The following is a 66,570-nucleotide window of genomic DNA, read 5'->3' as shown; positions in this document are numbered from 1 at the left end:
GGATTATTTATTGCTCTGAAACTGTCGTATGTTAAATGTTCTAAGTTATATATGTATGATTTAACAGCTTTTATTAAAGAAACATAACTAATAAAATTTGTGTTTATATGGTACGTTTTTTATATTTGTTCATATGATAAAATACCAAAATGGACATCAAATAGGTCATTTACAAAAACAATACCTTTGCTAACATAATGTCTGTATATAAATTGTTTTTTATCAACACGTGTTGTGCCAGATGTTGATTCGTAAAATATCATCTACAGTTTGCGGGTTATGTTTTTTTCTTTTGCATTAACCAAATAAGTAGTGGGTCTCTCCAAAACCTATTCGACATTTTCTTGATTTTCATCATTATAAAATAGTCTCCATACATTGTAAGCTCATGTATTGATATACTTGTAGCAGATTTAAAAAGGTTTACCCAATTTGAATTATATATGTACCCATGAACATTTTAAAGCAGTCGTAAAATGTTTAAGGCCTCCTACCATATAATCTTGAATTATTAAATCGCGCTTTACTTTTTTGGGCTTGTTCTGTCAAATATATTTAATGAATAGTATATTGATTTTTTAAAAACAACTTCTCTCCTGGATTGGGTAAGGAAATTAAAAGATGCGTTATTTTGGGTATTATGAGCGTTTTAAGTACCGTTATTCTTCCTAAGGCTGTTAATTTTCTAACAGACCACAATTTTAAGGAATTTTGTATTTCTGTTAGCTTAGAGGCATAATTAAGTTCAATAATATTTTCTAAATTAACTAGGTATTTTATACCAAGTAAACTGAATTGTATTGTGCTCCAATCTAATATCCATCTAATATGGTGGTAAAAGTCTTTAGAAAACGTTTTGATTCCTATCCAAATGGCTTTTGATTTGGAATAGTTTATTTTTAGACCTGAGATTTGTTCATAATAATCTAAATCCGTGAGTGTACTGTACATGGACTCGGGGGATCCATCTAGAATAAAACTTGTATTATCCGCATATTGTGATATTAAATATTCTTCGCCATCTATATTTACACCTTTAATAGTTGTATTATTTCTAATAATAATGGCAAGGATTTCAGCACATATAATAAAGATGTAAGGAGACAGTGGGTCAGCCGGTCTGCATCCTCTTTCAAGCTTAATTGGTTCAGACAGAAATCCATTTTGTATTACTCTAGAAACAGAATTGTTATCAAATGTTTTGATCCACATTTTTATGGACAACTCAAAATTGAAAAGTGCCTTATCTACGAATGACCATGATAGCGAATCAAATGCTTTCTCAAAGTCTATTAGAAGTAGTAGTCCAGGGATATTATGCAGTTCGGTATATTGCATAACGTCATATATTAATCTTATATTTTCCCCGATATACCTCCCTTTTATGAAGCCGGTTTGGGCTTTATCAATTATTTTATTGAGAATTTGTCTCATTCTGTTAGCTATGCAACCTGATGCCATTTTGTAAATGCAGTTTAACAGCGTTAAAGGTCTCCAATTTTTAAGAAACTCTTTTGGTTTATTTTCCTTTGGAATAAATGTAATTATGCCTAATGTTTGAACATTTGACATTTCCATAATAGAGTAACTATAGTTAATAGCCCGGGTTATAAAATGTTCCAAATCGGTCCAAAAGAGTTTATAGAATTCAGCAGAAAAGCCATCAGAACCTGGACTTTTATAATTTTTCATATTTTTAAGATACGATATTATTTCTGAATGTGATAATTCTCCTTCTAATTTGTTTGCCTCTTTTTCGGTTAATTTATTAAATTGGAAATTAGACATCTTTTCGTTATATCATCATCGCTTTGCTCCAATGGTGCAGAAAAAAAAGGTTTTGGTAAAAATGTTTCGTTTCTTTTAAAATTTCATCCTGATCCTCAATTTCAGTGCCGTTTTCTAATTGTATTCTTGAGATTAGCTTACTAAAATAATTTCTTGATTCCATATTGCAGAACTGCTTAGTAGGTTTTTCACCTTCTTCTATCCATGTACCTCGTGAGCGAATATAACGACCTTTTAGCTTCTCTTTTCTTAATTCCATTAATTCTTATTTCTTATTTTCAATTTGTTTAGTATCAACATTGTGTACATTTTGCTCTAGCATTTTAATTTCATCACAAAGCTTTTCTTCTAATTCAATCTTTAATTTCTTTTTTGAAAGCCGAATACGAAATTGTTTTTCCCCTAATTTCTGTTAATGTTTCCAAAAATAATTGATCGTTTATTAAAAATTGGATTTTATCATCCGTAATTAGTTCTAGATTGTCCAAATTATATACTGGTACAACATACTGGCATTTTATTTTCCAAATGGTTTCTTTTATTATTATAACATATTCTTGACAAGTTAACAATGAATTATTAAATTTCTACAACCCTCTACCTTTTTTAATATCGTTAAATTTAATACATATAACTACTCCTGCATGATCTGAACAATAGCTGTTTTCAATTATTTTTCGACGGATTGCATTAAATTACTACTAACTTAAAAAAAGTCTAACCTGGCTTGTTTAAGTGGCGTCTTTTTTCTTCATGTATATCTTCTAAGATTTGTATTTAATTTCCTAAATGGATCGTTCAAGTAAAAAATGTCCATATTTTCAATAATTTGTTTTTGAGACTTTGGGTGATTGACGAGTAGATAGTTTTTTGTATCTAAATCTTGATTTAACACTAGGTTAAAATCTCCGAAAATTATAGATTTAGCCTATCGTTTTCTAATTTTGAAATATAGCCAAAAATATTTTGATAAACGCTTTCATTGTCAGCATTTGGTCCATATATGTTTGCGAGAGTAATTCTCTCACCTTCTATTGTTAAATCTAATATAATATAATTTCCGGACTTGTCCATTTTTATGTTATATTCAAAATTTGAATTAAACATAACTGCTACACCTCTTGCGTTTGTAGTATATGAACTTAATATACATTTAAATCCCCATTGTATCTGTATGTAAGGTTCTAGCTCTGCTGTAAAATGAGTATCTTGTAAACAATATATATTGTAGTTCTTGTATTTTAAATAATGTAATACATCCTTACGTTTCTCCGAGTCTCCATGTCCTTGACAGTTAAGGGTAATAATTTTTATATTTGCCATAACGCTTCCATGTGTGTTTTATTGCAGCGTCCATATAAAATGATAACATTTTCTATGGAACATCTAGTATTGAAGGCTTTTATATCTAGTCTGGTTAAATATAACAGGTAATAACTTGGAAATAAAGCACGCATAAACTTAATCAGAAGAAGATGACAGTAAACGTCTCAAATTTAACAGTAGAAAAAAGAGCAAACAGAAGAGCAAGCAAGAGAGAAGAAGAAATATACCATAGATTTAAGGAATAAATCATAAAAAGGAAATCAAGGAATAGGCGATTCCCTTTTCCAGGTCTAAAGGACATGTTAAAGAACAACAGTATTTATTTACATCCTTAAAGTGACATTATTGAGTTTTCTCCATTGTAAGATGTTTCCTACTAATAAAATATTTCTACGATAAAAACTTACATATTAAATATATTTTCTAGTCAAAGCATTTTAATAAATCATCTAACTGTTATACTGAAAAGATACATATATAGTTGTAAACATAAAGAAAAACTACCAAAATTTATGGAAGCTCTTAGTTTAATAAAATATTATCCAACAATTAAAAAATATATTTTAGGGTACAATAAAGACCGCTTCACAGAAAAATGGGGCATTTTACCTCCTTAAAATTAATACTTTAAATAATAAAAATAATAAAAATAATAATAAGTCCATCAATTCCACTTAGTTTATTTTTACGCTAATGGAAACATCCCTTCAGCTGGAGATAAAACATTTCCTTAATTTTCTTACTAATATATTTGTCCTCCATGACTTTGCCAATCCCTATTACGCAATGGAAGTACATAGCTATTTTTCATTGTTATTATTTTGCGATGTTATTTCTTCAAATAAGATGTATAATATTTATTATGTATATGTGTGTGTAGTATACCCAAGCCACGTGGGTATATAACACGGATGTAAATGTGGCACTTTTGAAATATATATACATATATATATATATCTATCTATATATATATATTCTTGTTTAGAATATCAGTGTCTGTATATTCAATACGTTTCTGGTCGTCTTAATATTTCTGAGAAGCCCAAACTGGATTTTGTCTGCAAATAATTTTGTACGTACGAAAAAACTATAGTTTAGGAAATAAAATGAAATTTAACCTAGTACAAATATTAGAACGATCAGAAATACGTTTAATATACAACCACTAATATTTTATGCAGAACAATATATTTGATATGCAATTACAATAGTTAAAAAGTCTCTGTTGGTCGATAACATCTTCAAAATTGCAGCAAACTCAGGAATGTCCCCTTAAAGAGACAGTGTCGAGTCTTAGCCGTAACGAGAGTTCTCCCAACAAAATATACATAACTCCTATTTGTTATAAGATATCTTATTATAATATACTTTTAACTTAAAGGATTATACCAACAAATACCGTCTGGAGTTATTGGGACTCAATAATTTCCATTTCCATGTGACGGTTCGATGGGGGAAAAAATGTATACGTACGAAATTATTTTAGGAAATATTCATTCCGAGCTCGTACAAAACATTAGGATTACCAGAAATGTATTGGATATACAGATATTCCTATACTGAGCATGTAAGTAAATTTGTAATTTTATTAATTTAAAGACGTTTTTATTGACCGCTAAGCTGTTACAATGGCTACAAACTCAGCACAGTCCATTTAATGGTGGTGAAGATGAGAACGATACAAATAAAATAGCAACATAATACAATTTGTATTCCTAATATATGATAATGGTGATATCAAAAAACATTCTGGTAATAACACACACACACACACACACACACACACACACACACACACACACACACAACTGTATGCGATTATTTGTCAAGAAAAAAAGAACCCACATTAATGAGTGTAACTATCGAAAGTACTTTCTTTTATCGATTAATAAAGCAGATCTGGTTCACGTGTCCGTATACGGAGTTTTAAAACCGAAGGTCATTTCTTACTAATACTGTGTATTGAAAACAAAAGCGGCCTACCTTTGACGTCCCGGGTACACAGAGGGGCAACAGGACTATGGGTGTGACGAGAACTACCAGTGTCTTCCACGACGCCTTTACGTATTGTAGACGTAGTGCCATGATGTGTGTCACTGTCGTACCCAAAGAAGTTACGTGCCGTCGTATAGACTAGTCTGTGATAGGAACTGATATTTTCTGGGGAAAAGTCAAGTTTGTGTAACTTTTAACTTTCGGGATTGAACTAACCTAGTAACACTGTCATTGCGTTATAAAATTATTAGCTATAGCTGACTGGTTTTGAGCGACTGTCACGGGCGTTCTAATATAATTTAGCAAACCTATAAAGAGGACATACAATATAGCATACCACGCATGACTGTTCTGACCGAATTTAAACCAGTCGAGTGACTTTTTGTGACACATATACGCAAAGCTGTAACCTCACCGTGGTTCAGGGGTGTAACATTCTCTTTGAGAATGGCCAATACAGCACAAATCAAGTTCGTTCGCACCCGTGGCACCCCCCTTGGCTACAGGCCTGAAATTAATTACGTCTTTTTTTCATTGAAAATGTATCGTGGTTTCTGGTTTTTAGTAAAGGCAAAAGTATACAGTAATGGTTTCGTCAGTGGTTCACCTTGGAATGACGAAGAGTAAATCTATTGTACAAAATGAAAACAAAAATTAAATAATAAAAACTTACTGACCACAGCTTTCACTTGGCCATAAGGATTTGCATGCATCTTTCATAGAACTAGGGGGCGGGACGTAGCCCAGTGGTAAAGCGCTCGCTTGATGCGCTGTCGGTCTGGGATCGATCCCCGTCGGTGGACCCATTGGCCTATTTCTCGTTCTAGCCAATGCACTACGACTGGTATATCAAAGGCCGTGGTATGTGCTAACCTGTCTGTGGGATGATTCATACAAAATATCCCTTGCTACTAATGGGAAAATGTAGCGGGTTTCCTCTCTATGACTATATGTCAAAATTACCAAATGTTTGACACCCAATAGCCGATGATTAATATACCAATGTGCTCTAGTGATGTCGTTAAACAGAAACTTTATAGAACTACTGACTGCGAAATTTAAAACACATCATATTAAATTATTGGTCACTAATACATGTAATTCGCAGAAAAACAAAATACTGTGAACCTCCTCTAAACCCGACACACCTAAAACCGTGCAGAATGTTCGGTTCAGAAGGATGTTCAGTTTACTGAGGTTTCAAAATATAGTCTTTACAAGAATTTTTGTTTTACTAATAATATAATAAACGTGAAAATGTGTGTTAAATTAGAATGCAGTAGATTAAATTCATGGTTGCAAAATCATTAGTAACAACCAGCAACAAAGTTGTTAAACACAGTGCATATGTTTATTTCTGTTACAAACAGAAAGGTGTTAATTGAATGACTAGTGCCTTTTATGGAATAATGTAACTCTAGCTAAATGTGCACTGTTCGATAGATGCCTAGACACAAGCCAAACATGACATAGTTAACACGGTCGTGACTTTAACAACTGATTGAATATTTTTTAATGTTCGGTTTTCAGAAGTGAAATATGTATTAAATAATAGCAACGGGATCAGATAATTGGTTTGATATTCATAGTAGTGGGGTTTTCAGTTTTAAAGGGTTAATTTTAGTGCATAAGGCTGTGTAAAACAAGGGACCATGAAATAAATTCGGGTTTAAGGGAATTCCAGTTTACTGAGGATATGGTTTTGAGAATATAAATTGTAGTGAAAAATAGTATAAAGTAATATAGCATACTAATATTGAGCTGTCTACTCCTCCACAAGGCTTTACCTGTACATAACTGACATTTGAGGTTGAACCTACTGGTGTTCAGGGGAATGAATAGCCAGAGCCTGTATTCAGGAATTTTAAGTATTGTGGTCATAAGTAATGAAAAGCCGTGAATGTCTGTGTATAATAACTCTACTTCGTATGTATGTATGAGTGAAAAGGCCTTTGACAGAAGCTGCCCATAAGGAGATTGAAGACATTGGCAAAGACTACGCCCCCAACCCCGTCCAACTCATGGTCCACTGCGTCAGCCGATATTTATATCAATCGTAAAGGCTTACGGGCCACAACCGGCCTCGGTAGCGTGTTTGTTAATGCATTGCTGGACCTCATTTTTGCACAAAATACATGTTTCACACCTGTGTGTGGGATGGTGCATATAACAGATCCCTTGCTACTAATGGATAAATGTAGCGGGTTTCCTCTCCGACACTATATCTAAGAATTACCAAACGTTTGACATCCAGTAGCCGATGATTAATAAATCAATGTGCTCTAGTGGTCGTTAAAGAAAACAAACTTTTAAACTTATTTTAATAGTAGAATATTTTATATGAAGTTTCTCATAGACGAGTAGCATAAACCTCGAACTTTGTTACACCGGTTGTGGACGGTGCAAGTGGTTACACCTCCCCATTCAGACGATGCACTCGCTCTGGGTTGGACCCGATACCCGAATAAAAAAAAAAATCCCATACCACCGAGTGAATTCGAATCCAATACCTACCAGCATGTAGCCTCATGGTATATCCAGTGCGCCACCGAGGTCGTGTCGGCGAGGCGTGGGTAAAATTCTTATAACTGTTCAAGCATACCTGTCGCGGACACAGCCTCTAAGTAGGAGGGGCGGGATTTAGCTCAGTTGGTTGAGTGTTCGCCCGAGGTGCTTACGTCGCAGGATCGAACTACCTCGGTGGATCCATTCAACTGATTGGGTTTTATTATCGTTTCAACCAGTGCACCACAACTGGTCAAAGGCTGTGGTATGTGCTTTCCTTTCTGTGTGGACGGGACGTAGTCAGTGGTAAAACGCTCGTCCATAACTGGTGTTAACAAAGGCCGTGGTTTGTGCTACTCGTCTATGGGAAAGTTTGTTTGTTTGTACGAGACATATTATAATTATTAAAGCATCCGCATCACAAGTAGTATTACACTGACGGCTGCACCAATATAAATAAACGTGCGTGCGTGACCAGGCGCGCGTGTGTGTAAACAAAATGAGAACAAAGGATCATGTATATCATATGCAGTTATTATATTTTTGCATATAATCTTCACTAAATATTCAACAGGTTTCTAACAGTTATGTCTCTGTTTTATGAAAAAGGCTTTTTCAACTATTTATCTGAGAAACACAGCTGTTGTACATTTCAAAGATTATCATTTACCAAAATCAGCTATATAGAATATATCAGGTTATAATTAAAATATATAAAATATTCTGGAGGTGATTACTCATCTGAAAGAAAAAGTCATACTGGAGTGACATTCACTGCTGGATATTTTACTTCGGGTATTGAATATATAAACAAATTACCTCTGGATATCGAATAAGAATGCATGAAATATTAATTTACAGATAGCCTGACTAACACTACCTATAGTCTGTCATAATGTCCAATGCCGTAATAAGACAATAATATCATGCATTAACTGCAAGTATGTTATGTGCGTGCGTGCTTATTTGCATTTTAATATCTACCTACGACCTACGTGTACTGCAACTAACAGAGTGGCGAGGTCTAATACTAACTTTCGACTTAGATGGGTGCGCTCAGATTAACAACTAATGAGTTATGCGATGAGAATAGTTGTAAGAGCGCTCAGACTAGCAACTGAACAGTCGTAGATGTCGTGACAGCAGAAATGTGGCCAACTTTGTCGTGGCAGTTGGTAATGTGAGACTAGCATTAGTGTGAGCCTAGCAAAAATCTTAAACAAGATTCCAAGAGATTTCACGTTTTTACATTTACATGCTGTTTTATTAAAGAAAGCCCAGTTATTTAGCAAATATTGAAGCCAGAGTTTTGTACACAGTTTACAATATCTCTAGGTTTGTTTAACGCAAAGCACTTTGTTTTCAAATTGCAAAAAAATAAAATAATATATATAATTATATATATATATGTATCATTCTGGAGACCTTGTAAAGTCATAAAGAAAGTAGATTGTATATTAAACCAATATTGTCTAATATACTGTGTTTGATAGAGTGGAGAACAATGCGATTTTGAGATATAATTCTAGAAAGTAATTGCACAAACGATTAACTCGATCTAGAGTGCGTGCGAGAGCAAAACAATGTGGATGATCGTTTCTAAATGATAAAATAAAACAAATGGTTGAGATTGCTGCTGTAAAGGTATGTTTTACCTGGACACTATTACTGGAATATTTGATTTGCTCAAAAAAGCTATTATGATGTAAAAACAAAAGCCACAAAAGAACACAATACAAAAGCATGAAAATAAACGAACAAATATCAGTCAGTATAACCAAATCTCTATCTCTCTTGTCAGAGAATACGTCTACACATGTCCAGGTGTGGTTATATTGAACAAGGACTGGGAATTCTGTGTGATGTTATACATCATGCTGGTGGACACCACGCGACTTCGTTCTGCCCAGTCAGGGAACTCGTCCAGACCAAAGTAGGCTGTCCCCCACGTGTTGATTGCCAAGGTTAGCCACATGATGTTGAACACATTCAACACGAATCCACATTTTACCTGAAATAGAAATAACTATGTAATTTTTATGCATAATTTATAGAAAATATGTGTAACTAAATGGACAGAGGGAACGGGAAAGTTAAATTTAAATTTTAGGATATGACCAGGCGCAGGAATTTTTGCAGGAGGTGATGGTCTAGACTGTGGCGAGTGAAGTTTAACGGGGGTCGAGTCTTGCTCCTCCGGAAAATATATTGGAAAAAAAGAAAATCTGCTTCAGCATGGGATGACTGATGACAAAGTAAATGTGCCTAACGCATAGCAATAATAAAGCATTCTCCGGTCGTTCTTCAGTAGCAGTATTACATTTTGTACATTCGTGTATTATAGAATGCGGCCCCTATAGTCAAGTAATTTATTTTGTCATTGCATAAAGTGAGAAGACTTGTTCACCAATGCCACCGAAGTACGTTACATTAAGCTAACGCGCTAGTGCGCGCATCTCTCTCTCTATCTCTCTCTCTCTCTCTCTCTCTCTCTCTCTCTCTCTCTCTCTCTCTCTCTCTCTCTGTGTGTGTCTCTCTGTCTGTCTGTCTGTCTGTCTCTCTCTCTCTCTCTCTCTCTCTCTCTCTCTCTCTCTCTCTCTCTCTCTCTCTCTCTCTCTCTCTCTCTCTCTCTCTCTCTCTCTCTCACACACACACACACACACATCAAAAAAGGTCGATCCTTGCCTGTTAATTGATATACACTGCGTAAGAATGTAAACAAAGTATATGTTTAAATTTAAAGGGACATTCTTGAGTTTCCTGCAATTTGTAAGATGTTATCGACTAAAGTGACTTTTTAACGATTGTAATTACATATCAAATATATGTTTCTGCATAAAATATTAGTGGCTGTATATTAAACGTGTTTTTGATCGTTCTACTATTTGTACTAGGTTAAATTTCATTTTATTTCCCAAAATAAAACATTTTTGTACTTACGAAATTATTTGAAAACAAAATCCAGTTTGGACTTCTTAGAAATATTAAGACGGCCAGAAACACACTGAATATACAGACACTGATATTCTAAACAAGAAAATATATTCAACATGTAAGTTTAATCGTAGAAATATTTCATTAATCGAAAACATCTTACAATGCAGCAAACTCAGGAATGTCCCTTTAATGTAAGCCGCTCACCATATCCATCACTTTGATATCGCCATACGAAAATACGACGGCATTTGGCGGCGTTGCGACTGGTAGCATGAACGCGAAGGATGCGGACACACCGGCCGGCAACATGAAGTAAAGTGGGTGGATTCTCATCGAGATGGCCTGGAGAAGAGAAGACGAAAATATATTACTGCCGTGACATGTATGTATTATGGGGGAGACCTAGTAAGTTGTATAACGTGTGTCTAATCCATTTCTTTTTTAAAAAAAAGCAGTAACATATGTTTCAATCAATCAATGGTGCATTACCAGGGTTGACTTGTATTCAGGAGCCTTATCTGTGTTTTCTGGTGAATTACCTGGGTTGGCTTGCATTCTTACCTGGGTTTACTTGTAACCTGGTTCGTTACCAGGTTTGACTTGTACACTTGTGTATTACAGAAGATTATTACCTGGGTTGACTTGTAACCTGGTTCGTTACCAGGTTTGACTTGTACACTTGTGTATTACAGAAGATTATTACCTGGGTTGACTTGTAACCTGGTTCGTTACCAGGTTTGACTTGTACACTTGTGTATTACAGAAGATTACTACCAGGGTTGACTTGTAACCTGGTTCTTTACCAGGTTTGACTTGTACACTTGTGTATTACAGAAGATTACTACCAGGGTTGACTTGTAACCTGGTTCATTACCAGGTTTGACTTGTACACTTGTGTATTACAGAAGATTATTACCAGGGTTGACTTGTAACCTGGTTCATTACCAGGTTTGACTTGTACACTTGTGTATTACAGAAGATTATTACCTGGGTTGACTTGTAACCTGGTTCATTACCAGGTTTGACTTGTACACTTGTGTATTACAGAAGATTACTACCAGGGTTGACTTGTAACCTGGTTCATTACCAGGTTTGACTTGTACACTTATCTACTACAGAAGATTACTACCTGGGTTGACTTGTAACCTGGTTCGTTACCAGGTTTGACTTGTACACTTGTGTACTACAGAAGATTACTACCTGGGTTGACTTGTAACCTGGTTCGTTACCAGGTTTGACTTGTACACTTGTGTACTACAGAAGATTATTACCTGGGTTGACTTGTAACCTGGTTCGTTACCAGGTTTGACTTGTACACTTGTGTACTACAGAAGATTACTACCAGGGTTGACTTGTAACCTGGTTCATTACCAGGTTTGACTTGTACACTTGTGTATTACAGAAGATTACTACCTGGGTTGACTTGTAACCTGGTTCATTACCAGGTTTGACTTGTACACTTGTGTATTACAGAAGATTACTACCAGGGTTGACTTGTAACCTGGTTCATTACAAGGTTTGACTTGTACACTTGTCTATTACAGAAGATTACTACCAGGGTTGACTTGTAACCTGGTTCATTACCAGGTTTGACTTGTACACTTGTGTATTACAGAGGATTACTACCAAGGTTGACTTGTAACCTGGTTCATTACCAGGTTTGACTTGTACACTTGTGTATTACAGAAGATTACTACCAGGGTTGACTTGTAACCTGGTTCATTACCAGGTTTGACTTGTACACTTATCTATTACAGAAGATTATTACCTGGGTTGACTTGTAACCTGGTTCATTACCAGGTTTGACTTGTACACTTGTGTATTAAAGAAGATTACCACCAGGGTTGACTTGTAACCTGGTTCATTACCAGGTTTGACTTGTACACTTATGTATTTCAGAAGATTACTACCAGGGTTGACTTGTAACCTGGTTCATTACCAGGTTTGACTTGTACACTTCTCTATTACAGAAGATTACTACCTGGGTTGACTTGTAACCTGGTTCATTACCAGGTTTGACTTGTACACTTGCATATTACAGTAGGTTGAATATTTTCAATCCAACACACCTTAGTGTTTATGCATTTTAGAACTTGGTAACTACACTTGAGGCTTTTAGTGATGGAAAGTATTTATATCGTTTTATGCAGAAAAACAAATCTTACTAGCTGAGATAAGATTGGCATGAAGAGCGTGACAATCACGGTATTTGACGTCACTTCCGTAACGATGCACGTGGTTATCACCACAACGAGGCACGCAACTTGAGGTCCCAGTGTTTCTATTATGGATAGTTTGTCAGCAATAACTTCAGACAACCCAGAAGTCTGAGGAATACAAAAATATATGCAATTCAAACACCTGGTATAGTATACAGTCATATACAATCTTAAATATATATTTTATTATTTAGCCATTCAAAACAGGTCATCCACAGTGATATTGTTTTGTTCTGTTTTGTGTTGTTGTTGTTCTTGATGTTTTTTGTTTTGTTTGCTTGTTTTGTTTGTTTTGTGTAACATCAATCTTCGATATTCTTTATATGCAGTCGCTAAGCTAAATCTCTCTCATAACGTGCAACACCTTTTCCGTTTCTAGAATCGTAGAAGCATTGTGGGGAGGGGGTCCGTGGGTCTCTATCACCGTCACTTAAGGACAGCCAAATTAATTCTTTTTTCTATTGTATAACAACTCACGGAACGAGGCTGTTGTACATGTATTACACGCGGTATATGTTCAACGGTAATGAAGGAAAAGGGAAAATCAAATCGTTCTCAACAAATTATTTACAAGTTTGTCATTCCTACACATTATAAGAAAAAAACTTTACAATTTGGTTTGTTACTATTAACATCTAGTATAGGATGAATATCATTAATTTTGGCCTTATATCTGTTAAAAATTTATCTGGATGACAACTTTATCACTATATTTAATTTTTCAATATAGTGTTTTGGGGACACAACATGTGCAACGGTACCCCCATTCAAATGGCGATATTTTTTTAATCCACCAACATTTTTGCTGCAGACAAGCAGATATTAAATTCATATATAATGAGGCATCTAAAAATACTTGTCTCCAAAAATCCCTGGTGGGGGGTTTCGGTATCTGACCCATGGACTACCACACACACACACACACACACACACACACACACACACACTTACTTATGTTATGTAACGGTTTCATTTGCCGAATACTTAATTGCATTGAAAGCACAGAAGGTTGCAAGTTGCATTTTTGCATGACATAATATAAGTTGAGAATTTTTACAATTTACGGTACATCAAAATGTAATGTTTGTTTTTGTTTTTTTTTGTAAAAACAATTTTGTTGTTCTTTGTTGTTGTTTGTGTTTTCATTTGTTGTGTTTTTTTTTATTTTGAGGGAATGTTTTGTTTTGTTTTTGGGGTGGTTTTGTGGGGGAAGGGTTTGTTGGGGATTTTATTTTTGGGGGGAGGGTGTTTTGAGGTTTTTGGGTGGATGCATATAATGTATGTTTTCAGTATGGCCGGGACATTATTTTTTTTAGGTTTTTCACGAGTAATTTTGTCTATACAAATTGCAAAATTAGAATTTGTAAATTCGGCAGTCCTAACCAGCAGCCGTAGAGCCACTACAATGGCCTACATTCTAGCGTTATCCATCTTCCTTCAACAGTTAGAGAACGCATTCGAGCGAGCAACATGGGTGATTTGGAACTCGCACCACGGCTGGATACAACCGGCGACGTGGCTGAACACTTTTTCACGCTTCTTATTAGATTTAATGGTTGCCATGGAGACTGGCCTGGAGGAAAAAATATTAAATGATATGTATTTTTTACTTTATTTAGTATTTTATTTCATATAGCAGATATGCTACTCCGGGTACTAGAGGGTTAAATTGTTTATTTTATTTTATTTTTGCCATTTACTACCGAGTTTTATCCCTATCCTCGTTCAATGGCGTCTTGGTTGTAGCTGACTACACGCGTAACATAAAGTTGGCGTAGCTAGATGGGGTATTCCCAATACTCGCAGCCAAGCCTCCCCCAGTAAAATAAATCTTTTTCTTCCACCTTATACACTGCTATGTCTTAACATAAATCCTAACCGGACTAGTCTATGAATATATTTTGATGAACTATTGTTATATACACACCTGACAAGCTTCTGCTAGTGCAAAGCCTCCTCCTAGCAACATGATGATACCCCAGGGTAGATTCGAACTCACGTCGGACCACTGGATGATACTTGGTGTCTCGTGGGGAACAGACGGGTTTGGCCCTATTAATAAATACAGTCCTTCTGTGATGGTCTATTTCAGGTTCAGGATATGAGAACAGATGTTATGTGGAGAAGGACAAAAATGTACTCTTTTCGTCCTTAAGTGGGACACACACACACACACACACACACACACACACACAGACACATACATACATACACATACATACATACATACATACATATATACATACACACACACACACACACACACACACACACACACACACACCGGCTCCTACCCGCTTGCATTAGTTGACTAATCTTCTAGAGTCTCAGTGAGTACTTGGGCACAGGTCGAGTCTAGCAAGACTCGAGTCCGTTCACAGGAATCGAGAACCCGTGCAAGGAAGATCACTCTCATTTAATTATATATTTTACGTCATTGTTTCCATATGCTTGGCGCCTGTTACATTACTGGGCTATGAGACACGGAGTCAAACAAACAAACCCTCAAATGTGTGGAATACAATACAATGGCATGATTTGGTATCCATGTTCAGCGCTGGAATTAAGATGCATAATGCTATTTTACTTTATACCTCAGTCTTATTATCATCTAGTGCAAGTGTCGGCTTGAACCTCGAGTACTCGAGTATAACATTGTGGACTCGTGGAGGTCCTGTAAACTTCGCACTTCGACTCATTAAGATTCACTTTGCTACCTATAGCTGTATTTTAGAACAGGAAAGGTAAGTAGTAATATTTGAAAAATTGTAAGTGATTGGTATTTAGCATCTATAAAGCTGTATTTCATACTGTAAAAAAGTCAGTTTTTACTAGAGATTTATAAAACAGTATTTCTTTATTTTACAAAGATAAATGTGGATGATTGATAAAACTATGACTAGGCAGGCCTATTACTTACACAATACAAAAGTAAGCATCCTTATCTTAGAAACGCGGTCGTGGATGTAGGTGGTATAGTAGCTTCTATAAATCCATATTCCACGAAGCAATACTTAAAGCCGCTCATCCTAAAATCAGCGATTACGTACCTTTTTTGTTATATTATACTCTTCACAAATAGTAGGGGAACTCTAATAAGAATTTACAATTGCCAAAATTGTAAAGTATATTATCTGTGGGGAATGGTTACACGATAGTAGTGAATTAATTGGGCAAACATTACAACCGGTAGTTTAGTATTACAGGTTTTATGACCACCAAATATCTTGAAGGACGATTGGGGTCAAAAGTGAAATTTGAAAGTTGACGGGTTTTTTTTTTATCAGTAAATCGCAAATTCAAACAATAAAAATGACTAAAAACAAAACAATATCAACAGAATGAAACATATTGACAGAAATAATGTTCTATAGTGATTAATCGACCTTTCTGGAAATTGTCAAAATCGAGAATGACACCCCACGCACGTGTACGGGGCAACTGCTTGATGCATGTGTAAATTATGGAATGTGTTTAGGTGTGTTGATAAACAGACCTGAACGTTTTTTACTAGGGTGTCTGTGGCCAAAATGTATGTTCGGTCTAATGGTTGATATTACCATTAATATTTCAGGTTCCCCTACTTTTTTAAGAGTATATATACACATAGCAATGAAATATATAGATCTACAAGAAACATAAAAGTGATATCAGGTGAAAAGTCATATTTTCACTGTATTTTAGCTACAGTGAAAATATAGAAATCGTATTTACTGCTTTGTAAAAGTTCACGATTAAATTATCTCCCTTTGTATCTTGTCTTCGTATGTAAGTTTGATTAGTACCATTGCATCTGATCGTATTTGAAAAATAAACAAACCAGGCGCGTGCGACCCCCCCCCCCCCCCCCCGCTCAAGGCGAATTTTTTTTACTGCTTTGTAAAAGTTCATGATTAAATTATCTCCCTTTGTATCTTGTCTTCGTATGTAAGTTTGATTAGAACCATTGCATTTGATCGTATTTGAAAAATAAACAAACCAGGCGCGTGCGACCCCCCCCCCCCCCCCCCCGCTCAAAGCGAAAAAAATTTTCATATCCCGATTTTTTACATTCCTGTGAAAGCAGCTCGGCTAGCCAGCAGAAAACACCTCAGAATAGCCCTAGAAGGGGTCAATTTTTCACAAATTTTCGGGGGGGAGGGTCCCCCAGACCTACCGCCACGGGCTTTGTGCCTGCGGTGCTCGCGGTGTCGGGCTTCGCCAGACACCTCGACCCCCCCCCCCCCCCTGCAAAATTTCCTGCAAACGCCCCTGCAAACGCAATTTAAACAACTGTACCTATAAAAAAGAGATATGAAGTGCAATTACGATACAATATCTAAAACGAATTGGATACGAAACTAAATAATGATGACACAATGACCTGTCATTGAGTGTAAGCTAACAAACATTTAACGTCGTTCGATTCGTTTCCTTTTTTTTTTCTTCTTTCTTTTGTGGGTTTTTTAGGGATCGCTTTGTCAGGTATGTTTGCACAGAAGTATTATTAAATAAATGTTAATTTAATAATTAAATAAAGATAATTTTTATTCAAATTTATTTTAAAAAACTAACTTTTCAGGAAAATTTCCTTCCTAAGAAATATATCACGGTGCTACGTGTTTTCGATAGGATAAGCGAAATATATTTTTAAAAAGTAAAAGATAATGTCAAAAATTTGGAAAGATGTATATAATAAATAAACCATTTCATGGTATTTTTTTCGAATACGATTTTTATGTCAACTTCGCAATTCGTGAAAATATGGTTTTCACACATCACTCGTTGACATAAAAATATACGAAAACACCCATGAAATAGCCTCTATATATAATTAAATTTTCGTTGCGTCTATACACTTTAAGGCAATCTGATTGGTCGAGAGGTGCTTACTTTTTTCGTTCAAAATCTCGATGAACGGAAACAATTCTTAGAGAGAGAGAGAGAGAGAGAGAGAGAGAGAGAGAGAGAGAGAGAGAGAGAGAGAGAGAGAGAGAGAGTGAGAGAGAGACATAAAGATAGATAGATAGATATAATGGCAAAATTACTGTAATGGACTAACATATGTTACACTTCCTAATAATTAGGGTGAGTTACTACTTTCCTGACTTACCTCTGTTTCTAAAACATAAATAAGCAGGCCATCTGATGGGGAATATAAATAGACTTATAGCGACTAGAACGGACGGAACAGCATCGGAGATGTACCTGTACAGAACAAGAATTTCACGCAATTAAATGTCTCGTATTCGATGTCGCTCATAGTTTTATTGATAGATGTTCATCTTAATGCACATTAAAAAAAAAAAAAAATTATTCTTTACAAATGTATGTTTGTAAATGAACAAACATAGGTGCGATTATAAACCAAGTTTCACTGGTCCAAAACGGAGCTAAATGCAAAACAAAACACACACAAAAATATTCAATGCTTCAATGCATTTTTCTCAAATCTCTGAAACTGCAGTTGTATTTTTAACTTAATAATATGAGATATCTTGTTTATAAATTTTATGTTCCTAGGGATATATCATTTACATTCGAACATTAAAAAAATTCCACAAATTCATTTGTCATCATACTGCAAATATATACCACAACTTTACAATTGATATTTTTCGCACATGTTTTATATGTTAAATGTAGAATATTATAGGTGCAACTATTAAGATGGTTTTTGTTAAAGAAAACATTTAAAATAAATATTGTAGTGTAATAAAGTACATGTATGTAATAGTTGTCCAATATATCATAGACGCAAGTTGTTGCTTATTTCACTGCGATTGGCCGCAATACACTTTGCAAATGGACGCATCCAGTGTAGAGGATCACATTAGAAACCGCGCAATTTAACTGTTATAGAACGTCATTAACTACTCCTATCGATAAACAACTGGGCTATTTATGTTCAGTTAAACAAAACAAATTAGTTTTACGGAATTTCTTAATTTGTAAAGTTGTCATGCGAGCTGATATTGTCCTTAGAAATAGTTTATGTGTAGACCTAACAATGGAATTTGCATTGGAAAATGAAGACAGTTGTGTCAGAAAGGATTCGACAGCGAATGAGAGCCATTGAAACAGAGTAGTTGGCACAAGGAATATCTCTGAACACACATTAAATGCATTTTAGTAATAAAACTTTTCATCAAATGTTTAAATTAAAAAATAAAAAGCATTTTGAAAATATATCCCTTTAACCCAGTTATTTCAAATTTTGTTTGGATGTTCGAAAACAAATGATACGTACGAATTCTAACTTAATGTAGGCAAAAATAAATATGTATTGATCTGCTGCAAACGTTAGGACGCCTGAAATAGCCTTGCATGTACCAACATAAGTATTCTACGTACGAACATGTATGTTTCTTGTAATTGTAATAATTAAAAAGTGTTATTTTGGTCCACACCATGACTGGAAAATTGTTTTAGCGAATGATTTTATGTGAGTAGAAGATGAAATTGTCTCTTTATTAACCGGGTCACATACCCTTTAGGGAACAGATCTGCATATCCCGGAATAAATCCCGGATTCCTGGTGAACCAGAGCAGAACCATTAGGATCAGATGCACAAGGACAACATATTCTGCAAAACTAAATTCAAGATATTTTTAAATGTTAACATGTTGGCAGAAATGTCAAAATAGTGGCGTAGAGGAACTTGAATGTGCATAGTCGTATTTAACATTACTTAGTTTTGTTGTTTTGCTTTTGATTATGATATTTATTTACAAATTTATACTTGACACTCTTATTTTCAAAATTAAACTAATTAGCTTAATCTCGATTGAAATCGTTTTACTGGAGACCCATGTCAGTTTGGTTCTGTGAATTACCAACACGACTTTAGCATGTGATCAAGAAGAAATGCTGAACATCTGTTAATCCCAGATATCTATAGTCTAAATATACTCTTAACTGAAAATATCGATGGATTTCAGACATGTCGAACAATACCAAGCGCATGCGCGGGGGGGGGGGGGGCGGACCCCCACCCCCACCCCCCACCCCCACGCTCAAGGCGAAACATTTTTTCATATCCCGATTTTTTACATTTCTGTGAATGGATATGGAAGTACTGAGATGTTATCGGGCTTCGCCAGACACCTCGACCCACCCCCCCTGCAAAATTTGAATACGGATAGCAAAACATGTTAAAAGTCCCTAAAGCTCCACTTTGTGATAACTCAAACACTGAAGATAGTTACTGGAAAGTCCAGAATTATCTAAGTTTCTCATATCTTGTGGACCAGATATACAATGTTTGTATCAAAGGAGCATTTTGTTAACCTTAATTGACATTTTCAGCTTATTTCTGGGGGTTTGACTTGTTGATCATGTGTTATGGGCAAACAAGGGAAAAAATTATATCCCAGTCCTAGTCGTAGACCCGCCCCAGTCTCAGCCCAAACACAAGCCCAAGCCGCAGTCTCAGCCCACGCACAAGCCCAGGCCTCAGTCTCAGCCCAAGCACAAACACAAGCCCCAATCCCAATCAAGCACAAGCCCAATCCGCAGTCTCAGCCCAAGCACAAACACAAGCCCCAATCCCAATCAAGCACAAGCCCAAGCCGCAGTCTCAGCCCAAGCACAAACACAAGCCGCAATCCCAATCAAGCACAAGCCCAAGCTGCAGTCTCAGCCCCAAGTCCAACCAAGTTCAATCTCGGCTCTCACATATAGAGTACATAGCTAAATGTTCAATCCGTACCTCATAGAACCCAATTTTTTGTGTTCCATTCGAACAAGTTTAGCGATTTCTTCATTGGCTCTCAGTCGTTTGTCGTTTTGTTGACGACAGCAAAATGTGTCTCTGTAAGTAAAACAGTAATAATATATAATCCAGTAACACATTTAAAGAGCAAACAGGTTTCGAATTGAAAAGAAGAGAGGAAAACACAAATGGAATAAGGTGCTCGGTAAGGAAAAAATAATGATTTGTGTGTGGAAAAGAACAGTGAAGAATAAACAATAACATTCATAAATATTTACGTATATCATGATAGCTGGAATAGATCTAATATTTATATTCCTATGTACAACTGGTGATGTTAGTAATTCGTTAAAGGGAAATTATTATAGAATGGATCTAAATCTCAACCTGTATGGATTCCAAAAAAACAAACAATTGTTAACAGATCAGATATTCTAAGAAGTGCAACGTGTCCAAATGTAACAATACTGAAAAATTAAAATACCAATAATAATTTTAATATGTGATAAGTGATGTCATAAACAGCTATAGGTAGTACTAAACCAAATAACTTCCGGCTGGGTCAAAGTTCGAGGTGCACCCAACTTTTGATAGGGAAGTGAACACCACAAGTCCTGTGATTGGTTATAAATGTGAGTGTGTTGGTTGTAAAAAATAATAGTTTCATCTGGGTAAAAAAATATGCAATTTTATTTCATCTAGTACCAATGTGTCAAGTAGCCTTGTGCTTGAAACATGTATGGGGTACCTGTAAAAAAAAGTGCTCGAATTTTGTGCGGAACTAGGGTAGTCATAGACGCTACCCGTTATCTCAGAAACGAGCAGCTTGACCCCCAATTTTTTCTGATTCACTTTAAGTGTGAGGGGTGGTAGTATTTATATCCGTGGTGTTTATGTCGATTGATATGCTGCAGATAGGAGTTTTAGCCACATATGTTACTATTGTCGTCTATGGGATTTGATTTGGTAGTATACACCCTGTAATCGTTTTCCATACATTTTCAAGCACCAAATATTTTGCTTTTGAATTTTTATAAGGTATAATAATAACATGTTGTTAGTTTTACATCTGATGTAAGACAATACTACATGTAAGTAAGACTGTTGGTCATCAGGGTGTGTAACATAATTAAACAGGAAAACATTGTGACAGAGAATATGACACAAATTCGTCTTACAATGAAAGGAAAAGTATAATCATTAACTTCATGTACCTGGGTCCCAGATAAACGATCTGTAACCAAAACCACACGAATACCAAAGCAACAACGGACACCGGAAAGCAAAACACCATCCAGGACAAGAATGTAAGCCCAGAATTGCCATCTGCTAGACTAGGAATAAAAAGGATTACAATTTTAATGAGAAAGCAAATGGATTATTTGTTTTTGTTTTTCTAAGCACTGTTTGTGTACATCCAGCAAGCACAAAATATAAGTGTGTATTAACGAAATATGAACAGAGAGAGACAATTTAGCAATCCCACCATGCATGAAATAATAATCACAGTAATCCCCACAAACCAGATTATAACATTCGCAATAGTTCCATACGAAATTTGTGAAACTCGTTTGGGAATTTTTTTATACCACTCGCTCTGGTTCAGGGAATAAAAGAATTGCCACGCTTGTTTGATAAATTCCGTGTAGTACGCCTCTTTCTTTCTCTCTCTCTCTCTCTCTCTCTCTCTCTCTCTCTCTCTCGCTCTCGCTCTCGCTCTCGCTCTCGCTCGCTCTCTCTCGCTCTCTCTCTCTCTAATATCCTCTTTATCTCGTTTGAAACCCATAAAACAAGAAAGAAGTAAACGATAGTAATAAAAGTACCTGTACTACGTCTTGGATTATTTCGTAAATTAATACAGTCACTACTACACACAATAATTAACAGGAATTCTGTGTAAATATGAGACTCACTTGCCAAACACTGGCCTGTATCGATTTAAAATTATTCGTTTTAAAATATATTTATTAATCAACGAGTTCAATTTACTTTATAACATTAATAAATATATACTAAAACTAAATTTAATAAAGAATATAATTTAACAACAAAATTATTTTTGAAAATTAATTAAAATATTAATTTAATAGATTTTTACTTTTACTTTTAAATTTAAATTCGTACTGAGATTAACATCAACAGGTACAGCTATGCACCCATTTTTATTGATTCTGGACAAACGGAGCATCATTTGAGGAACTGTGACAATATGATATTAACGACAAAACCGTTATCCGTAATTAAAACTCTATATCTGCACAATGCAGAGTCTAATGGGTATTTGGTAACATAGTGGTTGATTCAATGGTGCCACGTATATAGGAGGACAGCCACTACTACCAGACAATAACACCAAAGAGGACTGCCATTTCACGCTGAATCTGTTCGAATACTCACTTGTCTGCGTGTGCTTTGGTCACTAGATTTGTTGGCGTTCCCGTTAAGGTCGCAATACCACCACAATTAGCGCCGTAGCAAATACACATCGATAACGCCTTGACTAATTTTTTTGATCGTTCATCCAGTTTGGAAAAATCCGTTGGAGTATCAAGACTGGTGGATTCTTCATCGCTGTTACCTTTGGTAGTCGTGGTAACATCATCACAAGAGTAGCTACATATATTAAATAAATATTTAGTTAAAGTTTCAACAGACAAAGGACATATTGGAGAAGATATTTTGTACACAAAAATAACTATTTTGTGAGCGTTCTTCGTCCACTTATAACAGTATTTAATTACCATTTAGTATTACCTTACTCCCATAATAGATGTCATGTGTCATATATATAGACACACAAACACAAACAAGACGAAAACTAGAATGTCAGATTACATACAGATTATAGTATCAAACTCGGTATACCTAATGTGTTTCTGAATGATTGTAGTAACTTAAATTTCATTTTGTTTTTAATAAAAACAGATGTACGTACGAAATTATTCGGAGATAAAATCTAGTTTGGGCTGTTACAAGCAGTACGTGCAAAAACACAATTATTTATGGACACTGACATTCTAAGTAGAAATATGTCTTTATAATATGTAATTATAAATTAATCATTCAAAATACTGTTATTTAATATGGTGATGCGAGCTTGTAACTTTAAAGCCATATTTCGACGTGACACATGCCCACGCTGTTGCTGTACCGAGAAATATCCCAATGGGCCCACTGACGAGGATCGATCCCAAACCGACCGCGCATCAAGCGAGCGCTTTACCACTGGGCTACGTCTCGCCTCGGCAATAAGGGGTGTAGCTTTATCTTTATGACAACGTTTCGTTATTAAGCTGTTTTGGTACCTAGTCTCTTTTGTCTTTTTTTTTTTTTGGTCTTTTTTTTGGGGGGGGGGGGGGGGGGGTGGGGGGGTGTTGATGTGTGTTGGGTTTTATTTTAGAGGATTGTTTATTTTTTAATATTGTTTTGTTTTGTTGTTTTTTTTGTTGTTTTTTTGTTTGTTTGTTTGTTTGTTTGGTGGGGAGGGGGGTGTTGTGTGTTTTCATTTCCCTAAAATAAATTGGTATGTTTAGAATTTTGGGAACGGGGATAAGTGGACTGTCAAAACATGAATCGAGATACAAAATTTCCAGTGAGAATGTGTTTGCTTTTAAAGCTATCATCTCAGTTTATTTATTGACCCATCTATGTTCAAAGCTTGCATTGTAAACCGATGTACTCATGCGTTACTACTGTCCGGTGACTTTTGTAAGTATGTTAGTGGATAATATATCACATATTTTAAGTATGTTAGTAAATAATATATCACATATTTTATGGACCTGCGGACGAGTTCAGTGAAAAAATATTCTTATTCCCCCAAACAATAAGCGTGTTTCCCTGTTGTTTGATCATATAATCTCTCTCTCTCTCTCTCTCTCTCTCTCTCTCTCTCTCTCTCTCTCTCTCTCTCTCTCTCTCTCTCTCTCTCTCTCGTTTGAAACCCATAAAACAAGAAAGAAGTTAACGATAGTAATAAACGTACCTGTACTACGTCTTGGATTATTTCGTAAATTAATACAATCACTACTATACACAATCATTAACAGGAATTCCGTGTAAATAAAGGACTCACTTACATAATCGCTATAGTCGAGTGGGTCAAAGTTAGAAATTAAATGTACATAACCTTTGATAGCACAATGAATACTATTTGTCCTATCATTGGGGTTAAATGTACAGAATTCACTGCACTGCTGCAGTTGTGCAATTTGCCGTCACGTGTGGAGCTACAATTTTACACAAAACACTGGCCAGAATGTATGTTGCACTCCCAGACCCTCTGTTAAAAGCCATTTAATATCTGCTACCTCCCCATTGCTGCCATCCTCCGACGCCTTTGACAATACATCAAATACGCTTGCTTTATATTCGCTGTTAGTGGTTTTACCCCAGCTGTTTTCTGTAGTGTTGGTAGCAGACTTTAGAGATTTTCGTTTTTGGGGGGTTGCACCACGGAGGCAATTAATACCTATCGATCTATGACTGCAAGTCTTGGACTAAAGAAATATTGAGAGAGCAGTAAAATAATACCTGACGCCTGCTTGTAGTTCGATCTCTGTGGAACCAGAATTCCTTTTCTTTTCAAGAGGAGACACGTCGTTGGCAGGGCTCGTCTGCATCACGAGTGCTGAGAATTTAAAGAAACAAAACCGCTATTATCTCCAAAGTCGTATCTTTGTGACTTTATCATATGCAGAGGCCAGTCGATATTTATACAATGTCATCATTCGGTTAATAAAAACAGACAAGGGCAGTTCTGTAGTTCGTAAGGCAACAAAATGCACCAAGACAGCAGTATGTATAAATAATAATAATAATAAAAATAATTATTAGTCAAGTGAAGAAATGTTTACGGTTTTGATTACTTGTCGTCGATGTATTGTTATGCCCCATGTGAAAGGAAATGTTTTATTTAACGACGCACTCAACACATTTTATTTACGGTTATATGGCGTCGGACATATGATTAAGGAACACACAGATATTGAGAGAGGAAACCCGCTGTCGCCACTTCATGGGCTACTCTTTTCGATAAACAGCAAGGGATCTTTTATATGCATCATCCCACAGACAGGATAACACATACCACGGTCTTTGATATACCAGTCGCGGTGCACTGGCTGGAGCGAGAAATAGCTCAATGGGCCCACCGACGGGGATCGATCCCAGACCGACCGCGCATCAAGCGGACGTTTTACCACTGGGCTACGTCCCGCCCCCGCCCATGTGAAATGCCTTAAGAATTATTGGTCGGAGGGTTTTGTGTGTATGTGTGTGTGTGTGTGTGTGTGTGTGTGTGTGGAGGTGAGTTTTTTGTTGTCATTATCGTTGTTGTTGTTGTTTTGTTTTTTGTAGTTCGGGGGTGGCTGGAAGGTTGGTGTTTGTTTGTTTTTTGTTGTTTTTTCAGACGGAATCTGTCCTTTTCTCATTAAGAGTCAATGTAAAAAAACCAGAAAAAATACACAAAAAACATCCCACCCACACACCTCTAACTACGTTTTCTTTAACATCACTGGACCAGACTGATTAACTAATCATCAACTATTATCCCTGTCTACAACCAACCAGAGTTCGCAAAGGGTGTCCATGTCGAGCTGTGATTATCAAATATGTGATCAAACTATTATACCTTCACTTTCGTTATTCTGTGTGCTTTTCACGTGTCGTTCTATCGTGAAGAGTCGATCCAACAAGCTCCTCGCTATGGGGAGCATCATGGTGGTAGCCGCAGTGTTGCTGATCCACATTGACATAAATGCCGTCCCAAGCACGAAGGCGAGCAGAAATCTAAACGACAAAATTTAAAACCGCTGAGGCCAAACAAAATAATATGTTTGGTTCCGCCGATTACATCAGCCAGAAAAATTAGGACAGGTAGGTAGGCTCAAATCTTTTTTTTTTCTTCTTTTTTTTACGCAAATTATTTAGTGTAGGTGCGCATTGTATAAACTTTTTTTATAATACTGAAATATTTTGCATTAAGATATATGTAGCAAGAGAGCAACAGAAAGCAATTTTATTCCCAATATTGAATATTGTGCAAAAGTTAAACAAAAAAATCCGCTTGTCGATGATATCAATTTAGACTAGGTCGGTCGGCCATTTTTTTTTTTTTTTGTCTAGGGACGGTCAAGTAATCAGAACCACAGCTGTTATTTTGTTTGGCCTGACCACAGTTCTTGACATATATGCCTGTTGTATTTCACATGAAATTTAATTTTGAGCTCCTACCAGTGCGAACAGAAATACTCTTATATATGCTAAAATCGATAATTTGGGCAGGAATTTGTACACTGCCTAAGGTAAACCGTTTTAATGCGCGCGCGCGCGCGTATGCACAAACACACACACGAGAGAGAGAGAGAGAGAGAGAGAGAGAGAGAGAGAGAGAGAGAGAGAGAGAGAGAGAGAGAGAGAGAGAGAGAGAGAGAGAGAGAGAGAGAGAGAGAGAGAGAGAGAGAGAGAGATAATTGCATGATAATTGAATTATTTTATTCCCCGAACGAGAGTGGTATAAAACAATTCCCAAACGGTTTCATAAATTTCGTATGGAACTCCTGCGAATATTATAATTTCTTTATTATCCACAAATTATGCATTCGACCAAACATTAAATATGATGGTAATCGCTTCACAATCGACGTTAATAATATTCACTTATAAACTCAACGTTTTTCGTGTTAGATGAGGACAGGAGACGGGTACAGAAAACAATACAGAAAATGTCATAAAGATGTCAATACTTGTGGATGGATCGTAAAGGTACTCACGAAACTTTATATCAAAACTGACGTTTCTAGTGGAATAGGTACTGGGTTAGTATCTCGGAACCGTCTCCTACCCAGAATGAGTTTTAACGGCTCAGTGGAGAGATGTAAGGCCACTACACCGACTTCTCTCTCATTAACAACTAACCACTGTCCACAGCATACAGCCCAGATAACTGAATGTATGATCTGGACAATCTGCTTGAAACATAACTGGACATAAGTACGGAAAACAAATAAATTGAAATGAAATTCTGAAATGAAAGACTGGCGATCGATGCTTATAGACGGGTCGAGACATGCTCCCCTGGAAAATGTATTCAACAAAAAAATTTTTTACTTCAGTAGGGAGGGGTTTCGATCTCCCAACCCCCTGCACACGCGCCTGGAAGTTGGTTAGCTTTACAAAGGAATACATGTTTTGGAGTAGCGAGTAAATAGTGATTTCATTTAGACTGGGCAATACTTATATGGGTTTGAAATATGGCGGTCAACACTAGGTAATTATACTCAGTGAGTGTTCCTACCTTTTAGGGCTCACTCCAAAAAGCATCAGGAGCCTAAGGGCAAATCGTTTGTGTATATTACATTTTTCAATGGCAATAGCTACGATTAGTCCTCCAATCAACAGGAAATCTACATCCTAAAATTAAAAATAGAAAAGAAATAAAACAATTGCATGTGTTGTCGAACATATTTAATGAATATATTTTAATACCAAGACATTTAAGGAAATGCATGTTTTGCAATTATGAATAATTAACTTCTTAATATCAAGAAATAAACTTGAATTTTTTTTATAACAAGAAATGGAATTCCAGTTATGAATCGTATTAAGCTGCAATCTGGAGTACATTTTAAATGTTACCATTTAGAATAGATATTCAACTTTTGTGTTCTGCCTTTGACAAGGCATTCTGCGATTTCCTTTAAACCAGCAGACCCTAGATTCATCTCGTACAAATGCACCCTACGTTTGGTTAATCTACAAACCGGAAACACATTTGGATAAAGTTATAATAGAGCGAAACAAGAGTTTGTGAAGTTGAACCGGGGAAATACCCTTACAAATAGACTAGAGCTAGTCTTTATAACCGTTATTCCTCAGAGGTACGTGCGTTTCCAAAAATATGAAACACATCGGATGTATTGAAATGGATAATATAAACAATACAATCTACGTAACGTCTGATTTCAATTATAAAAAAACCCCACCAATACATCACTTTAAATCTGATTAGAAATCTAGATCGCATTCGAACACGATTTTCACCATTCTGTACCTTACCTTCATGTAATGCTTCGACAAGGCCTTTGAAGGTGCCACACCAAGTACGGGAAACACCAATATCGGTAACATGGCGGTAACTGCGAGTGGCAGTGCCTCTGTGATCCAGTATACCGACATCAACAAAAGGCCGTAAGCACATCGCGATTCCTGAATGAATGTAAAGAAACCAACTGATGAACATCAACATACAGTTCGTTATTTCTTTATTAAAAGTTATTTGGTCAATATAAAACAATGTATGGTGTTGCTGTCTAAATGCTCGTATAGATTGGATGCGACGCGTGCGTGCGTGCGTTCCGACTGTTGCGTCTGCGGCACGCATGCAGTAGATCGAAACTAATGTATACTACTCAAAAGAATTTAAGGGTCAAAAATGTATAACCAAATAAGTTTCAGAGTGTATTAGATTGATGATGTAAACTATACCAAAAAATTAATTTATTGTTCCATATTTACAAAAAACCACAAATAAACGTCACTGTATACAAGAAAGTCACATGATATGCTGTCAAAGTCGAAGGTTGTCAAACATGGATTTTACACATTAGAACATTCGTTTAATAGTGTGTGAATTCACCCCTGGCGCGAATACACTCGACACATCGTTGCCTCATGCTGTTGATCAGACGTCTGAAGAACTCTTGGGGAATGGCCTGCCACTCTGCCATAAGAAGTTGACCCAGATCATGAAGCTTGGCCGGAGGGGCATGGTTATCCCGAACTCTCCTGCCTAATTCGTCCCAGGCGTTCTCTATTGGGGCCAAGTCAGGCGAATATGCTGGCCAATCCATCCTGGCGACACCTTGTTGTCTGAGAAAGTCCGTTACCACCCTGGCGCGGTGGGGTCTGGCATTGTCATCCTGCAGAACTGCCCCGCCGCCAATCTGCTGAAGGCCTGGGAGAACCAACGGCCGGATAATCTCATTCGGATAGCGGATTCCATTCATATTGCCATCCACCACATAGAGGGGGGTCCTGTGGTGGATAGAGATGCCGCCCCACACCATGACGCTGCCACCACCGAACCGGTGACGTTGTCTAACGTTAACGTCAGCGAAGCGCTCCCCAGGACGTCTGTAGACACGAACCCGCCGTCGTTGAACTGGAGACTAAACCTGGACTCGTCAGTGAACATCACTCGACCCCACTGAACATGTTGCCACCGCAGATGAAGTGTGCACCAGTGACGTCTGGCCGTTCTGTGACGTGGTAGGAGTGGTGGTCGAACAGCCTGGCGACGGCAGCGTAGATTACTGGCTCTCAGACGATTGCGTATGGTTTGATCAGACACTCGAGTTCCAGTCGCAGTCCACAGATTGTCACGTAATCGGCGTGCAGTGGTTGTGCGTTGACGTAGAGCCATATTGGTGATGTAGCGGTCCTCTCTATTTGTAGTGCTTCGGGGTCTTCCCGAACGTGGACGATTTCGAACAGAATTCGTTGCTTGGTACCGTTGCCACAGTCGGCCAACGACACTCTGACTGACACCAAGTCTCAGAGCAACATTTCTTTGCGTATTGCCATCCTGAAGCCAAACAATAGCCCTTCCTCGATCTTCGATAGTCAGTTGACGTCGTACCATTGTCGAATTTGGAGTGTGCACCGTACACGAACGCAAGCTCCAATTATACGGAAATTCAGCATTGGGAACATGGAATACACATGCAAAGCGTGCAGATGAAGCGCTTTGTGAAAAAGCAAGTTATGGGCACTTAGCAGACCTTTCGCTTTCGCCCTAATTTACGTGCAAATGTAAGCATGTTTTGGCCATTAGAACTAGTCGACAGTGTCAATGACAGTGGATTTTAATTCATTTATGGGTTGCTTAGACCCACTTTCGTCAAAATGGAACAATACCATGCGTGACATTATGGTCTAGCTAATATAATTGACATTCAGAAAATAATGTCGAAAATATCGTCTGACCCTTAAATTCTTTTGAGTAGTATACTTCACTTTGCTGTAAGCCTTGGTCAGACAGAGCTACGACGTCGTGCGATGGGGTGAGATTCTAGATATCTATGACTGTACCCGATTCGGCTACGATATTAGAATTTTAGTTGCGTGGTCACACTGGAAACGATGGGTTTGCGACGCATCTGAGACAATCGTAGAGAAATCGTACAACATCGTACGACCGTCGTATGACCATCGTACAAGGTCGTACGACTTCACTACGATTGTTTGCCGAGAAGCTGACATCATCGTAGGAATACGATTAAAGTCGTGCGATGGTCGTGTGACCTCGTACGATGTCGTACGACGGTCGTACAATGTCTTACGATCCCACGTGATGTCATGCAACGTCTTTAATTAATATTTCCAGGTGAGAACATGGGAAAATGTCGTACAATACCCTACAATCCCGGGAATCGCAGCCAGGTTTTTGAACATGACCAAAAACCGCCAAGACGTCGTGCGAGAATCCCCGATGGCTGTGACGTCGTACAACGTCGCACGATTACGCACGATTCACCCAGATGGTCCGCGATCACCCGAAATTCACCCATCGCAGGTAGTCGTACGACGTCTTTAAGGCCGGTGTGACCGTAGCTTTAGCCGAACGCACGCACGCACGCGGCACATCCAGTCTACATGAACCTAACAGGTTAGTAAAAGTTAGTGTCTTGCTTAAAATATTTTGAACAAGAAAGAAACGCGAATATTTAGTCTTCTGCAATTTATTAAAAAAATTATTCGTTTTGAATCTAATAGGCTATTACGATTATTTAAATTAGTAATGTACTGTGAATATTGTAGGCCTATTTTTTGACAGTCTGTTTACCAGATAAATCTTTAGAGCTGAGCGGTATTGAAATTTCAGGTTTGGTATCGATATTGGTGTTTTGGGGGGTGATTTACCTCAGTATCGGTACTGTATTCGGCACTGATACAATACCGATACCAATAGCAAACGGTATTTGCGATATACACGGCTTTAAATCCAGGTCCGCGTGAAGGCTCACTTGCTAATTTCATCTAAAAACAAAACAAATTCCATACACAAGACCCTCACCTGGTTTATGCCCAACTTTGTTTTCCTTCAGAAAAGGTAGGTATACTAACAGGTCATGACATACATGTGTAATGTCCAAGATTCAGCTACTGGATCGATCCCGTTGTCAGTGTCAAATGTTCGTCTGATGACCTAATCAACAGTCTAAATTTTTCAATACCGACAAGTAGTATGGGGGCCTGTACAGCGTCATGACCTATTTTCCGTGACCTTGACCTTGGCGTCTGGCCTTGGTGTGAGTCATAGTGGTGTGGTCTACTAGGGTGAACGCTCGCCCGTGTCCCTGACCGACTTAGGTTGGTACTGATGTCCTTGGACTGGCCCTGACCGATTTGTTTAGCATTGACCGACTTAGAAGGCAGTGACTGGTATACCTGGGCAGGTGTGCGACCTTGGTGTAAGTCATAGCATTGACGTACTTGGTGTGTGACTCATCACCTAGCCTTGACCTATCTAGAGGGCAGTGAGTGGCATACCTGGTGCAGGTAAGCAGCCGTGACTCATATTTTAGCCTTGGCATACTTGGGCCGGTACTGACGTCCTTAGGCTGGCATTGGCCAGGTTCTGGCGTCCTTGGACTGTCCCCCTACTACTGTCCTTGGCCTACTTACGACTGGCCTTGACCTATGTAGGCTCGTATTTGGATATAAAAAGGGGTGTTTTGTTAGTAGCGTCATTCGCTTGCCGAAAGTTCTGTGAACGAGATCTATTTTTGCTTTGGAGTTTGAAGATATTCTGGTACGAAGAAAATGACATCGGGATATTCGAGCAGTGTTAGTAGCAGCAGCAGTAGCGAAGAGGACGACGTCTTGGTCTGCAAATGTTCAGAAAGACATACAATCAAATGTAAAGAGTGACTACCAAACAAGATGAGAAGAAGAAGAGTATTCATTATACGGATCAAACGGATGCTACACGTGAAATTGGGGTTGGAACTGAAGATGGCGAACTCGTGGATGAACCCACAGATCAGACGGATGCTGCCTGTGAAACAGATGCTGCCTGTGAAGAAGATTGCTATTCAAGACGTTACGTGTTCTGTCATCGTCCCGAAATGAGACATTTCTATGCCCGGATGCTGACGTATGCTCGGTGGCCCATACAATTACGTCAAAAACCAAAAGAACTTGCCAAGGCCGGTTTCTACTACACGGGAGACCACGATGCCATCACCTGTTACTGTTGCGGACTTGGCGTCTACAGATGGAAGAAGACAGACGACCCAGTGATGGAACATTACAGACTCTCTCCAAGATGTCCTTATGTGAACAACATGTTCAGACATTAAATGTTTTAGACATTTGTGTGCTATGTTTTCATGTTGTATGTTGTGAATAAAACCGTGAATAACAGGTTTTGCTTCCTTATTTATGTCCTGCGTCCATGAGTCTATCTCTGGACGTGTCCCTATGGTAGTGACACTGGTAAAGGGTAATATTTTGGTAACGATGTTTTTTGGGAGCTCGCACGATAAGATTTGTGCTTGGGAGGAGGGGCACTGGTCATATGTATCACACACATTCAAACATTCCTGTACCATATCTTTATGCGTCATAAGGTATATAAGAAAAATAGTTTTGGAAAACTCGTCATTTCAGGTAGAACCTTCAGAGGAGCAACATGTCAGACAAGTACAAGTTATATGTACCCGACGTGGATAAGTGGACCCGTTTCTATAAACTGCAGGCACAAGGTAAACTTCAACCTCACTTCGAAATTCAACGTGGTGGGGAGTCAGATCATGTACAGTGTGGATCGATGTCTAGAACTCTACGATCCCACATGGAAAAAAGAAAACGAGGAACAGAACAAGCCCCCGACACCCCAAGTCGCCATGGTCTCCCCAACACAACAGGTGGTAGAGCATGCCAAAGCCGATCTAAAACGGAAACAACAACAACAAAGTGGTACGGGTTGGAAATCCCCGAAACTGCAGAAGCATTTCTAAATAAACTATAAAAGGAACTATGTGGGTCAGATATCGTCATTTCATTTAGAGTCGTCATGCAGAGCACATGTTCAGAATGTGGTTTCACATTCTCGAGGAGAGACGCCATGATAAGACATTTTCAACAAAATCATGCTAAAGGTCTACCACCACGACCACCACTACCACCACCACCACAGCAACCACCACCACCACAGCAGCAGCCACCACCACCACCACCACCAAAGCAGCCACCACCACCACAGCATCAGCCACCACCACCACCACCACCACAGCAGCAGCAGCCACCACCACCATCACAGCAGCAGCAGCATCCCCTAAGATAGCTACATCCCTTAACCATGATCGTGTCGGGACCCACGTCGTGTGGAAAGACATTTTTGGTATACAAATTGTTGACGCATGGTAAAATCCAGCCGCCTCCCCAGCGCATCATCTGGCTCTACAAACGATGGCAACCCCTCTATGACATCATTGGGGCAACCGTTCGAGTGAAATTTGTTAAAGGCATACCCGAGAATTTGACAAAGGATCGTTATTTGGATCCCAGAGTCAGAAATCTCATCGTGTTGGACGACCCGATGTGTATGGCTAATAAAGACCCAAGGATCACCGACCTGTTCACAGAAGGAAGTCATCACAGAAACTTATCCGTCATCGCTATCAACCAGAACCTGTATCACAGCAAGGACCCGACACAGAGAAGAAACTGCCATTATCTAGCGCTGTTCAACAACCCCATCGACAAGCAGCAAGTTCTGACTTTGGCACGGCAGATGTATCCGGAAAACACTTCATGCATCAGTTTGTTTGAGGAAGCTACCCACAGGCCCTACGGACATCTCTTGGTGGACTTGAAACCGACTACGCCCGAACATTGGCGTCTTCGGCCTAATGGTTTAGAGACGGGGCCGTCCGAATGGTATAAAAGAACGAGCGTAACGGCGAATGTCTCAGAAGATGTGCAACCACCGTCGAAGAAAGAGCTCTACGTGCAAATTATGCAAAGGGACGCATTCAAGAGAAAACTACCAGGCATACCCGCCTACGAAAGTGACGACGAAGAAGATGATGAGGTAGAACCCTATCTGAAAAAAGTCAAGAGGATGCAGTCTTGCGATACGTGTGGTCTGGTCTTTAAAGACGGAAGCGACTTGCAGCGACACGTGAACACGTGCGAAGAGGGAAATGGAGAGCCGTCGCCCGACCTGGAAAACGAAGGCATTCGTCTCATGGTGGAACGTGAATTCGACATCAATCATGACTATCTCCAAAGCAAGAGGAAACGCTACGAAGAAAGAAACATGTCCCAAGATGCCATTGAAAAAAACATGAAGACATTGCAATGGAAGTTATTTAAAGACACGTACTCTCGCTTTCTGACATATATGCATTACTTTGACAAAGGTCCCAACACCAGGAAAATGTTATAGTTTGTGAATCCAGACAAAGATGTGAGACCACAGATTCGTTCTAAATTAAATCAGTATCGTTCATGGATCGGCGAATATTTGGATGAACAAGACGACGACGATACCGACGATGAGGAGGACGACAGTGATGAAGAGAAATGAACACTCATATTATTCACATGTCGCCCTTAAGGCCTCTCGATGTAACCCAGTGTGTGTCCATTTCATGTGTAGTTGTCTCTAGAGAGACCAGTGATTGTAATTTAGAAATAAAAGAAATGAAAAACCAAACCATTGCGTTTGTTTTTTGTGTTTTTTTACTCTATGACTAGATTTGTGATTGGATATTTCTACCGCTACTTTATAGTAGCAAGAGCTCTGTGTACAAGACAGAACATATCACGATCTTTGATATACCAGACATAATACACTAGTTGGCTATAGCTTAATGGGCCACCGACGGGGATCGATCCTAGATCGACCACTGTATTTACCCATTTGGTGATTAAAAAGCCTGTAAAATGGCTTGTACTCTAGGGAAATACTTGTGTTTAAAATGCAGCTAAAAGCTCATAGGTTAAGTTGGAGGGTTGAGTTGTAGTCACGCGTTCTTTCTTCAAAGCAATGGGCTGGGGATGTTTCTCACACACACACACACACACACACCACACACACACACACACACACACACACACACACACACATTCCTTTCTTCCCGTAACAAATATTCCTTTCTTCTCCTTAACGCATATGCCTTTCTTCTTAAAGGAGAGGACAATTAAGGTATTTGGCCTGGTATGCATATTCAACGATATATAATGCACATTATTGCTTAATATCAACACGTATAATCGTATAGTTAATTAATAAAACGGTTAAATGTGACAACTATTATATATAACGGGCGCAGCCATTTTGTACCATCTCAGTGAGTACGCCCTCTGGCGAGCTGGTGGTTACGTAATACTTAACGCGCCACGTCAGAAATGAGCCTTAGAACTAGAGAAACACAATCTACTTGGTTTTTGCGGGATAATAAATAGTCATACATTGCAATGTTCTGTAATAATACACATCCCAGTAAGCCAGCAATAAGTATATCTAGCACTATATATATTATTTTTCAATACAAAATAAAATACCATTGTCAAAGTGGCTACACAACAAGTCGAAACAATTAACAATGTTTTGCCCATGCATTAACCTACGTACTGAAATGATACACGGAGTGTTTTTAATTGGTCTATGCTGTTAGTTGCTTCTAACTGTGATTCCTGAATGGCAGGTGTATACTTGATTGGTAACCAGACGAGCCAATTAATTGACGCTGTCTAGACACAAAAATACATACCGGTATTGTGGAATATTACCTGTCGCCCCTAAAATTGTAATGGACATGGTTTATTACTGTAAATAGTTCTGTAAAACTATTGATTAAGTAGACTTTTCCATCTAAAACCACAGAACTGACCAATTACGTAAATTATCACTTGAGTATCGTGGGTTGTCGTGTTTGCTCCAACGTAGCATATCAATAGGCGTAATAGTGTACATTTTTCCTTTGGATTATTAAACAGAGAAAAATACTATAACCCCATTTTGTTCCGTTAATGCAACTTGAAATATATTCAGTTAAATAGTTTATTATATTATTACGTCATTTATGCTGTTTTACAAGTCAGGTTGATCAAAGAGAAGCGCCTTGTCGAAAATTACTGCTTTTGTTTAAACTGTACATACAGGAGATAGTCAGGAGCTGACGTCACTTCGCCCCAAGCTATCCCACCGGACGTCACAAAAACGAAACAAAATAGCTGCCCCCAGTTAGCAGGAATAATCATGGTTTTTTTATTAACTCTAAAATTACGCGTTTTGCATTTGCTAAAGTGTCAGTATGTGTTGGTGGTCCGGGTATGCATCTTTCCAACACATAAGACTCTTCTTTGAGTTGACCCTACCTTTAACAAACATTCCTTTCTTCGAGACAAAATTAATGTGTCTTTCTTTCCCTATGACTAAAACAAAATATTAAAACTAAATATTTGTATTCAATTAATCTTTATTTTACGAAGAAGGAAATGTTTTATTTACTCAACACATTTTATTTACGGTTATACGGACATATGGTTAAGGACCACACAGATATTGATTGAGGAAACCCGCTGTCGCCACTTCATGGGCTACTCTTTTTTTTATTAGCAGTAAGGGATCCTACACTATCCCACAGACAGGATAGTACATACCACGGTCGTTGTCCAGTTGTGGAGCACTGGCTGGATATAGCCCAATGGGCCAACCGACGGGGATCGATCCCAGACCAACCGCACATCAAGGGAACACTGAGCTACGTCCCGTCCCCACGGTTATTAGAGGATGCTTGTATTGGGTTCTGCTTGAACATAATAAATAAATAAATAAAATAAAATAAAATAAAATAAAATAAAAACAAATAAATAAATAAATAAATAAATAAACTAATTAAAAAAATAATAATAGAAGAAAAAAAAGAATAGCCGACAACATGAGATACGAACGACGAACCTTAGACGCTTAAGTCGGCTACGCTAACGACTGAGCTACCGTTATATCAGCAAAGTTTGTCATTTAAACCATATAATATCTTGTGTGGGTGTGTGTGCGCTCGCGGGACGAAGCAACGAAATAGGTCAGTTTATAATAATCTTGTGAATGCATTATCAGATAGTGTAAAACGAGAATTCCTTTTTTCAACTATTTAAATCATTTCGTCTTTCTGTCAGACTTTGAGAACGTAACTTCTAGAAGTTCCGTAGAGTATTTTATTTAGAGACTTGACAACACAAGATACCATCAGTGATAACCATTCATCATTCAGCACGCTAAAATTAAATACACTACCTCGCGTCGGGCAGTCCTTAGAAGTGGTAGGTTAACGACACCACAAGAGCATCTCGATTTATTAATCATCGGCTATTGGATGTAAAACATACTTCTGACAGTTTTAGAGAGGAAACCCGCTGCACTTTCCCATTAGTACCAATTTGGGATCCTACACCATCCCTGTCAAGTTACTTCTGACAGTTTTAGAGAGGAAACCCGCTGCACTTTCCCATTAGTACCAATTTGGGATCCTACACCATCCCTGTCAAGGCTAGGCGATGAGTCACACACCAAGTACGTCAAGGCTATGACTTACACCAAGGTCGCACACCTGCCCAGGTATACCATGCAGTCACCAGGGCCGTACCCTGACCAAAATCCATGGGGGGGCACTAAATTTTATAAATAATTTTTAACATACTATAAAGATTAAACATTTCTATGCTATTACTGGAGATATATAAAAAAAAAAAAAGGACAAGATTCTCAGGGGGGGCAATTGCCCCCCCCCCTGCCCCCCCGGAGGGTACGGCCCTGGTCACTGCCTTCTAAGTCGGTCAATGCTAAACAAATCGGTCAGGGCCAGTCCAAGGACATCAATACCAACCTAAGTCGGTCAGGGACACGGGCGAGCGTTCACCCTAGTAGACCACACCACTATGACTCACACCAAGGCCAGACACCAAGGTCACGGTCACGGAAAATAGGTCATGACGCTGTACAGGCCTCCATACTACTCCGACATTTTGGTATTTTGAGATTTTCTCGCAAAAGTATTGACATGATGCTGAACGGTATGTACGGTATACCTCTCAGCTCTATTAAAACAATTTAAGGAATATGTATATTAAAAAATATTGTCGTTTCTTTTGTTGTTCAGTATAGGGTTGGGTATTTTTTTTACATCTAGTCATCAAAAATTAATTTCTTGGTATATAGTCGCCTACAAATTCGGCTGCTGCTTACTGGCGTAGCCAGGATTTTATAGGGGTGGGGGACCAACCAGCTATTGAGGTTGGGGCCAACCCACACTGTGTATGTGTATATATACGTATGTATGTATGATTTTATAACCAAATTAATTGGGGGCATGGCCTCCGTACCCCCCCCCCCCCCCACACACACACACACCATTCGCTACGCCACTGCTGCTGCAGGCATGCCTGCTTACAACTAGTTGGTTGGTTGTTTTGGTGTTGGATGGGGGGGGGGGGGGGTAGTATTCAATACGTGTTTGCCAGTTATATAGGTCAGTTGTGTTCTGTTTTTGTTTTTGTTTATTTGGGGTGATGGGGTTTTTTAACATCTCGTAGAATAAACGATATCCAACGGCCATTCATGTAGTTTTCGGTACATGGTAAATATGAAAATATTCCAGTAATCGCATGAAAACGGATTGGGCGAGTTAAGTACAGTTCGTGTACGTGTACATTTACGATTCCCTATGTATACCTATACGCGTAGGCTACTCCTATCGATAAAGCAGCAAGGGATCTTTTATATGCACTTTGCCATAAAAATTACAGCAATACACCACGAGCTTTGGTGTACCAGCCGTGTGAAACTGGTTGGGATGGGAAAAAACTTGAATCCATAGAGGGGCAGTTGATCCTGCTACCTATAAACTAGCCTGAGTACTATGACTGTAGGGGGCTAGACGGACATTTGGACAGATATTCAGTCCTTACAAATACTCGTCTAGCCCTCTACAGTCAGAGTACCCTGGCTACCTATAGAAATTTGTTTTGTTTTGACGACACCACTAGAGCACATTGATTTATTAATCATCGGCTATTGGATGTCAAACATTTGGTAATTTTGACATATAGTCTTAGGAATTCCGCGTCATTTTTCAATTAGTAGCAAGGGATCTATTATATGCATCATACCACATACAGGATAGCACATACCACGGGCTTTGGTACATCAGTCGTAACCCTGTTGTGTACTTGTAGGGTTCGATATGCACACAAATGACAAGTTTTAAACTTTCAACCGCCTGGTTATTATGAGTGTGTGAAATATGACGACAGATGACTCACGTAGAGTTGACATATTTATAGCAACAATATGGCAGCTTGGATACCATGATCCCGGAATTTACTGTCTAGAATATAGTGGGGTCCGGCGTAACTTGTCTGAATATTATTATTAGATAGCTAACTCATACTTCAAGCCACTTTTATATTAAATAACTAAATAACTAACTACAGATAGGCTACGTTAAAACAAAATCCGCACTGTTCATTTTAAAACAATACATTAAAAAACACATCATTTTATAACATACAACCTAAAGAATTTTTATAATTTGAATGCATCAGTAAAGATGGATATATCATTTATTAAGTTATTTGAGAATTGTAACCATTCTTGTAAAAGACAATGAGATTGACAATTTAATTAGTGTGTTTATATGTTTGTTTTACCTATCATATACATGTATTTATAGCCTATAATATTATAGGTAAAAGAGATTTTTTTTTTTTTGCATAATAACAAAACAAAAAATAATGTTTTGTTTAACGAAATATACTGATTATTAATCATCGGCTATTGGATGTCAAACATTTGGTAATTCTGACTCGTAGTCATCAGAGGAAACCCAGCAAAGGGTCTGTTATATGCACTTCCCACAGACAGGAAAGCACATACTTCGGCCTTTGGCCAGCTGTGGTAGCATAATCATACCACACAAGAACTAAGTTCCAAGAAATGTATTGCTGTCATAAAAAAAAAAAATGATATTAATAATTTAAAAAAATTAAAACCAGTGAACAACCCCCCACCTCCCACTCACCCCCACTCCCCCAAAAATACAAAAAATAAATACATGTAAATAGATAAGCAACATTAATTAAAAATCTCAGTCCAGTTAAAACAGAAAGCGATTGTTTGTAAAATGAAAAACAATATCCACATTAGTGAAAGAAAGAAAGAAATGTTTTATTTAACAACGCACTCAACACATTTTATTTACGGTTATATCGTCAGACCACACAGATATATAGAGAGGAAACCCGCTGTCGCCACTACATGGGCTACTCTTTCCGATTAGCAGCAAAGGATCTTTTATTTGCGCTTCCCACAGGCAGGATAGCACAAACCATGGTCTTTGTTGAACCAGTTATTGATCACTGGTCGGTGCAAGTGGTTTAAACCCACTTTCTCTTTGTTACTAATACTGTGTATTAAAAAACAGCGGCCTACCTTTGACGTCCCGGGTACACAGAGAGGCAACAGGACTATGGGTGTGACGAGAACTACCAGCGTCTTCCACGACGCCTTTACGTATTGTAGACGTAGTGCCATGGTGTGTGTCGCCGTCGTACTCAAAGCACGTTTCGTGACGTCCGTAATAGGAACTGATAATTTCTGGGGAAAACTCAAGAGTGTGTAACTTTTAACTTCCGGGATTGAAATAGCCTAGTAAGACTGCCATATCGTTATAATATTATTAGCTATAGCGTTCGAGTATATTAGCAAACCTTCATAAAGACGACACATAATACAGTATAGCACGCATTGGGGATATTAAAAGATAACACAAGATAACAGATGTTTTAATGTTTGTCGGAATAGTCATTAGTGGCAAAGCAGAAATAGCTCATGTGACAAGTCTGTGACAAAAAAAAAAGAACGTTCAAAGCAGGCGTGTGAGATATGTCCGGCTGTGACCCAGACATGCAACAAGGGCTGTTACTGCTTTTCTTTTATTAACAAATAAAGATCAAGCATGTACGAATCCGGCGTGTTTATAAATCAAAACACCTCTGTGTATTGCCGTATTGTGATCTGAGTCCGACCTCCGATAAGATCGGTGGCCTGACTCGGGATGAGGGGAGGATAGAGTTGAAAATGGGCAGAATTTTGAAGATAGCTATTAGTAAAAAAGTTAATAGAATTTTTTTTTTAAATTAAATAAAAAGTTACAAGCCAAAAATAAAAAGAATTGACTGCTCGGCCGAATATTTATATAATTTGGAGCATTTTAGATGGACAGTCCAAAAATAAATAAGAGAAAGAAGAGAGGATCGGACTATTTAATAATACTAAAAAAAAGATAATAATTTCGACATATAATTTTGAACGGAGGTCTAAAAGTTTAAAGTCCAATCTAAATGGTCCGGGCCGGAAGGGGGGGGGGGGGGGGGGCGTGTGAGTTTAAGGTGGGCGGAATTTGGAATACGAATTTAGTAGTTAGGTCAAAGACCTAAAGCCAAAATGAGCTCATTCATACAACTCATGTCCAAAGTACAAAATTAGACTGCTCGACCGAATGGGTTTTAAGATGATTTGAGCAATTTAGACGGGCTGCCAAAATAAAGTGCGTCGGACTGTTTAAAAAAAAAAAAATAATAATAATAATTAAAAGTCCAACTAAGCCCTTGGAACGGTTGGCCACTACGGGGACGAGATGAAGTGCTTGGCGTTGAACTGTGGCACCAGTTTCCTCCAACGGTGGGCTAGCAAGGTCTTAGCTAGCTCGACGTAATAGGCGCCGGCGATGATCTTCAGTACTCTGTGGATGGTGTAGTTGTCCATGTCTTCGAAGAGTATTCCCTGTCTGTAGAGATCATCTCGGCGCGACGTCACCACAAGTCCATACTTCCCGTCTCGTAGTTCAATGGCGTGGATGACACACTCAACTCCGTCAGGAAACTTCTTAAAATTGCCCTCAAGAATGCCTCCCGGCAGTGAGCTGGTGTCCGAGGTGTCCCCGACCAAGTATCGAGCGTACTGGCCCTTGATCTTGGAGATGGCTAGGCTACAGGCCGCGTCCCTGCCCCGGGCGGTCACCGTAGTATTGGCCTGTGATTCTCCCGTGAACAATATGCAGATAGGTTCTTGCAGTCTCGGTAATGCTTGCCCCACCCCACCCCCTCCATAACTGATCCACCTCCAAATCGGTTCCTGAGGACGAACGTTGACATCGGCATAATATTGTCTGTACGCCTACGAGATTAATAGTGTTGTTCTAGTTTTCCACGTAGCGTCACTCGCTGATAAATTAACTAGCTATAAAACATATCAGCAGTTATAAGTTATTCTCTTTGAAAACCCCCACACGTAACTTTTTATCTATAGCCGCAGCAGCATGCTGTGGCTAATGACGATTAAAGTTACATAATAATTACGTTGCCCTTCTTAGAATATCTATAACATTATTACAAATTCTGTCTGAAACCATCACAATATCGACGTTTAGAGGGGGTGGGTGGTCCTATAGAGAATTGCTACTAATCGTTACGACAGTTGCATTAAAATGCCCGATGGTATCATAATTACAAAACGGCCCTACGATTAGGCAATACAATGTTCTTAAAAATATACTAGTAATTTCTATCATCTTAAATATAAATATATAATTTATATGATATTACACCCCTAAACTCATACATTACCATAAATTATAAGTTGTCATTTCAAATGAAAACATATTCTACTGGACTGTAATTTTGTTTCCACCTCTTCCTTTGCAAATGTATTTTACACACGATTTTGGAATGTTAAACATGTACTCCCCCCCCCCCCCCCCAAAAAAAAAAAAAAAAAAAAAAAAAAAAAAACCAACAACAAAAAAACCCAACCTAAACAAACCAGCAACTCAAAGACGAAGCAGTACATACCACAGGTTTTTATATACCAGTTGTGGTACACTGAGGTGGTTCGATTCTTCGACACAATTAGCACCTCAAGCTCTACCCACTAAGTTGGATCCCCAGTGCAGGCGCGTGTGCAGGGCGAGGGTTTCGGGGATCAAAACCCCTCCCTGCTCAAACCATTTTTTCAATATATTTCCCGGGTGTAGCATGATTCGACCCCCACCCCCCTTATAAACTATGCTTGTCACAGTCTAGACCGCCCCTTTTTACATCCCTGCACAGGCGCTTGCAGTCACACCCCGGTATATAAATAATCAACACACACACACACACACACACACACACACTTCCACACTCCTCCTGGACGAAATACAACTCCCAAGTTCATCAGTGGATAACTTTTTAGTGCACGAAATGAACATTGGACGGATCGATCGCACCCCATCATGCTTCACATTACAATGAAGTGCCGCTGAGCTACATGCCCCTACTTGTTCAGTACCTGTCGTGCAATAGAAGTCGCTGTACATGCGCGTTTAAGATTGTACTGTACTAAATAAAATGCCATAGGTGACAATTTAACCAAACTATATGACCCGTAAATACCAGTACCATTATCCAGTGAGAGTCTACTGAATATTCATGAACAAACGGTTGCTCGACATCGAGATTTTACATCGAGTAATGTTCTGGTGTATATATATAAATTATTCCAACTGTAGATATTAATGTAACACGTATTTAATAATATACAGTGTGGTTAATAAATTGTGTAATTGAATGTTACGTAGCGTATATCAATGTCGTTGTTTGTTGTTTTCCTACTCTTCTTCTGTGGGATAATCCCGCCGATATTTTGATGAATTTTACACCAGTGGTTACGGTTATCTAAACGTCAAAATTGTAATGCACGTCTTTACAATTAATTTCATAAACAAATAAACAAACAAGAACAACAAAAGTCATTCAACAACTACAGGATATATAATTTAAAATAATTACTGTATAAATGAGTACAGGTCAAACCGATTAGGAAAATGTTGTCCACTACTTTTAATTATAATTATTTAATTATTTGTAATAACAATTATTGTCCTAAATAAAAATAATAACAACAACACAACAGTAGTTACGGTAGGTTTTTGGAAAATTATAAATTTAAGATTTCAGTAGGTTGGATTATAAATACATTATCTCACTACCAAGTACATATGAAGTCATCCACTGATGTAGTTAACAAATTACACACTTCTTGGCTAATGTCTATTTCCTCAAAGTAAAAATCTTCTTTTGTAGACACAACATTAATCAATTATCTAAGCGATCAGAGTAGATTTCTGTTTCTTTATTTTTTTAAATATGATTTTTATTAAATAGATTTGAATAAAGTACCACTGAAGGTTCATTTACCTTTCATATACATACATACATACATACATACATACATACATACATACATACATACATACATACATACATACATACACACACACATACATACATACGTGACAGTGTGAGTGTGTGTGTGTGTGTGTGTGTGTGTGTAACAGGCCTCGGTTAAGCCATCAGACTACAGGCTGGTAGGTACAGGGTTCGCAACCCCGTACCGGCTCTAGCCCATAGCAAGTTCTTAAGGACTCAATGCATAGGTGTAAGGCTACTACACCCTCTTCTCTCTCCCTAACCACTAACCAACTAACAACTAACCCACTGTCCTGGACAGACAGCCCAGATAACTGAGGTGTGTGCCCAAGACAACGTGCTTGAACCTTAATTGGATATAAGCACGGAAATAAGTTGAAATAAATGTGTGCGTGTGTGAAATACATATGTATAAGTAAACACTTTTTTTCTTTTTTTAATGACACCACTAGAGCACATTGATTCATTGGATGTCAAACATTTGGTAATTCTGGCATAGTCTTAGAGAGGAAACCCACTATATTTTTTCATTAGTAGCAGGTAATCTTTTATATGCACCATACCACGGCTTTGATATACATGTACCAGTGGTGGTGCACTGGCTGTAATAAGAAATAGCACAATGGTCCAATAAAAATGGATCAATCCTAGACCGACCACGCTTTACCAGTGGGCTACGTCCGGCCCCTCCAATTTATGTAGACACTGAAAATTAAATATGAATATGAATTATTCATCAACTATCTACATTGTAACTGATCAGGGTAGATTTCCATTTTATTACATATGTGCATTTACATTTCCATTAAAATTATATTATTATTTTTTAAGTAGATGTGAATAATCTTACTGTATGTTTACTACCGATGTCAGTGGTAGTTTTCAGAAAAACAGACACGTAACATTTCAAAAGGGTGGATTTTATGATACTTATCTACTGAGGGTACATGGATATTATCCATTGAGGGTAGTTTTCCTTTAATATGTTATATTACATTACACATATGTTGGTTAATGTATATTTCAGCTACGTAAACACCTTCTCATGTAAACATGAAAATTCAATATGAATGTGATGGCATAATCAATTGTTTAACTGATCAGGGTAGATTTTCTTTTCATGTGTGAATGTTTGATATTTGTTTGTTTTTTTGTAACAAGATGTCAATAATCTTACTGCATATTTACTCTCCATGTCAGGAGTGGTTTTCAGAAAAGATGACTCTTAAAATTTGAAAAGCGTGGATTTTACCATACTTAACTACCAAAGGTATATGGACATCATCCAACGAGGGTAGTTTTCCTTTAATATGTTATATTACATTACACATATGTTGGCTAATGTATATTTCAGCTACGTAAATGGGTCATTCCACAGAAAAGGTAAAAAATTATGGATGATTTTGTCCCCATCCATTTATTCAGTAAAAAATTACTTCACTTTTATCTTTTATATGAAAATAAATATTGTGGATCATGCTTTAGCAAGAACATAAACATTCATCATTTCAATAATAGCAAACTGATAGTCAAAAACCAAATTTTGTCAAATTTGTCCACTAAGTTACTGTCCCAAACAGTAAGTCTATACATACAGTCTGTTGTATGAACCAAATAAACAGGTAGTATTATTTTTCATTCAAAACCATTTTATTTTGGATAGTGTCCAGTGTTGAAATCAATTATATAAATAACACAGTTGTTGAAACTATAGAAATTATTTAGGATTTACTTTGTGTCCCCATTTATTATGTCCACTATGTTATTATTTTATTTTAGACAAGTACAGTCACTGAGAGATACATATGGAATGTTTTTAAATACTCGCCAGATGGCATTGCAATCTCTGTCAGTAATGAGAAGCATGTTTTGATCAGATGTGACACATTTCTAATTTATTTTCAATTTTGGAAACGCGAGTCAGTCGTATCTTTATTATATGTCTGCAAGGTTACCAATGTAGTAATCCACCAATATACTGAATGAGTTTGACCATTATACCACAAAGTAGGTTAAGTATACCAAAACTTAAAACAAAAGCCTGGATGAAAATTGTCAGACTAGCAAGGTCATAGGATGAAACATTTAAGAAAATGTCTACTATGTTACCGTCTGCTAAGTTACCTTGAACAAAGTAACTTAGTAGACCAGTGTTAGTAACCTATTAGACAAACAGGTAGAAATGCCATCATTACATGAAGTTATTGCTAAAATGTTACTATTAATACATCTCCTACATGTTAAAACTGAATAATAGTTTACCTATTTAAAGTGCAGTCCTAGAATATTAGCTTTACTGTAAATTTGTGACACTTTAGTAACATAGCGGACAAGGGAGTATCTTAGTAGCCACACTGTCAGTATATCAGCTACCAGTATAAAACACATAACAGTTGTCATCACATTGATTTATACTAATAGTTAATGATGGACACATACTTGTGTTCAGTTATTTTAATAAATACAGGTAGATTTTATTTAACTACTACCAGTGTACCAGTTAATTACTATATACCGTGTTTATAACATTTGCAGAGTGCCAGTAAAATTAGGATTAACTTTTTTTATGTGGAACTAGGATAGTCAGAAGTCAGAGATGTATAAAACATTTTAAGGATATATAAAACATTTTAAGGATCAGGTGTTATGATGTGCACTGTATTAATATTTCAATTTTGTGGTAATATGTTGATTAAAATAATGGTTATACATATAGCTGCTGTATGCACTGTTGTGTTTATTACTAATGGCATCTTTTCAGTTTGATTTAGTGATATATATCCTAATGAATGTGTTCTCTACCTGGCACATGAAAGTGAAAGTAAATAATAATAAATAAAAAATTAACAAACAAAAAATACACACACACACACACACACACACACACACACACACACACACTGAATTCTGACCAGGGGGATGCCAGTTATGTTTGTTTTGTTTAATAGCTGACCTGTGCAAATGCAAATACATTCTTTCTGCAGAGTTGTTATATTCTAACTTCTGTAGAGTCACGTTAATTATGAAATATTGGCTAACACTACTCTTACTCAAACTGCAGCACAAATAGCTCAATCAACACTGAAGTGACTGTTGTTGTATCTTCTTGTATATATAATCCCATGGGTCGCTGTTGATGTGTACACTCCTTATTCTTGTACCTCAAACTACTACAAATGAAGGATATTCGTGCATCTTTGCATTAAATGTATCTGGCTGTATTTTGTTTTTACAATTCAATGTTAAACAAGGCATCATAAGATTGTGCAATGAGACAGCTATACAGGTGGAGTGCATTCTGCCTCAACAATAAGGATATTTATGGGTATATTTATGAAAACTGTTTGTCTCCTTCCCAAACCAACCGCTAATGGTAGTAAGCATAAACAAACTGACACAAGTTATGAGGCCAGATCTTGTAAATGATATAAGCATGTACACATGCATGTATTTAACATATAAAATTTCAAAAGTGTTGAAAAATAAAAACAGAAATAATATATGATTTTGTCAGCTAAAGTAAAAAAGATGTGTATTGACTTGTAGTTCAATTTTGTATTTGTTATATTGATCCATCAGGGTTTCTGCCAGAGGGTAAAATGGGTATGGCACCATACCCACATTTTTGGGTAAATTTTTGTTTTAATTACCTTTTGACAAAATTAATTATTCTTATTAGTACTGTACTTAATCCATTTTCCTTCTGGAGGAGGCCCTCACACTGTGGTTGCATTCAATTCCATAGCGCCATACCCATACATTTCTTTCTGGCAGAAACACTGTCCATGGAATATTTTGTTTGATTCCAAATATTATGATATTATGTTGAGGTGTCTTTAATCATTCATTTACTCATTTGAATTAAATGTGTAACAGTTAAGATTTTAAATATTATTTATTGTCAATTCCGATTGAATCATTTACATCTGATGATGACCTCACATCAGTAAAATAATTATTTGTCTGTATTTAGACATATGACCTTGTTACTCATTCTTATTACTGTATCAGTCTGTTCTGATCATTAAATATAGATAATCAGAGTTTTTACTGTAAGTCAGTTAGTTCATTAGATGGTTATTATAAGTAACTTAGTGAAAGTTAAACCTGGTCTACTATGTTACCGCATGTCCACTAGGTTACTTTCATGAACAAATGTATTTTTTAAAATTAAAATGTAGGTTGTTAATGGATATTAGCATATATTTACAAGGGCAGTAAAAGGATGTGCTGGTTGATATATAGTAAAACTTCTTCTTGCAACATACAGGAAATATTTTTAAAATTATAAATGATAGTTTGTAAGAAAATATATGATAAGAGTAAACATTTAGGTGATTACATAAAATATAACCTTATCTTGTAACAAAGTGACGTTAATTCATAGAAAGGGACAGCTTGCCTAAATTGTAGTACCATATAAAATGTCCCCTGTGTAAGTTTAGTGCAATGTTTGATATTGCTGTTGTCCATAACTTAGTGGACACTATTTCTTACCTGTGACAGTTTTAAAAAACACACATACAAACTGAAATGGCTATTAGCATGCCAAACCATCATTTCATGTGCAGAAATATATACTGAATACAGTACTGCAAATAACAAATAGATTCAAGTTGTTTCATTTTTAAGAAAAACAAAATCTGAATTTTTCCCCTTTTCTGTGGAATGACCCAAATACCTTCTCATGTAGACATAACAATTCAATATGAATGTGATGGCTTAATCAATTATTTAACTGATCAGGGTAGATTATCTTTTCATATGTAAAATTAAAAAAAAAAAATGTTTAAAAAAAAAGAGAAAAAAGATATGAATAACCTTACTGCATATTTACTATACAGTACGCGAACCAACCATAATTGCGTCTAGACGGCGACCCCGACCAAGCTAGACGGCGTCTAAGACTAGTTGGGGAAAAAATAGAAAAATTTCTGATAGACGGTTGATCGGCGGTCACTGCGAACGTGCACGAGCTACTTGATTTGAGCCTCTGACCTTTTTCTTGTTGTCAGTTGCCGCTATGTTGTCTTACACTACGTTATGAATTAAAAAAACTAAATTATATATTTATTTCACGTGGGTTTATTTTTTTTCAAAATCGCGGTATACGTGTTTACAAGGCATTCGCACTACACTGAAAATAATAACTAATAATACATTTATACTGACCATTAACCCTTATAAATCGTATAGGGTGTATACTACCAAATCAAATCCCATAGACGACAATAGTAACATATGTGGCTAAAACTCCTACCTGCAACTATCAACCGACATAAACGTCACGGATATAAATACTACCACTCCTTACACTTAAAGTGAATCAGAAAAAAATGGGGGTCAAGCTGCTCGTTTCTGAGATAACGGGTAGCGTCTATGACTACCCTAGTTTCGCACAAAATTCGAGTACTTTTTTTTACAGGTACCCCATACATGTTTCAAGCACAAGGCTACTTGACACAATGGTACTAGATGAAATAAAATTGCACATTTTTTTTACCCAGATGAAACTATTATTTTTTACAACCAACACACTCACATTTATAACCAATCACAGGACTTGTGGTGTTCACTTCTCTATCAAAAGTTCGGTGCACCTCGAACTTTGACCCAGCCGGAAGTTATTTGGTTTAGTACTACCTTTAAAGGGAAACGATTACAATAAGCAAACAATAAAAAGGAGTGTATGGAGAAGGGAGAGTTCTTCGGTTTACTAACAAAAGTGAAATCAAGGGGAAAAGGGGGAAAAGAAAGAATAAGCTTGGTTTTGCGTATGTGATATTTGGCACAGCAGGAAAGTTAATTTCATTTGAGAGGGGAAGTCGAATCTGTTTTTACGTTTACTGTATTTTAAAAAATAAAATAAATAATAATGAAAACAGAAAGTGAAAACAATAAAATAAAAATGTTTTTAAAAGGATGGTGGTGTGGGGTGGGTGGGGAGGATACTGCGAGTTAGATGGGAAATTAAAAAAATATATAAATATTTAAAAATAATAATGTTTGCTTTTGTCTACGTGACAATTGTCATGGGCAGCTATGGATGCTGTCTTATTTGTCTGAGGGGAGCAGGTTTCCAGGTCCGTAGGAACAATATCTGGGGGAGGGTGATTTCAGCGTCCATAGTGTGGAGACGGGACACAAAGTCATATTTTTACCGTTATTCATTTTCGTCCTCGAGTAGAAGCGGGACGGCCTGTAACACACACACACACACCGGTCCACCTCATTTCCCACAGGCGTGTGATGTCGAATCTGTTCGCCGGTGTTATAATGTTTTTAATTTTATTAATTTTTTTGTTTGGCCAATAAAATATGACATTACATATACGCTATTTGATCCACGCTAAGTCTATTAGTATGTTTTATGATACTTTTCCATGTGCTGCCACAGGTTTTAGGCAAGTAGTATATTGTAGTATTTACTTATCTTTTGTGTCTCTTCGTTAAATTTGTCAAGTCTGCTTTGAACTTGCCCCATGTCCATGTTGGTGTCCCCTACAGTGATTTTAAATTTCATATTAATCAATATATCTTTTCGACTTGGCAAGATGATTGGGACGGTGTGGTTGCAAACAAACTTCATTCTGTCACGCCAGTCCTGGGAGAGAGGCGGTCATCCTACAGGCGGTGCAGGAAGGATGAAGTAGTCTTGTGCCGTGCCCGCATCGGCCATACATATTTGACGCATTCATGTATTTTAAAGAAGGACCCCCCCCCCCCCCCCCCCCCCCCCAGTGTGAACATTGCCAGTGTACACTGACTGTGCGCCACATTTTGGTCGAGTGTGATCATCTCAAGCCGACAGTCTATATTTGGCGACAGAAATGTTTTAGAATCTTTTAAACTCCATCCAGAATTTATTGTAAAGTTTTTAAAACACTTCTATACAAAGTTTAAAAATATTCTTACCTTGATTTATGTATTATATTGTATTCCCCCCCCCCCAGCTCCTTACACGGTGGTTTTACGTAAATACATAAATAATGTTTTCATATACATGTTTGTTGTACTTACCATTTGTGACACCCAAAAGCCGATGTGTATTTTTGTGCTGGGGCGTCGTTAAACATTCATTCATTCATTCATTAAATTCGTTAAATTGGTCAATAATAATAAAATGTGCCTACAAAACTATGTTTCATTGTATGTTCATCGCCGAATCTACCAACGATCCCAACTATCGCCAATCGTTGGTCCTTTCCTCTGCGAGCTGCTTTGTTAAATCAATGTGTGTTGCCGTGATTTCCAAAAGGCACATGGGTACAGGTTTTATCTGTAGCTGTTGTTGTTGCAGATATATTCTCTCTAGCACCCATTTACCTTTTCATCCACTAACTATACCAATATTACCTGTAAACGTGTACCGTCGATTTGACCAACGATCACAACGATCGCGGGTTACATGTCGTTTACGAACTTTGTTAAATACATGTGTGTTGGCGTGATTTCCAAAAGGAACATGGTACAGGTTTTATCTGGAACTGTTGTTGTTGCAGATGTATTCTCTCTAACACCCATTTACCTTTTCCTCCATTAATTGTACCAATATTACCTGTAAACGTGTACCGTGGATTTGACCAACGATCACAACGATCGCGGGTTACATGTCGTTTACGAGCTTTGTTAAATAAATGTGTGTAGCAGTGATTTCCCAAAAAGAACTTCGGTACAGGGGCTGTTTGTATTACAGCTATATGTATATTTTCTTTTTCTAGGACTGTCGTTGTTGATATCTCTCTCTACTGTTGTTTGTTTCTTGTGTATGTATACATTTTTTTTCAATGTTAATCCATACAATTTGATTTGGGCAAAATATTCCGGTTTTTTTTATTACTATTATTTTTATTTTTTTTTTTTTTTTATTTTATGTCAAATATATTTATATGCTAATTTTATCCATTCAATTTGATTTGGGAAAACACCCCATAATGAAATATGCCTTTTTTCCCCACCAGTAGTCATACATGCACACTAGTATGTGTTTATACCGCCAACTTTACAAACGATCGCCGTCTGTGATATGCTTAGTTACATAAATGTGTTTACGTGATTTGCAAAAGGAACCTAGGTTACAGGTTTTATCTGGAGCCGTTTATTTTGCATGTGTATTCTCCACTAGTTGTACCAGTATCATTATACATGTATGTTTACCGCCGATTTGACCAACGATCACGAGTCGTTTCGTCTGCGAGCTGCTTTGTTAATATGTAAATGTGTGTTGGCGTGATTTCCAAAAGGAACTTTAATATAGGTTGTATCTAATGCTAGTGCTGTTATTGTTGCGGACCCGGTATAGTCCCCCTGTTAATTTCCATACAATTTTATTTTGGGAAAACGTCTTAAGATTTATTTCATCCACGCTAAATCTTTTACTGGTTTATAATATTTTGATTTATTTTCTTCTTTTTTTCAGGCGTTACAATAAGTACAAAAACTAAATAATAAAAGACTACGAAGAAGAATCTGGTATATTTTGGGGTAAAATTCCATGTCAGTCCCATTTTTATCCAACGTTATATTACTATCAATGGAATAAATGTTTAATATCCTAAAAGGTACCGACATAATCATACATAATAGTCCTCATTCTCCCACTTTTCCAGTTACTCTGTTCAAAAGGCCGGAAATGTGACATTTTAACACCTGAAATTCAAACTTTTCTCAGGGCAGCATGTTCAGACCGTGAAATACATTTATTTTCATCTCCCAGGCCAATGAACCGACACCATGCCCCCCACCCACTCCACCCCTTTCAAATACACCTCGCGGTCATTGTTATAGGCTATATCCCTCCCCCACCCCACCCCCAAAACATCAAAATATCTCCACTTCAATTTTATTATTTATAAATATGCCCCCCCCCCCCCCCCCCCCCCCCATGTTAGTACATACCCATGCCTTAGTAGCTGGAACGAGACATAATCCCACTGGCGGGGATCGACCACGATTCTAGATTTAAATGAATGCATCCGAGCAAGGCACAAGACAACTTCATCCTTCCTGCACCGGCAGTAAGAGGACTGCCACTATTCCAAGATTGGATTGGCAAAATGAAGCTTGTTCGTGACCGCACAGTCCTTGCAATATCAAAGCAACAGATATAAAAAAAATAACAACAAACAAACCAAAAAACAACAACAAACAAACAAATAAAAAAAACCCCAAAAACCGTATTCGAAATCCAGTTGACAAACTTGTTTTTATGTCATAGTCTGCATCTGCACATGCGCATGTATGCAGGTGTTCATGTGTACTGCATCGCAACCAGGTGTACGTACATGTGTTCTTACCATCTCTCCATACAAAGCAAGTACAAAGCTACACAGCCAAGAGCCATAAAACCATATTGCGTAATGTGCATTCAGTTCAAAGGGCGTGCATGTTCATGTAAAGTACGTAATTCTACAGTATTGTTCTGCTGGCTAACGCTTGGTGCTTGTGTTAATGGTTATATAGTAGGAGAGGAAGGGGAAATGCGATGGAATGAAATATGCAATACATTTAGTCTAATTCAGTCAAACAAGTGTACACTAGATTAAAAGTTGGCACAAATTTAGAGGGTTCACCAAAAATAAAAATGCAGACAGTGGTCTCAAATTTTGTTCGTCAATAAGAACCAAAATTGTTCTGAATGTGCAATTTAAATATGACTTGACCTGACTGAAATTTTAAACGGAGTGCTTTCATAATCAGGTTAGGTCAGGTCATAGGGTTTAACGTGCTCATTCAGAGCAAGCTGTTTTAGCGCACGGCTGTCATGGGCACAGGTGCCGGCCTCAGCTGGCTCCTCCGTCCAGGACAGGAGAGGGGACCGTCTGCACTGGCAGGTGTAAGAGAGTAACACGTCCAATCGGTAGCAGGTTGAGGTGGTTTTGGTGCTATGGCATTTGGAATATCCCGTAGGATTAAGCCAAATTGAATGTAGGAAATATGACGCATTTTTGAACGGTCCGCCTAAATAGAAATGGGGAGCTATATATATTTTTGAACTTAGTATGCCGAGAGTAGCTCGTTACTGGGACCTAGTTGGTGTTGAGATGTCTCCCAAGGTTGCCCATAGTGGCCCTTAAAAGGGCCTGATCTGTTCAGAAAAGGAAATATTCACTTGGTTTCACACACACACACACACACACACACACACACACACACACACACACACACACACACACACACACACACACACCGATTGCCACATTCAGTAAAAATTGTAGGCATTAGGACAAATATTGTTAAAATTGCAACTGATTCAAAATTGTAAGTACAAAAATGCTAAATAAATTTAACAATAAAAGTGTACACAATATTTCAACTCAATATCTTGAGGCATCGGTTGAGTGCTTGCTTGCGATGCTTGGGTCGCAAGATCGAACCACATCGGTGTATCTATTCACCTGATTGGTGTTTTTTTATCGTTCCAACTAGTGCACCACATCTGGTCAAAGGCTGTCATATGTGTTTTCCTGTCTGTGGGAAAGAGCACAAAAAAGATCCCTTGCTGCATTAGAAAAAAAAATGTAGCGGGGTTTCCTCTGATGACAACGTGGTGTTTGACATCCAATAGCATATGATCAATGTATTCTAGTGGTGTAATTTAAACAATATACTTTAACTTCTAACAATATAAAGTACAGATAAATGTTCATAAAAGGTAAATTTTTAAAGAACACAACAGTAAAAACTAGTAATATAAACAAATATTATGTACCGGCTTCGGTGGCGTCGTGGTTAGGCCATCGGTCTGCAGGCTGGTAGGTACTGGGTTCGGATCCCAGTCGAGACCATGGTTTGTGCTATCCTGTCTGTGGGAAGCGCAAATAAAAGATCCCTTACTGCCTATCGTAAAAAAAGAGTAGCCTATGTGGCGCCAGCGGGTTTCCTCTAAAAAAATAAAATAGTGTCAGAATGACCATATGTTTGAGGTCCAATAGCGGATAAGATAAAACAATCAATGTGCTCTAGTGGCGTCATTAAATAAAACAAATAAACTTTATAAATATTATGTTGTAACACGAAAATAACTGCGATTTGGCTTAGATGATAAAACGTTCTCAATTTCATGTCGGCTTTTTCTTTGACCTACAAGCCCAAATCAAAACTAAAACAATGTCTATTTCCCATGTCTTGTATCAGGGACAGTTCTAACAGATTGTCTGGGTCACCATAATGGATTAAGTACTAGCCAGTACGCTGTTCGACGATTAGTCTTCGCAATAATTATTATCTTTTGGATATAAATTAATAAATTAATTGTGCTAAATAATACTAACTACATTTTTAGGGGTGATTTTAAAAAGTCAATGCAATAATTTAAATAAACAAAATCATGGGCTCCGTTTGTTTTGATGTTTGATCTCCCCGAGCAGTATGGTCTAATCGTGTGTGTGTGTGTGTGTGTGTGTGTGTGCGATCAGATGACGTCACACTGTTGCAGCATGCCACCTTCATTGTATGTGACAATCGGTTGAATCGACCGTTGCCAAGTATGCAAATCGGGCCAGTTGTTCAAAAATTAATCACTATGTAACCATTAGTTAAGAGAAATTATTAAAACCAAATATTAAATGACTTCAAAGAACAATTGAAAAATATATTAAAATTTGACTTAGAACAGCATAATAAAAAATATATTAGCTAGGCCCCTGCGAAGCTTCGTATATTCGATTCGATTCGAAATCGTCGCGAAGCTTCGATTCGATTCGATTCGATTTTTGTGTATTCGGAATTTCGAATATTGCAGTGTACGGACAACAGACCTCTTTCACATTCCCATTGCGCATGTGCGCGAAGAGTACCGTCCCTTGCCGAATTGGACGGTATCGAGGCTATATACAAATTGGGGGGCATGATCGACAGTTGTCATGAGCGTCGTGAGTAGCTTCGTAGGAGCTGTGAATTTCTAGCGACTAACGTACATATTTCGTATAAGATGTTAAAATGGCTGCGAAAAACGGTCTACTTAAAGTTTACATCGGAATGGTTTAAGACCAAAAGCAGTGAAACATTAACTTAGACGAAGTCTCTGGAGCCGCCTGTCAAGGGTATTTTAACAGCGCTAAATTAAAAGATTCATACAATAAAATTAACTTTAGTGGAATGTGTTTGCTACTTTTGACAATTAGAATTACAGTTAAATATTCACGCGGATTTACCACAATCTGATTAAAATTAGCTCTACTGGTCTCACCAGTAGATCTAACAGCATTGCATGGACTCACATGTCCAGGTGACATTCACCTATAAATAACAATTTAAATATCGACCAACTACACTTCGCCTTTTATAACGTTAATCGGGAGCATACAAATTCTAAAAATATCGGTCAAGACTATTTATGCAATAGGCGAACTTGTTGGTCTTTTTCAACAATGAAAAAATAGGGGATAAGTGCAGTAATAAACTCTGGATTGTATACTAGCATAAACAGATTTTATGTCTATACCATCACGTTTTTTGTTTGTTTTTTTGTCTTGAAACGAATTTTATATAAAATGTTATATTGAAATTAGTTTCCGGCATACTTCGTAATTCACCCGAATCATTTCGTATACCCTCCGCATAATCTCGAATGTTTTCAAATTCTTTTCAAGTCAATGACATGATTTTGCAAGTAAGGTTTTGATAGGTCGAATGAAAGGTCAACTGGACATGAGCTCCAACGCGCTGCTGTTAGATCCACATGTAATAGTGGAGCTAATTTTAATTAGATTGGGATTTACCAGTGATGCTTAATTCTCCACATGTATCAGTATTTAAAATTTAATAAAATATGCCTCTCCTTCCCCCTAAACCCCCCCCCCCCCCCCAACAAATCCCTAACTCACATAGACCTTGATCACAGCTCCATTTTCCTCTTATCGTTTCATTAAAGGGACATTCCTGAGATTGCTGCAAGTTTTAACATAGACTTTTAACGAGTGCAATTACATATCAAATATATTTTTCTGCATATAACATATTAGTGGCTGCATATTAAATGTGTTTCTGATCGTTCTAATATTTGTACTAGGTTAAATTTCACTTTATTTCCTAAAACGTATTTTTTCGTACGTACGAAATTATTTAAAGACAAAATCCAGTTTGGGCTTTGTACAAATATTAAGACGATCAGAAACACATTGAATATACAGACACTGATATTCTAAACAAGAAAATATATTTAATATGAAAGTTTAATCGTAGAAATATTTTGTTAGAAACATCTTACAATGCAGCAAACTCGGGAATGTCCCTTTAAAAAAAGACAGTCGTACAACTACTAATCAATGTTACATGTCTGTCCACGAATTATTTATTTATGTATTTATTTATTTACTGATTTATTTATCTTATTTTATTTATTATTTTATTTTCACTATCATTTATATCAGATACATACAACTTCACTTGAAATAATAGCTGATATTTACGAAGTTTTAAAACATATATGAGCTGTCAAACCTACAACTTAGCATGACGTTAGAAACCGAGTAAACGCGGCTGTTTGCGTGGTTTGTTTTGGAGAATTTAGAAGATGACATCTTCTTCTTTACATGAAGATCAGCTTGAAGTAAACATATATCTGTATGTACAATAGTGTTTGGTTACTACTTTGTATTTTGTATTTTGTACCTGAGAACATTGGTCGAGATCGTTAGCGATACCATCAGTACTTTGATACACATTTACAAGCATAGGGAGAAGTCCTATATATATATCGATATGGTATGCAAGTATCACACGATTTTATAACATGATTATACATAACAAAGTTCAGCAACTTTTCCAAAGTGGTAGACCCATGCAACCCGATACGATCCTAATTTGATCTTTGGTCTAACTTATGAATATTGTATATAACTTCAGGCCCGTAGCCAGCATGATTAATGATTAGCGGGGTGGGGGGATCGAAATTTCATGAACTCATCAAACTCATCGATGGCGCGAGTAGCGGGGGGATGGGCGGGGGGCCGTAGATGGGGGGGGGGGGGGGGGGGGGGGGTCTTTCCCCAGATGTATATATAACCCCTTGCCAAACAATGAGATGACGCCGGTTACACTCGAGAATAATACACGAACTTTTGTTGCGAAATACACGTTAACAAGTTACATTAATTTGTGGTATGCATGTAAAATGGACTGGTCACAGAGCCACGACAAGAAACCGTTTGTTTTCAATCGTACCAATGTATTTATAATAAATGATACATGGCATACTTCTCACATCCCACAAACAGAATAGCATACACGACGTCCTTTGATGGATTCTTGGTTGGGACGAGAAATAATCAAACGGGCCCACTGAGGAGGATCGAACCTTCAGCAAATGGAACCTCAGACAGACGTTCTTGCTACGTTATCCCGGTCATTTGGGGACAAGGACTTTTATATGTAAAATCAAAAAAAATAATAACAATTTGAGCGGAACTCTCAATCCTGCGTGGGGGGATTGTCCGATACCCCGACCCCCCCCCCCCCCCCCCCCCCCCCCCCCCCCCCCGCTACGGGCCTGACATGGAACTTAATATGTTTGCTTCAAACATTCAAACAAAGTATCTTATGACTGGTACCTTATGACTGCGCATAATAAACCCTCATGAGTTTATAATAAAGAGACCATCCCGAGTTTGTAGCTATATTATCAAGCTGTCGGCTAGTCTAATATGTTATAGGCTAAATAAAACTTACATCTTTCTTAGGTTAAATAACCTTGCTTCGAATTTAAATAGCTGTATATGAAATATAGTTACATTTCTGACCATTCTTAGGTCGGTAGCAACCGAGATTTCGGAGGGGGGACTATAGCCCCACTTTTATAAACCCGGTTTAAAATACGGCTTTTGCCCCCCCCCCCCCCCCCTTACATATTGTGTTCCCTCCCCTTCCCCAACTCCAGATATCGTTCCTACGGGCCTGATTCTACTGTTTTATATACCATAGCTCAAATTTCATATGTATCGTTTAATTTTATTCCAAATACCGAACAAAATTTTAAATAACTTGGTAAAAAGAAATCCCGACAAGAATCCTGAATGTAATCTGTATAATGCTTTATAAATATTTAAATCATGTTAAATACAATAAATATCTGCACATACACGCGCACACACATTAATATTATTTCAGCCTATATCCGATATTTATTGCGTACGAATCCGAACCGATGGTTTGTCAGGTGTTAACAACCAAATATTTTTTATTTCGTGATAAGCAATAATTCACAAATGTCTTGTTGGATGTCGACAGAATTTTCAGGTTCCCTACTGATAGAATAATTAATCATGGAGATATTCACATTCCTATTGCGTGGCCTTCCCATTGTCTATATGCCCTCCCCCCCCCCCCCCCAACTTGTCCACAGGTCTATTTTTGCGAGATCTCGCGTGAGTTCGCGGTTTGCGTCCTCAAGTTACCCCGCAACGGGCACATGCGCAGTGGAATGTGAAAGAGGTCTATTGGAAAATGAGGAACAAACTATATGGCCAGTAGTAAGGAGGCCTGTTTGGAGGCATGACCTACTTTTTCGTGACCTTGGCCTTGGTATGAGTCATAGCATGACCTACTTTCTCGTGACCTACTGACCTACTTTCTCGTGACGTAACTGACCTACTTAGACCAGACCACCGAGTGTATAAAAAGTTGCGCCATTCCGAGCTGAACCACAAACATTGCAGCTGTTAGATAACTGTATCGGACTGTCATTATTTGATTGTGAGGATGATTCACCGAGAAAAAAAAAGTAAGTATGTATTATAGTTTATACATTTAACTACTATAGGGATGAGTATGAATTGGTGGTAGAAAAATAATTATACAATAAATGTGTATTTAACGATGTAAAGGTGATGCGTTTATTTTTAAGCTCAGAAATATACGAAACACATTTTAATATAAATAAAAGTTTTACCAACGTTATTTGAAGACTGAACACCATTTTTCGCATATCACATGGATGCTTTGTCGCACTCGACACAGCTACAAAATAACTGAAGTATACTGGAGAGAATGAAACCGTTAACAGACTCTACTTTTCCTAATCAGCCGACGATCGAATTACTATACCCAGGTTATTATTGGCCAAACATCACAACACAGTTTTATTTTATTTTTTTATTTACAGTGTATCGTGAAACTCTTGCAATGACCTGATGATCATTGCAAGAATTCGTTTTTGTTCCTGTCTGCCCATGAAAAAGAAAAAGAAAAAACCCATTAAATGTTGATTTTGTTTTTTAAGAGCTTAAGATATTTAACACGTAAAAAAAAAAAATCTCAGTTTAATCAGTATGTCTAGTCTTTGTATAAGAGAGAGAACATACACGCAATCACTCCACCTCCTTAATGCCAGATTGAACGCACTTGAACATTAATATCAAAAGCAACATCGAAAACAAAAGAACGTAATACAATAAAGCACAGTAGGGTATAGTGTGTTTTCAGTAAATACTTACATATAGGGGGTCTTCAAAATAGACCTTAATATAGGGTTGGCGACGGTGGCGCTTGTGGTGGCGACAGGGCTGCCGGAAGCGACGATGGTGGAGGGCGTGTAGATAAACACGTCGCTGAAAATATAGGAGATACGTAAAAAAAAAAGAAGAAAAAAAAAGAGCATTGTTCATTATTAGCTTTAAGGCGACTGAGATTTCTTAAGAGTTGTACTGATTTTAAAGTCGTTGCAATATATAACTGAATGCAATTTTAATATTTATTTTATGTAAAACTTAACACTTACTCATCATCACTATCCATGGCGCTCGTGGTGGCGTCAGGACTGCTGGAGACGACGGTAGTGGTGACGCTTGAGGGAGCGAGAGGGGGGAAGGTAAATTCTTTTTCGCTGGAAATATACAAGTGATACTGTAAATCATTTAATTATTAGAGACCGTAACAATTTAGCGACGTCCATACCAATGATATATTAACGACATAAAACTTTTAGCGAGGACAGCATATATATATATATATATATATATATATATATATATATATATATATATATATATATATATCAAACAAGTTGATTTGTTAAGCTACAATGCAGTTTATTACTAATGAAAAGAACGGTCGATGTACATGTATTTGACGTTATGCAATGCGCACTGTCTCCGGTTATCTCAAACATAATATCAGCGAAACAGCTGCTGCGCAATACATTACCAATTCTAACCAATCGGATGCCTGGTTACTTTAAATGACCTCAGTAGTGTTAAACGTACTTTCCTCCTTTTGATATCTACATATTGTATACTAATTGTTGTTGTTTGCTATAATTTGTTATTTATTTTATTTTAATTTACCGAATATTGAAGAACAGACAAAAGACAATATAATCTGTTACACTACATGTACTTTATTAGAGTTATAGTTTAGGTGGGGGGTTTTATGTTAGCGATTATGTACTTTATTTTTGCTGGTCAACCAGACTATGTTTTTTATTATTCATATATGAACATGGAAATAAAGTTATTGTATTGTATTGTATACTTATTCAATCAATCAACAGTATATTGTTTGTTCACTTAATCATTGACAAACAATTGATCGACATATTGGTTGTTGCAAAGTTTGGACAATCTACGAAACAACAGAGCCTGTATTTCGTAGACGTTGAATAAAAGATAAAAAGTCTAGTAACAATTTATAAAATAATCTAACCTTAATTCATCGAACAGACGTTCGAAATCAAAATCATCGATACTGAAAAAAAAGAACGACATTTAATGTAACTGAGATTTCTTAAGAGGTGTACTGATTTTAAAATCGTTGCAATATATAAATGAATGCAATTTTAATACGTAAAAAGAAGTAAATGTAAAACTTACGTTTCAAAGGGGTCCATGGCTGTGTCCAAAGTAACGAATGACTGTTAGCAGCTGTGTTCGAAGTAATGAATGATTGTTAGCAATGAATTTATAATCGTCATACTATGATGCGAGCAATCAAGTCCCGTTAACATTCCCATATGCCATATGGCGACTTAATTACCGTGACACATTTTAAAAAAGATAACAAGAAGAACAGATGTTTCCGTTCCTCGTCGTGGGTACAGACTCGACATCGGGGGTCCCCGCCTTTGATGGTGAACGGTATCCACGGAAGAGGTGACTAAACCTTCAATGGATAAAGGCACTTTAAGTCAATGCGACACTAGATTTACCGTAACGCTCCAGAGGAACCAACAATGAACGCGGGAAAGCGCTCCTCTCCTGGGGTGGATAATGACATCATTGTCACCTATCAAGATGTTAACATACACACGCTAACGACAGTGGACAATAATTTTACAAGTGACGTTCTTTAGTAAACACCATGAAATAACAGGTGCCGGAATACAGGTACACAGCTTTAACTAATTAAATATGTTTTATTGTTAAAGGGGACATTCCCGAGTTTGCTGCATTGTATGATGTTTCCGTCTAATAAAATAGTTCAACGATTAAACTTGCGTATTAAATATATTTTCTTGTTTAGAATATCAGTGTCTGTATATTCAACGTGTTTCTGGTCGTCTTAATATTTATAAGAAGCCCTAACTGGATTTTGTCTTCAAATAATTTCGTACGTACGAAAAAATATGTTTTAGGAAATAAGATGCAATTTAATCTTGTACAAATACTAGAGCGATCTAAAACACGTTTAATATACAGCCACTAATATTTTATGCAGAGAAATATATTTGATATGTACTTATAGTCATCAAAACGGCTCTGTTAGTGTTAGTCGATAACATCTTTAAAATTGCAGCAAACTCAGGAATGTCCCTTTAAAGACCACCGTTCACCATGTCACCGCTCACCATTTCTCGTGACGTAAACGATGGAGCCAGCCACAAGACAATTAATTTGCGTATAATCATTATGACGAGCGAAAACACTGTCCTTGTTCATCTACATAATATGAAACTATTTACCTCCAAACAAGGAATTACCTTACTGTATCGTTTCGTTATGTAAATTAAATTATAATTATTGTGGTTTAATGGATAGAGCGTAAGCGCACGGCAAGGGCGAACCTAGTTCGCCTCTCAGTAGTGCAATTTTTTTTAAATAGTTTTTTCCTTCTTATATAGATTTATAGTTGTTTATTCTTTATTTGTTAGGTATACAAAACAAAATTTCACAAATATAGTAAGTAGGCCCCGACTGAATGTGAATAAAAATAATAATTGCGGTATTGAATTTCAAACAGTCTCGCGTATTAACGTGTACAAGCGAAAACACTGTCTTTGTTCATCTACATAATATGAAGCTATTTACCTCCAAACAAGGAATTACCCTACCGTATCGTTTCCTTATGTAAATTAAATTACAATTATTTCTACATACGTCTTGTGGTCTAATGGATAGAACGTAAGCGCACGGCAAGGGCGAACCGACTTCGGCTCTCAGTAGTGCAATTTTTTTTTAATAGTTTTTTTTTCCTTCTTATATAGATCTATAGTTGTTTATTCTCTATTTGTTAGGTATACAAAACAAAATATCACGAATATAGTAAGTAGGCCCCTACTGAATGTGAATTAAAAATTTGTTTTGCCGTATTGAATTTCAAACAGTCACGCGTATTAGCTTGTGTGTGTGTGTGTGTGCGTGTGTGCGTGTGTGTGTGTGTGTGTGGTGCGTGCGTGCGTGCGTGCGTGTGTGTGTGTGTGTGTGTGCGTGCATCTATACGAAATCTTTTATACACCAAACATAGTCGTTAGCTATTGTTTTTTGAAAACTGTAAAAATATGAGATATTATGTTGTGAGAAAAAATCTATTAGGTTGAACGTTTTATTTTTTTATTAGATGGATCGATTCGTCTTGAATACGAAGGTGGATTCCTTCACGAGCAGTGACGACTTGCTTGCGTGGGCCAAAAACATGGTTTGGAGGATGACGAATACGTACATTTAAAAATCATAGCACTAATGTGTCAGGAAATTGAGCAGTCTGAATCTACGATGGAGCAATTGGAAGAAGACACAGGGCTGCAGACTCTTCCTGGTCCCGAGATTGAAGACTTATGGTCTCTCTTAACACTCGATGAATACGAAGAAATGGTAAAACTTTGTGACGACCATTGGAATCCATCCCATGACGAACTGGCCAAAATCTGTATTAACGACGGGGAATGGCAACCAGAAGAACCTGTGATTACCTCCAAAGAAGACGACGTTAAAAAGGGGAAAGGGCTACCGTGTTCCTTTTGCAATGACACATTCAGAAGAATGTCTGATCTGATGAGGCATAAAATACATTGCGAACACAGACCACCGTCAACACTGCCATCGACATCATCAGAACCACCCGTCAAGCGTCAGCGTACGATCAATCAGGTGGGAGGGATCGGCTCTGCTGCTGCTGCTGCTACCTCGACTACTTCATCTACCCCCTACGTGTTTACAAAGAAAAGTGTGAGGATTCACAAGAAAACAAAGGCAGTCGACACGACGTACGAACTTAAATTTAAAGATCAGTGGAAAGGGAAAAAACTCAAACATTTACACAATGATCTACATGACATGTTTCAAGACGTTTTGGAAGAAGCTACTCTCGGTTTGGAAGGCAGAGACATTGGACGAGTGATTCTCCACCACGATGCCCTGAATTCGCCGATCGTCGTGCCCTTGCAACCCTTGGCCGAACTGAATGCTGACGTCATCCTAGGGTACATCGAAAAAGTACTACAGAGCCACGAAGATTTACCGTTGGATGCATCTTTCAACATTCAGATCGGCACCATTCAAATCCCTCGAGGAGGAAGATCTGGTACCACACTAACAGATCTCACTAGTCCGGACAATTCAATCCACCTAAAAACGTCTCTTGTGAAAATCGTGAACGACGACGATTTATGCATGTCCCGTGCGATCGGCGTGGCATGGGCCAAAGTCATCTGTATATCAAACAAGGACTGGCAGGAGCTCGTGGGAGGTCCCTACCCAAAGACCACCCGCATCGAGTTGATTCTTCAACACAAGAAATGCGCCCAGGCATTTTACAAAGATGTTACACACAAGAAACGCCGAGAGCAGAAAAAACTGGCTCTGAAATTATGCGAACTGGCAGGTGTGCCCACCGACCGTCCATGCAGTTTGAATGACATTCCTGCCTTCGAGAACGTCCTGGGATGCCAAATTCTTGTGGTGAGTGCAGAACTGGGTAATAAATGAGTGGGCGACCAGACGTCGCAATCGCCTAAACTGTTTCTGTACTTTGTGGAGCAGCCAAGACCACATTTTCACGCCATTGTCAACATTACTGGCTTCTTTTCGGCGTCCTACTTTTGTCAACATTGTCTAAAACCATACAATAACAAGACACACCATTCCTGTGCTTTTACCTGCATTGTGTGTCATAGCCAGAACTGTCCCGAGACCGAAGTCCAGATAACGTGCCTCCATTGTCACGTCACCTGTCGATCGCCGGATTGCTTTTGGCGACACAAACAACAGAAAAAAGACAAGAAGGGACATACCATCCCTTCCAAGTGTGAGAGTTTCTGGAGATGCACCATCTGCAAAAAAATGCTTAATAGAAGTGAGAGGGATCCTAAACTTCACACTTGTGGGGAATGGAAATGCCCCTGTTGCAACAGCCACGTGGATCAAGGCCATCTCTGTTATCAGCCTCCAAAAGAAATCAACGACGCCCGTACCAAGTTCATCTTCTACGATTTCGAATGCTGTCAGGACGAATTGTTGCAATGCAATGAAGGTTACTCACCAATTGAAGTGTGTCCCACTTGCCCCGGAAATAACTGCCGTCATCAGGCTCGGTGTCAGCATTGCCAGCAATCGTGGTGTGGCAAACATCAA

The 66,570-nt window shown here is 37.6% G+C and overlaps 2 protein-coding genes across 2 annotated transcripts in view; both read right to left on the bottom strand.

The window, feature by feature from the left end:
* Positions 1–8,134: 8,134 nt before the first annotated feature.
* On the bottom strand, positions 8,135–41,130 carry LOC121389853 (solute carrier family 13 member 5-like). Its single transcript, XM_041521504.1, has 14 exons — positions 40,971–41,130; positions 28,523–28,672; positions 27,762–27,877; positions 26,097–26,254; positions 24,998–25,094; positions 22,862–23,077; positions 21,679–21,798; positions 20,462–20,563; positions 19,240–19,344; positions 17,863–17,957; positions 14,698–14,822; positions 12,717–12,878; positions 10,756–10,893; positions 8,135–9,625 (listed from the first exon to the last, which is right to left on the bottom strand). The coding sequence occupies exons 1-14, from the start codon at positions 41,070–41,072 to the stop codon at positions 9,425–9,427; spliced, it is 1,887 nt and encodes a 628-aa protein (XP_041377438.1). The 5' UTR covers positions 41,073–41,130; the 3' UTR covers positions 8,135–9,424.
* A 19,963-nt stretch (positions 41,131–61,093) lies between these two features.
* The window catches only part of LOC121367306, a 5,522-nt gene continuing 45 nt past the window's right edge, over positions 61,094–66,570 (bottom strand). Inside the window, exons 1-4 of the mRNA XM_041491419.1 lie at positions 66,479–66,570; positions 62,429–62,470; positions 61,506–61,610; positions 61,094–61,335 (exon numbers count right to left, since the gene is read on the bottom strand). The exon at positions 66,479–66,570 is cut by the window's right edge and continues 45 nt beyond it. Coding sequence (XP_041347353.1) covers positions 61,218–61,335; positions 61,506–61,610; positions 62,429–62,470; positions 66,479–66,567 — 354 coding nt within the window. The 5' untranslated portion in view covers positions 66,568–66,570 and the 3' untranslated portion in view covers positions 61,094–61,217. The remainder of the gene's footprint in view (positions 61,336–61,505; positions 61,611–62,428; positions 62,471–66,478) is intronic.

This window comes from Gigantopelta aegis, chromosome 3 (genome assembly GCF_016097555.1).
Source record: "Gigantopelta aegis isolate Gae_Host chromosome 3, Gae_host_genome, whole genome shotgun sequence".
Classification (NCBI taxonomy): domain Eukaryota; kingdom Metazoa; phylum Mollusca; class Gastropoda; order Neomphalida; family Peltospiridae; genus Gigantopelta; species Gigantopelta aegis.
Note: the sequence above shows the minus strand (reverse complement) of the source record. Positions and strands in the feature narration are given on the sequence as shown.

Excerpts from the sequence above, each read along its gene's own strand:
- LOC121389853 (XM_041521504.1), bottom strand. The coding sequence starts at position 41,072 with ATGGCACTACGTCTACAATACGTAAAGGCGTCGTGGAAGACGCTGGTA. Across the intron at positions 25,095-26,096 it reads ACAGAATAACGAAAGTGAAG|CACTCGTGATGCAGACGAGC; the intron begins GTATAATAGTTT and ends TTAAATTCTCAG. Across the intron at positions 10,894-12,716 it reads TGCCAATCTTATCTCAGCTA|GCCATCTCGATGAGAATCCA; the intron begins GTAAGATTTGTT and ends TCTCTTCTCCAG.